Genomic DNA, 71,345 nt, shown 5'->3' on the forward strand with positions numbered 1-71,345 from the left:
TATGACGTTTTGTAACCAGAAGAGTTGTATACGCTGGCGTGAAAACCGTTTGTGCGCGCCACATCCGGTTCGGGAGTTATGGCTGTTACAAAATTCTAAAAAGTTTAAATGCGTTCAGGTGTACCAAAAGTCTCATTATAGACCGATCTCTCTCAAATTATGCACATAAATGCGCATGCCCATGAAGATCGTTTCTACACCGATTCACTGTTCTAGCATGGTTTTCAAATTTTAAAATGAATTTCAAAAACTTTAAATTTCATTTTAAAATTTGAAAAAAATCATGGAAGTCTGGATCGGTGTAAAAACGATCTTCATGGGCATGCGCATTTATGCGCATAATTTGAGAGAGATCGGTCTATAATGAGACTTTTGGTACACCTGAACGCATTTAAACCCTTTGGAATTTTGCAGCAGCCATAACTCTTGAACCGGATGTTGCGCGCACAAACGGTTTTCACGTCAGTGTATACAACTCTTCTGGTTACAAAACGTCATAAACCGAAAAAAAATGTGTTTGGGAGTGCGCGAAAGTGTAAGTTTTCGTGCACGTACACGAATTTGGTACCATGTACCGGCTCACTTCCCTTAAGAATGAAACGATCAAGAAAAACCTAATCTTTTAAGAAATAGCAAGCTTTATAGAGATTTATCCCTATATACTATTTTATAGGGACGAGCCTCTCTATAAGGTCGAAAGTGCTGCAACGCATTATAAATTAAACCGTACAACATCACATTAGGTTAATGGAAAGGGAAGCGGCAGGTCACCTTATTTTCAGAATAAGGATGCATGTGCGTGCATCAACTTGATCATTTTCGTTTTAAAAAGTGAAGCAAAGAAAAAGATTTATTGTTAATCAAATTATGAGATAAAGTGTTTAAGTGTATGCTACGGAGCTTGACACATAGACATTTTGGTTTAAATGTGTGGAACTTAGCGGCCGACAGATGCTTGTCAGCTGAAATTAGTTTTTTCTGGAAATAAAAGTTGTGAAACCATGACTTGTTGACGAATGAGATAAATTATAACTGCTAAGGCATTATCAGTCAGTGATGTAAGCGATCAGGTACCGCCGTGCACACTTGTGAATCTTATGCCTTTTTCTGTTGGCCGCTCATCCGACACATATGAAACTACCGTCTTTCCATATAAATGTTATTAAAAAGCTATATAGTCAACTTTAAAAAAATTAAATTTAAACGCGTCTAGATGTATGACTCGTATTCAGAAGAAAAATCCAACCGGTTTAAATTTCATGCGAATTGGGACTACAGCCGAAATAAAGCGACGAAATACTATAAGGCGGTCTGCGAGCCATTCGCCGGTATCGCTACAGCGAAAGCAATCGCTGTTATGACAATAAATTTAAATGTTTTATGATTGCTTTGCAGGACGATTTCATTTCCCATATCTGGACGCCTGCAATGCATTTTCGCTATTACAAATTAATTTTCACCAACCGAAAATTTGTGATAGCGAAAATTACTGTTGATTAATAAGTAATAAAATACGATTAAACGTTTACACTGGATCTCCTTGCAGCAGTGATACCCAGTTAGAATACCATGACTCTAGCCCATACTCGGAACGTGACCAATTTGCCGATCTTCCGGAGGACTTCGACGTTACGAACCCGCAATACGGAGACCCGTTTCCCGTTTCCTGCTTTGACGAAAACCAGGACGCATCACCTGATAGCGGCAACGTTGGTGAACAGCGTGAACAGCGGGAACAGTAGGTTCCCAGTTTGATAATACGCATTAGCATTATCGGATTTGTTGAACAAATTGTAAAAGGGAGGTCACCACGATTCATGGGCAGAGCCGCATTTTTATGCAGATAAGCCTCAACTTAAATCTGGGAACAAAATGCTTATCACATACGGTATTCATACAAAAATTACATATTTTGTTGGTGGGTGACCTATAGCAATTTTTGAGGAAAATTGCCCAAACCTGGCGCGTTATGGCTGTATGTAGTACTATGTACTTATACGTTGTTTTTGTTTAATATTACAATAATTTAGGGGCGACAATGGCAAAGATCAAATTTACCATCGTTCGGCTTCCCATGCATCGATTGCGGAAGTGAGCAACCAATACCGTTTGCGGCTATCGAAATCGATGATGGTTATGTGGAGGTGGTTATGGAAATCGACGCTGCTGATGACGAGGAGAATTTCGTTAAGACAAGGTGCGAATCACTAGCAACATTTTCCCCAAACTAAATATTGACTAATTAGGGCTAACGTTTCGGGTTTTAGAAAAGAAAAGTTAATCAGTTTTTGTATGAATGTGAAATCCGTTTCATTCGAGAAATGTCAAAACGCCGTCTGTTTCTGAGATTAGTGCCATTTCCCATTTAAATTTTTCTATACATTCTGAAAAATGAAGCTTTTGAATCAATAATTCAAATTACGGCAACCACGGTATACAGTTTCATCGATTGCAGTTTTGGTTCGCTGTGGTTTTACAAACCAAGACCGGCTCTTACATCCAAACAACGTAGAACGTTCTGTATGGACATCATCCAAAACGACTACGACGAGACGAGCTTGGTGGTACCACTACCACGCGCTCCTGGTGGATTCCAAAACCATGCAAGAGATGGGATATTTTTAATCCGATTGGGGGAAATGGATAGCCACCCCGAACTGCGACCTGATGGCGCTGGCGTTTGGAAATATAACGGTCGATTTGGACCTGTTAACGGCGTCAAAACACTGTACTTCTACAATGAAACATGCGAGTCGTTTAAAAAAACGCTCTACATCAATACGCAAAATCGGCTTGCCGTCGTGGATTGCCGGTGGGATAAAGATTGTCAGCCAAAACCATTCATGGTTCCTGCCCACGGCAACTCCATGAATGACTTGCCGTTCAACGGCACAACAGGGCTGTCACGGAAAATCATCGAAGAAAATGTTTCCGGACAAAAGCGCTTGGCTGTGGAGGAAATTGTAGAGGTATCAACACAAGCTGCCATACAGGGAAGTTGCAACCCTTTGTCACTACCGCGTGACAAACGGCAGGTCAAGCGGGCCAAGATTACAAGCAAGAAATCGGAGATGGCAGACATCATGACAAAGCTGTGTCTTGAAGCTGACGTGTATTTCCATTGCACTATGATCCGTTGCAAGAATCGAAACGACAGAAGAAAACACCTCATTCCAGTCGTCTGTTCACAGTCTCAAGCACTACTTGCGAAGACATTTGCTCTTTCGGGTAAGAGTAAGATTTTAAAGCACATAACGTTATACCATTTTAGTGAGTGCGCCTGTTTGTTTGAAGCAAATTTGACCATATTCACAAAGCCACAGCAAATGAGCAAACTACAGTGGGCTTCAAAAAGGTGGTACTTTCGGCCCAGGACATTTAATAGTCACAATCAATACTTGCCGTTCTTTTTTAACAGTTTAATTCGGTTTAATTCGGTGATGTGGCGCGCCGGAGAAGGGAGTCTGAACTTTGCAGTAACAGGTGAATTTGTATTAATTTTGTTGCGGTGTTAATTCGATGAAAGTTATGGGAGAGTATTGTAAAGTCTACGTTATGATCGGCATCCTTGGTAAAATTTTTAAAGGAGCACCAGACTTTGGAATGCAGCAACAGAAAATTTCAACCAGCTGTAACCACCTCCACATTTAAAAGATTCTGACTGCTATTCAGTTAAAATTAGATTGGAGAATTTCCAGGCAAAGATGATGACTATTCATTTAGCTACTGAATTGCGAGTTACGAGTTCCACCTAACGAGCTTACAATCATGCTTTTTGTAGGTAGCGGTGAGTTGATCTTATCAAACACAGCGCCCTTTCGTCAGTGTTCGCTTGACATCTTATACGACGACCACAAGTATCGGACAGTCTTACGTTCATTGTTTGGTGGGGACATTAAGTCAGACCCTTTGCTTGACCGTCGTACTGCGTTGGGAAATTGAAACCTGAACCTGTTAAACTGCAAACGTCCTTCGAGGAGTCGCATCTGTCGGTAGACTTTAAACAATACTGGCGCTCAGCTACCGAGCCAATCAGCGGCGGAAAGGTACAGGCTGCTCCGTCAAAAATGGGAGTCAACATATTCCTGGCTGAAGACCGAAGTGGCGGGTTTCACCGTGTTAAGTGGATGGAGAATGATCGGGCAGAGTGCAGCTGCTCCACGTTCAAAGCTAAGCAATTTTGCGCGGATATAATGTCAGTTGCGCATTTGAAACAGCGAATGCCGGAATTCTTAGCTAATGCAAGAGATAGTTTGCCGGCATTTCCAAAAGTTATAGGCCCGACATCGGAAGGAAAGGGTAGAAAAGGTGGTGATAAGCGTAAAGGTGACAGAAAGTTGTCTCAAGGAGCAACAATGCGGTCCGGGCTGGCTGCTGTCGGGGATCTTCCACGGAAACCAGATCACCCTTGCTCGTCAAGTGTACGAAAATTATGTCGGCGGCATATCTGATATATGAATAACAAACCAAGTTTTTACTTACAGAGTGTTGTGGTGGATGCTGATGATGACGACAGACAAGTGCGAATGTTCAGTACACGGTTGGCTGATAAACCGGTTGGTATTTTTAAAAAAATTATGTTGTTCTTACAAATGCTTCTTTTTTATCGCATACTGCTGTTTTGCTCATTAGGACAATGAAAGCGGTCAGGCGAAGCGAGTGAAACTATCCAGTGTGCGAGCTACTTCCGGATCGGTAAGCCTAGTATGACGCGCGAACTTACTTCATGGTATTTGCGCAGTTATCGTGCCGTATTTATTCTAGCGTGGTTAACCCGTAATACCAGTATACATGCGAGTAATATGCAATGAATATCAAAGCTGTTCTAGCAAATTGCATGGTATTTTATTGTATACTTCTATCCAAAATAGGAAAAATAATACAGCGGCGGGGTACACTAATCGCGCTAAAATACTAACTTGCAGACTGCTCCACTTTTGAAATCTAGTAATTTAATTTAAATGTTGCAGCATCCTCAACTGCAAGAACTGGAAGCTGCTGAGCAAAAGCTTAAAAGAGAAAGGTCACCAGGTGAGCCTTTTCGCAACACGTTTAATTGTTCAATCAACCATTAGCTAAGAAACTAAATTCTGTTATTTAAATATTAGTAATAGTTGTTTAATTCAAGCTATTCAGCACCTGCCTTTCGCAACCAGAGTAACGACTATGGTATTATTCTCCAGAAATATGCAAAAAATTATAAGCGTTTCTTTATACTTTACTCTACGTTTTAATTTTAGGGACGCACCGCTAAGTTCAAATGAATATTAGTTATTATTCATTTTTCCGTTAATTTTTTCACCAATTTACCATTCTCGTAGGACCGTGTCCATGTTGCGCTGCTATTACCGGAAGAAAACTGAAGCCATGGCAAATGGGTGACCAGCCTTTCATCATAACCAGAGATAACTCCATTCACGAAAATACCGTTTGTCCTGGTTGCCGCCAGAAGTTTATCGACAATCCTCCAAAACAAAATCTGATAATTATGCGAAAATAATTGGACTATGTCAGCGGGAGTGGCAGCAAAGCTATTATTAAGCAGCCCAAAAGTCGGAAGTGCTGTTTGAAAGTTTCCTACATTCAAAAGCGGCACCCAAAGTTTTCCCTGCCATTCGCAAATCAGCTGGACGAAACAGTGCGTTTTACACCAGAGGAACTGAAAACTATCGTAAAGTTTCGCGGAGAGCTATTTGACAACAGTTAATTTTGTTACTTTAGTTTGTTCAACTGCTTTGCAGCGTACATTGTGGTCATAATTAATTTCCTTGTTTCTTGTGAGGTCACTTACGCTGCCGCTTTTTCGCGTACGTTGTTTGTCACAGTTGATTTCCTTGCTTTTTGGGATGGTAACCTACTTTGTCGCATATTAACTAGCTATGTACACTTACTTTGGCTTTCTTGTATTACAATTTCTTTTTGCTGCATAAACTTGAATACCATAACAGGTAAATCAAGGAAGACAAGTAATAACTGGTATTTCGATGTGGAACTTCTAAAAGTTCCGGAGAACAAGTGTACGCCATAGAGAACCTTTGTTTTCAGCTTTTATCAGAAGCAGAATAACTCAAGTAAGAATGAACTGATCATATGTACGAACTTAACCTACATCTGATAATTCAGTAATCGCCTTATTTCTATTATACCGTACCATTTTTTGCTGCTTGATACGCAACGCTGGAAGCATGAAAAGCAGAGAAAACCACTATATATTAAGACCTTATACTGTACAGATACTGACAAAAATTGACATACTCATACAGTGGACTGCGAAAAGGTGTTACAACGCGCGCAACCAGGCACTTTTCTGTACTCTAACAGGCAAATTCGGAACTGGCCATCGGCCTGTTGATATTAACACTTGCTCCTAGCGCATTTCCCAACGAAAACCATCAATCGATATCTCAAAAGAAAGAGAAAAACATTTCAAGAATTTTGATACCATATAGGTTGTTCTTAGTGAGATCTAAGAGAAAATCCACCCACCTAAAGTTTCTCGTAGACATAACATAAGATTTGAATGCACTGTTTGTCTCCAGTTCTCAGTGATCTCACACAGAAATCGTATGCTTCGTCTACGACAAACTAAAATGGCTCGATTTTCTCTTAGACCTCATAAAGGATGACACGTTTGGTATCAAAATTCTTGAAATTTTGTTCTCTCCCGTTTGAGATATCGGTTGATAGTTTTCGTTGGGAAATGCGCAAGATGCAGGTGTTCAAAGTCTTGCGCGTTTCGCGTTTATTGGTCATTTGGTCTCGGCCATTTACTTTTACTGGTCATTCGGTCGCGGACCGAATGTAACAGGTTTTTACAGTCCACTGTAATATGAACTTTCGAGAAGCGCTCAAACAATTGTTTTTACAATTTACAGTAGTATTTCTACACAAGAAGTAAACCGGCTGTCTGCATATAGTATTTTTTGCTATTCCAGAAGAAGCTTTTCAAATAACTGCGAATTTTGCTCCCTACGATGTATGAAATACTTTCGATTTTTCACCGCATAAAAAGTTTCCTTCCTCATTTTGACCACCGAAATTTCCTTCCTCTTTTCGACCAAAAAACATTCCTTCCTTTAATTATTCCTTCATCTTTTGACCACGAAATTTCCTTCCTTTATTTATTCCTTCCTCCTTTTGACCAAAAAACATTCCTTCCTTTATTTATTCCTTCCTCTTTTTGACCTTGGCCAACTGCTGTCTGCTTTAAACGCTTTTTTTTGCGGCCGTTTGTCGTAAAGGGAAGTGGTCCGGTACATGGTGCCAAATTCGTGTACATGCACGAAAACTTTCACTTTCGCGCACTCCCAAACACATTTTTGTTTCGGTTTATGATATTCTGTAGCCAGAAGATTTGTTTACACTGGCGTGAACACCGTTTGTGCGCGCAACATCCGGTTCGGGAGTTATGGCTGTCAGAAAATTCCAAAAAGTTAAAATGCATTTAGGTGTACCAAAAGTCTCATTATGGACCGATCTCCTTCAGATTTTACACGTAAATGCACATAACCATAAAGATCGTTTTTACACCGATATACTGTAGACTTCCATGATTTTTTTCAAATTTTAAAATGAATTTTAAAATTTTTGAAATTCATTTTAAAATTTGAAAAAAATGCTAGGACAGTGGATCGGTGTAAAAACGTTCTTCGTGGTTATGTGCATTTACGTGCAGAATCTGAGGGAGATCGGTCCATAATGAGACTTTTGGTACACCTGAATGCATTTAAACTTTTTGGAATTTTCTGACAGCCATAACTCCCGAACCGGATGTTGCGCGCACAAACGTTTTCACGCCAGTGTAAACAAATCTTCTGGCTACAAAATATCATAAACCGAAACAAAAATGTGTTTGGGAGTGCGCGAAAGTGAAAGTTTTCGTACATGTACACGAATTTGGTACCATGTACCGGCCCACTTCCCTTAAGTGAACGTACGGCAGCCATCATTCTTTACCAGTATGCTACTCGGAAAGAGCGTCTTACTAATTGGCCTGATCGCTATGGAACCGTCTTGGACGGACGGCTGTCCGCGGTCCGCTCCGCCGCCGCCACTCCCGCCCTGGGAACAAGAGCCTTATCATAGTCAAGTGGCCCAGTGCGAGTTGGCTAATTACGTCTATCAACCGTACGCCAGCCACGATTTTGACTATGCTCGATATCTCAACTGCATGATCAACACCTTAACAAACGGTAATTTAAATCACTCAGCTTTTTATACAGAACTTTCCGTCGATTTCAAATACAGAAATATTTGTCTGGTTTGACAATAATGTATAGTACATGAAGGCCTCAGTGTCCCTGGGACACGTTAAATGTAATGTTCTGCATGGAAATAAAAAGCTGTACATATAGGTTATAACCGTCATATGTTTTTAATTTATTTATCACGAAAGGGTTAGTTTGGTTTCTAACAAAATTATTATTGAAATTACTATTTGCTGAAACGGGCGCTGATATTTTTCTATTAAACTCCGGTATTTTTGCACATGGCACACCTGTTCTGGTGCAGGATTCAGGCCGATGACGTAAACTGAAATGACAGTGTATTGAATGCTGCGCATGAATAGTATTTAATGATATACTCTGACGTCATCCCTGTATATGTAGATCGCTTGCCATCGTCCCACAAGCAGTTACACGTTGAGGAAGGCGCCACGGTGAAAGTCACCTGCCAGCCACTGGAGTGTCCACCGCGGCATCCACCTGCCGGTGTTCAATCGCGAGCGGACACTGCGCGGCGCGTATTACTGGACCAAGGACGGACATAAGATCGCCGAGCAGATTCACAGTAACATCATGCGAGGCCGCGCGATGACGGTGGAACTAGACCACGATGTGAACATCGTCAATAACGTGCCGGATGGACAACTGTGGATCCACTCCATCAAACTGGCGGACCGGGGCGTCTATGCCTGTGCGTACTTCGACAAGTGTCCCTGGGAGAGTAACGAGAAAATACTCTGGTGTCCGCTACGTGTCGGGCAAGCGTACCACGTCCACGTATCGCCGCAGGGTGAGTACGAAGCGGAACATAACAATAAGGTGCACAACTATCGTTAATAACTATCACAGAAAGGCGGAAGGTGGTGGCTGTAAACAAGACCGCGTCCGGTAAAATTCCCTAATTAAATAGCGCTTTATACACAACATGTTCAGTCGCAGTGTCACACTTGCAACCCCTTAACGACAGCCAGTATTAAGGATATTACCATGATATCATCCATCTGCAAACCCATTTTTATAATGATGTAAAAACACTAATAATTTACCTGGATTTCTTTTATTTCTTCAAAAAATTTTCTAAAAAAAGTTATCTCTTTTTTTATTATTCTTCTTATATCTTTCTTTTACTGAATTTATAATCCTGATTAATTATCAAGAACGCGCGGCTGCTTGTCCACAGCCTAAAGTTAATCTGACATATCACTGAAACGGCGTTTAGTTTTACGGGTCTAACAAGTGCCATTTTAATACATTAACCACAGTCAGTAACTATTGTCAATGTCGGTAATATAGGATTACACGCAACGAATGTGGACGGCGGAGGAGTTGACCAGTTCTCGTGTGAGCCAGTTAAACCACCCCATCCGTCATGCGCTGAGTCTGCTGGCGGCATCCCCGAACTCACTCATGACCAATTGTAATGCGATCCCGCGCTACAGTTCTTTTGTGGGATAATAATTTATTTTTTATGCTTTATACGTTGGCTGATTTGTCACTCATTTTGGCGACTGGCCTGTTGCCTGTTCTGTTTTCTGATTCCTCGGTCTACGTACATATCGTTAATCGTAAGAAGAGATTACGTCCAAAGTTGGGACAGGATTCACATTTGGTTGAAACTACGGTTACTCTTATTTTCAAAAAGAGCCAAGCGCTGACCATTGCTCTATATTGTCCATATAATTTCATGTGGCTTTTCCAAATGAGCATTATTTTGATTGCACCAACAACTCTACAGCACCGTGTACGTCTAAATTAATATTAATTTTTATTGCTAATTTTGCAAAATATTCTATCGTTTATTAATATTTCATAAAAATTTATGCTGATGGAGGATTTACAAGTTTACAACCAGATGCTACTGCTTTAAAATTATTAATTTTGTTTTCAGATATTATTATATAGTACATATCATTTTATTAGGTTCTGCGGTCTACCGGTACATGTACTGTGTACATATTTTTTATCTAATCATCTTAAAACTAGCAAACCAAACCAAAGCGTTTTTATAATATAAGGTACAGTTAGGACATAATTGTATCTGCACGAGTACAAAGTATACGAGGGGATGACGGTATCCCATTTCAGCACTCCCTGTACTTGCTGCCGCAAGCCGGCTGGAGTTTGACGTTTTGGCTAAAAATGGTTCTTATGTACCGCGCCAGATTTCGCAGTAGGTATTGCCGTAACGTCACACTCCAGGCGGGCGACGGCAGCAGTACAGTGGATTAGTGAAATGCGTCGTATATTTAATTTTTTGTTGGGATCAGGGTCGGTATAATGGCTATAATCCTAATAATTGTGTACTTGGTCCATCATGGCATTTGGGTGGCTCGCGTCCACCGTATGTAAACATGTAGAACACTGCCGGCTTTCGACTTACATAATGAATGTAGTATTAAATATATTGCATTACGCATTACATTACATTATATAGAGGGAAAAGTGCGTCTAGCCGAACCAGTCCCTTGTACTTCTGATGAAAGCCAGCTGGTGGTTTACGTTGTGGCTGCACAGCGTTTTATGTAAAACGCTGCTATTAAGGCTGTGCGGCATTGACGGTACATGTGGTTTTAGTTGCACCAGACAGGTCCGGGCTAAAATGCAGTTTTAGCCTGTTTACCTGCAGTTGTACGAGTGCTGCTTACCTGTTACCAGTACCTGCAATGAGCTATCTTAATAGCAGCGCTTTACATAAAACACTGGTTCGGCTAGACACATTTTCCCCCTATATACATTAAATATTATGTTACATACCTATATTATATTATACTGTGGTGCCAAGTGAATTTCGCACTTTTTCGTACAGCATGCTAGGCAAGCGCTGTATGAACGGCTTCAGTGGGTTCACTGTTTACTGGCTGATGAACTGGCTGAACAAGCAATTTAAAATAATTCATATTTAGTAGTGCGTGCGAGTACGCAAAGCAATTCAAACCAAAAGCTGAACAATACGTAATACAGTTCGCAAGTTTTGTAAACATAAATTGTAAAAATATATTTTTGATTAGTTCAAGTCTATAAATCTTGATGGAGAGCCGTTTTGAAGCAGGAACGATTTTTCGAAAGTGAACAACGCTCGGCCCTTTACTACTGGCAGCCTGACGCTGTTTGGCGCGTTCGGCGAACGCTGAACCCCATATACACCTCTACAGTATCACGCTTTACGAAATGGTGCGGAATTTACTTGGCACTACAGAATTACATTATAAATTATATATATTATATACACCAGATTACATTACGTTTCTTATACACAGTATTTACGTTGCGCATGTATTATGCATGCGTAACGTAAATTTATAAGTAAGTCAGCGTAATTACGCCGGTAGTATACAAACGTTTCCGGTTCGATTTGCGCCGCCTTTGCACATGATCACACAACTTACACAAGTAGTCACACTTGAAAGACCGAACTGGAGTACAACGCATGTGACCGATCACAAATGTACCTGCCAGTCGGTCTGTGGTACAGAAATCTCATTAATTAATCAGTTCAGAAACAGCGCGCAACGGGATAACGTATTCAACGCATCCAGTGCGCATAAACCACCAGGCACCAGCAATGCGTGCTTTAAAAGAAACGCTTGTAATACGCGTTGAAACGTCTGCTTTGTTGCCTGCTCATTATCAGTTTAACGTTAATTAGCTAATAGTATAACGCTGTTTTATGTGTTCTAGCAGAGAAGCCCGTTCATCATCTGCCAACTGCCACTACTCCCACGGTGACTTCCACGCCACTTCTCACCAGCACTCCCTCGACGACTCTGGCCAGTGCCACCAGCGCAGCTTCCCGTTGGACAGTTATCCCGTTGGCCGTTTGGAATGCCGTCGCCTGTTTGCTGCCGGCTACCGTTTCTCCATTAAGCCCATGCGGTATGAACTGTCTTTTGGACAACGCTTGTTACTGTTATCCGGCTACCTTGCAGCTGTGCTAATTCCTTACCACTCATGTGTTGGAATACAAGTAAATTTAATGTTTTGGCAACTAGAAAAAGCCTTAACAATAAACTCGTTACCGGATCAATTTTGGATAAATGGTATCTACAATTCGGCATAATAAAGTAATCAATAATAAAACACACTGTAAATATTATAAGTCTATCTGTATTATGTGCACCAAAACTGTTCTAATGCAGTCATTTCCGCAATCAGACATAGCCAGTGGCCGCCAAACACTCTTAAATAACGCGCTATGCAAAACCACTTGTTGATGTTTATAGACACTGCCAAAACTGAGGAATTTACCAACCTTTTTGACGTCTCAACGGTGAGAGTGGCCAACGAACTGTTTAGCCAGCCGACTGCGAATTACTCGCTTTCAATTACAAGTAAGAAGAAATTTACCAATAGTATAATGCCGTCGCAGGAGCCCATCTTAGCACGGAGTGCAATTTTTGTTAGGCACACCCGCGCATGTCGACAATGGAGACGCAGCCGGAAAATTCTCGTCAGTCAATGACACACAGAATTCGTCAATCTCGACGGGCGACGGCACTATCTCGCCCGCGTCCTTCTTGTCCACAAACTGGTCAGGCAAATTTCCTACGAATGACTCGCTGTTGGAGCTGAGTGCAGTCCCGACTATGGGTACCTATTCTAATTTTGCATTTTTTATTACTCATTTCTGGTCACTGTACGTATGCATTTTTGTCAAATGGTCACACAGCGTATTCTAATTTACAAACATAAACAAATTTTTAGATGTACTGAGTGTCAGTTTCTTTTGCAGCACATTGCTGATCACTGAAACATAATTGTGGCACTGTCACCGCTCGCGAAAGATAGAAATTTTTGTTACTTTAGCGGAACTGTTAAGTAATGCTCCCTTAGGTTCCGGTACAGCCTCTCCACCATCAAACAACGCTTCCCGTTTTGCTGACACTGCGCTCTATCTTGACACAACAAGGCCAAAAATCACAGGTAATTCCCAGTTGAGTAGACTGCATTAAACAGCAGCGCATTTCAGCGGTGTTAAATTTTTTACGTAATACTTTCTCTCATGGTAGCGGATGTAATCAATACTTGCAATGCTTTCGGTTTTTGCTTAGAGCCGGAGCGCCCCTTGGTAATGGGAGGGAACGTAACGGACACTGACACATCCTTGTCCAATGGCTTATCGTCGGCTTCCGCCCGGACCACAGTCAGCACGACTGCAATTCTGGAGGAGATCACGTCAGCGGTTAATGAAACGGAGTACGACACCGATTATGACTGACAACCGGGCGATCAACGCCGCCAGTCGAGTTATCCACCTGAGTGCCCAGCCTGCACCGGCAACTGTCCCTGTCCGCCGCACAAGCGCACACGCAAGCAGCTGCTCAAGGCAATGACATTTGATACTTGATCCCTTGTTGATATTCCAACTGTCTCCGCGCATTTAAATCTACTTCCTCATTTTGTTTTTTTTCTTACGGTCGATACACATGAAAATGTGACGAATTGGCCGATGCTGAGTCAAATAGTTGGTCGTGATGAATTGACAAATTAATTTTGCATTGCAGCAGTACCTGCGCTCCGGTCCAAAACTGAATCAGTCAGTGCATTTCTTTGGTTTAATATCTTGCTAACTGCGCTGTGCGCCCAAATGTCGATGGCCTCGCTTTAGCTAACTTAACCGCCACAGTGTCAGCTGAACCGCTTTTCCTCCTTTCAAAACTGTCTAATTAGTCCTCAAATACTGAGAACATGGTACGGCAGTTCGAACCGTTGCCGAGTAGTAATATTCTCTGTTATCGGCGGGAACTGCAGTATCATCATTTTGGGACCGCACTCTAGGAAACTAGAATAATAATAAGCTGTGGTCGGCGTCCACATTGTAGGATGGAACGTCATCCTTCTGAAATTTAGAAGAAGGCTTAGAAGGGTAATATAACTAGAGAAGTGCACCGCTTTTGGCTAGCACTATTAGACCGAAGCGAAGCCGGAAACTGAGTTTTGTACAAAAATACTTAGGTTATTGTTAAGTGGTATTAATACCCAATAGCCATCAAAATAATAAAAAATTGCAAGCGCTGGCACATTACATCACAGTTAAAAATTAAACATTAAAAAATTGATGTTATCTTATGTTGCATAATGTACCTGGCACTTTAATCGCATTATGTATATTGACGAGCTTCGCTCAATAAAAACACTCAAATAAAGAATTTGTCACAATTAATATGAGATGGGACTGTTGATAATGAGATGATTAATATGAGATGATTAATGTTGATAAAGACATATTGCTATGTTCATTAGGTAGGTATTTCCTATTAACATGTTTTACGGCTGTGAGTGTGGCTGGCAAACAGGGTTGAAGCGATAAATGATCAAATGGTGCATTGGATCAGTCGCCTTAATTCCGTCGATATGCAGAAGATCAACCGGCTGTACAAGTGCGAGGGTACGTCCGTTCCCAGTGTATACATATTCGCTTCATCATTGTGCATTTTCTAACGGTCGACGCACGTAAACGTCTTAAGTGGTCGGATAAATGCACTAAATTGGTAATTTATTTTTGTAGTGCAGCAGTAGCTGCGCTCGGTCTAACCGTCCAAAACGACCGGTCGTCTGAGACGACCGCCGGTCGTTTTGGCCCCTAAATAGTGTGAAAAAATCGGGGGCCACCAAAACGACTAGATAAAAAATTACACTTGTTCGATGTGCTCGCGAGCGAAAAGGCAAACAAACTGAGTCGGCAAAATATAGGCGGTCGTTTTGGACGGTTACACGAGAGCATACTATTTACAGAGCAGTCCATTCTTATTTCTTGAATTCATTGTCGATTTTGTTTGTCATACAGCTGGCAAAGTTTGTCTAGCAGCAGCGTAGCTGAAGTAAGCGTGCGGTGGCCCATGCAGTACGCTGCTGGAATGAAAATCTTTGAAAATTCGTAACTTTGTTAATTTCCGTGTTGAACTGTTTTGTACATGCTTAAAAAATACAAAATAATGCATACTATCAGGCAGAACAACTGATTTTTTGTTTTATTTTCGGGTTATTCACTGTGAGGCTTTTCTGTTAACGTACCTGTCACGACTTGAAGGTGGCGGCATAATGTATTTATTATGAACCGCCACTGAGGGCGCAAACAACCAACTGATCGTTGTCATCAGGACAACAATGGGACACTGCAACCGCAGTTGCCATGCTGGACAATACAATACATAGAGGTCGCAGCGGACCGCCGCCGGACACAACATTCTCGTGACGTCAGTGCCACTGCACTACGCCACAGTACCTGTCTGTGGAGGACTGATTCGAGGTTTCTCACAGGCGACTATGCTAAGCACATGTGCTCTCAGTGCCAACCTTATGACGAAACCAGAAAATTACTGGTTCTCCTAACAGTATGCATTATTTTGTATTTTTTAAGCTTACACAAAAAACTTAGCACGGAAATTAACTAAGTTACGAATTTTTGAAGGTTTTCATTCTAGCAGCGTGCTGCATGGGCCATCGCACGCGTACTTCAGCTAGCGTATATGGTGGTGATGGTTCGAGCAAAGTATGCATATGTTTTTCACATCGCATTTCGTCGTTTACTATGGTGACAAGTGACAACAAGTCAACGACATTGAGTGGATGTCCCACCTTCTATTTAGGCATGCCTTGTGCAAGACGTGCCTCCAAGCAAAATTTATCGAACTCTTTTGCTTCGCACAGTTCGAAGCTTTTCTTCGCACCAAAAAGTGCGAGAGGTGCGAACCGAAGAAAATGTCTGAAAAAAATTTGCTTAAAACATGAGCCCTCAAACTCCATCAAACTTCTAGAAGAAATCGAGATTACTTATTTGGTAGCACGACAACTCTTTGACCTTCATTTCGCTGACCGACAGTTTGATGACCGACGTGTTGCTGACTACCACAACTTGCTGATCGACAAACCGCTGACCGACAGTTCGCTTTTTTACAAACTGGCTGACCGACATATTGCTGAAACTAATTTGCTGAACGACAGCTTACTTGTCGGTCAGCGAAATGTCGGTAATCGACAACTCGCTGACTGATAATTTGCTCACCAGTTCAACGCACATTATCGATATTTACGCGGAAACTAGAATATTCGTTGGTTTCATAAAAAGGAAGCAATACTATGACAGTCATAACTGAAATATAACTTTTGCTATTTATTACGCCGTGTTAAGTTCACGAATATGTTATTGTCTCAGTCAATATTAAATATTTATTACATTAATAACTGTGAAAAATGTTTTAATATTTACACCGTTTTTTTGGTTTCTTACGTTTCTTAGGTTATTCTTATGTAATTCTTTGGTTTCTTAGGTTTCTTAGGTTTTTTAGGATTCTTAGAATTCTCCGGTTGCTTAGATTTCTTAGGTTTTCTTAGGTTTCTTAGGTTATTCTTAGGTTTCTTTTGTTATTCTTAGGTTTCTTAGGCTGCTTAGGCTGCTTAGGTTTATTAGGTTCTCAGGGTTCTTAGGTTTCATGGTCTTTTCTGTTTCATAGGTTTTTAATGAAATTCACTCGTACGCGCTCGAGCAGAAAAAAGGAGAAACGGAAGAATGGAATTGTCAGATTGCTGCATAAGCCGGCAGCCGTTAATAGCAGGAAGTGGATGCGGTGTCTGGTCATAATCACCCAAATTGAGTTTTACAAGGATTGTAGGGGTGTTAGATTAAATTTGTGTTCAGCAAGTTGTCGGTATCCGTATCTCCGTAAGACGTCGGTCAGTATAATGTCGGTCAGCAATTTAGTAAGTAAGCAACTTGTCGGGTAAACATTCTGTCAGTCAGCAAAATGTCGTCAGCAATTCTTCGGTGTCAGCGAACTGTCGTTCAGCAAAATGTCGTTCAGCGATTTGTTGTTTCAGCAATCTGTCGGGTCAACATTTTATCGGTCAGAAAACAGTCGTCAGCAAGTTTTCGGTCAGCAAGACGACCGTCAGCGAGTTGTCGGTGTGCCACTTGTTTAGTTCCGCCTTGAGCAAATCAGGAGCGCAAAATTTACGGGATTTCCGGTAGAGAGCTGCTCCATCTTGGAGTAAATTTACAACGCTAAACCAAAATTCTACCAAAATCCTAAATATTATTAATCTGCGAATTCGTTGGTGTCACGATCCCACAAATCCGGACCGTCTCGTACTGCTTCGATCAAAATTTCTTCAACCTTGTGCTCTTCATGCAGGAGTGAGCACTTTAGGCGGCATTTAACGCCAAGATTTTGATTAATTAATATGTTCAAAAATTATTTACTGATACAATATTTATAAGAAGACTTTACAATGACGGATGCGTTATCAGACACCGAAACTTTTCATCTCCCTACTGTGCGAAGGCCTTCGCACTTAAAGTGTGGCCGTAGCATTATGCCCGTTTAAGCCACGGCAATTCTGTGAAGTCTTACATCTGTAGTGTACGTATTAATGTGGTGTTGTTTAACGGAGTGTGGTGATTTGACTAGCCGTAGCATATTTGATAGGTCTTTCGTGAATAAGAATATGTGATATTGCCGAATTGTGCTCGGCTTGGCTACTCAATAAACAATCCATCAACAATCAGTATCATGTACACGAATCATGTATGTACAATCAGTATCATGTACACGATAATTCACGAAATTCATATTCAAATAACCGTCATATTTTCTGCATCCGTCTTCTCCAGCTTCCTGTATATTTCCGCTTTTATGCATTGGGTTAGCTAGCGGCTGCAGACAAACTATTGACTTTGTAATGTTTACCGTAATCGCAGAAAGACCAGCGTGTCGCATTTCGTGTAGATTTCCGTCAGTATCGTAGGAAAACTGCAGGCAAACATAAAAGAAAAACTCACTTTTCATGGCTCAACGTAAACGGAGGTTTTACTTTTTGTACCACTTTCGCAAAAACCCGCTTTTCACAAGCTTGCTCGTTCAAACTACAAGTGAAGTGTTGAAAGTTTCGGATAGATACACTTAGCATCGATTTCACTGTGGGAACGGCTAGCTTAAAAACCGGGATTTGCTAGCGTAAAAAGATATGACTTGCATAGCTGCTCTCTTTACTCATCCACCATCCAGAATGTACTCAACAACGTGCCAATAAAAGATATTGTAACGCCCGTTACCTGTATTTGCGTGTACTGTATGTATGCCTAACGGTCACTCCTGTTCGCCCATTCGTTATACATGTATCTGTTCCTCCTACTTGCCTCTAGGCATTTTACATACAGCCATCTCATCGCATGCTGACCGATGGTCATTCCTCAACACTTCACTTTTCCTTTTTCCTTTCTGCCAGTTGATGAATAAAGTTACAAAACGTACAGTTTGCCGGTTTGCTTAGCGTACGCATTCACACACAGACCGTAGCCACACGCTACATTTGGTGCCGAAGACTTTGGTCTGACCGTGACCTTTTTGGTTTTGCTGTTGCGACGACGCAATCCCGTCGCCCGCCGCCGCCGCCGTCTATTGCTCTCCCACCCCGTTGCTCTCCCATCTGTTTTCCTTCCCATCCGGACTGATCACCCGGATCCCTACCGCCCGGTCTCTCCTCTTGCCTATCCGCACGCGGCGCTGCTTCGTACACACCCGGCTTCATCGCTCGGTAAGTTTGCACCACCGGCCACCGGCCGCTTTCCGTTGCGCAGATATTTGCATTCAGCCATTTACACTATAAACGCATCTCTGTTTGTATTGCCATCATTGTGGTATTGCTTTTAAAATTTCCACGGTATTAAGTTTTATCGCCTATTTATCACTTATCGCTGAACTTGTCACTTTTATTTTATATGTATACTACTACAATCTTGTATTAGCCTGCGTTTTCCCTTGAAATCTCGAAAATATAAAAAAAAAACCGACTTACGTTCATATTGTTTAACTGGCCTGAATAAAACCTGAGTTTAACAGCGTTTTGCGACTTTCGTTTATTGTGCCTCTTTGCGGTACTTATTTGCACTTAACTATTATCTATTCAGTATTTGTTGTTTGGTATCTTGAAAATTCGTTAGCACATCTTCATTCGCATACCGTTTTAAAATTCTGTTTTCATATAGAAAAATTTTGTTTTGATTCCGACCAGGGTTGCGAACTCAACAAATTACACAACTTCTTCTTTTTTATTTTAAAGTTCGTTTCATCAATCCAGCATTTCAATTTTATAATCTTACCTAATACTGCTTACTATCATCTTGCTCCACATATTGTGCTATACCTAAATACAAAAAAACCATAATTGTGCCATAACTAAATACGTACAAAAATCAATCGAGTGTTTCTATTCGCAATCTTTTTTTTTGCACATTGGTTTGCTTGCACGATTATCCGTCTTGTTATATTTGATACCGACAACTACGAGTCCTGTATGTTTTCGTACCTTATCGCTGCGCACCGGCATTTTCGTGCACGACACAGATTCCTTAATTTCTGCATTCACACAGTGGCCAGACAGTCTCGCACATACCTATAGACAGTGGATGCAGAACAGCGCTCTTTTTGCTCAGCCGCCGCTACCGGTATAACGCACATAATCAGCATTCTTCTCCAGCATCTTGCTAGCTAACAGTGCTATAGTTAGTCACGGCCGCCGACGGCAGCCAGGATCATTAAATAGCCGCTTTCTGTAGCCAGGATCATTAGACAGCTATAAAATATTCTGTGTCGCAGCATTCAGCCACTATCAGTACCCGTTTTAATTACTTTCTCAGCCATGACAGCATTCAAACAGGCTTCTCCACCTTAGTCAGCATTCCCATTAAGACACTGCTCAGGTGCATAGTTCTATCTTCCAAGGAGCCATTAATTTTCGTTTCTCATCACTGTACGCTAGAGCGTCACTTGCCCAGTCACCGCTAAAAGCGCAGTCCATTATCCAAAACGCCATAAATCTCGTTCTACCGTAGCTTTCTACCATTAGCGATCGCTTTTCCCACTATCACACCTGGCAGTTACCTTTTCTTCTGCATCTGTTCCCCAGGCTTTGCCAGCATTACGGTTCACTTACCTATCGTTAATTTCGGCGTTTTACCTTCTCGGCTCATTAGTACTATACGTATACTCGCTATTCGCTAACTCCTTAGCCAGGTTTTCTTTGCTCACCGCGCCGACTGCATTGTCTCAAGTGTCCAGGTGCTCGATACAGCCTCTATAGCCCACATCTGCCGGTCACGCCTGTCTCCCTCGCCCGTTGTCCTCATCTTCCATTACAGTGACCTCAGCTGCTCGCCCTCTGCAAACTGTGTGCATCCGGGCCCAGTGCCTGGTGCGGCGCTACGAACATTCCGTTCGGCACCGCTCGCACGTTCTGTTCCAAGTGGCGGGAAACGCGTGCACAATAGACGGCTACCCTGCCCTCTGGTTTGTGGCCCTTCAGGCCGGGGCGAGGCGTTACTTGGGTTAGATCGCAACTAATAAATTGTAGTTTTTGCACATCACTTTAATTTAAAATAATTAATTTTGCAATCCCAGCAGTCACCCACGCAACACTTTTAAAAGTTTTCGCGCCCAACCGCGGGTGACGTCCATAGCTTAGACGGCCTCCACGCGCCGGCAGACGGCCTCCACGTGCCGGTTTATACGGCCTCCAGGTGCCGGGTAAATCCGCCACCCGCGGAAGCGACGCGCATGTTCGCCAAAAGTCCGTTAAAACGCTACACCATGTCAAAACGTTCAGCTAGTGACGAACGGCATACCGCCGGATTCTCAGCGCTCAGTAAACCCGTCGATCTGGCCGAAGTTGCGCCCCGCTCTCCCAGTCGATCCGCAAACCCGATTGGCGCGGACCGGCCTAGCGGGCGTGAGTCCCGCCAGTTGGACCGGTGCGCGAACGTGGTCGAGCTGGATGCTCTGGCCGCCGCCCTGGAGCGTACAGGGCTCGGATCCACCATCGACATCCCGCGCTTCAGTGGAAAAGCAGGCGAGAATGTTGCCGCATGGCTGGAAAATTATAATCTTACGGCCTTAGCGAACGATTGGACTGAGACAAAGCAGTGTAAAAAATTTCCTCAATATATCGACGCATTCGCGCGTACCTGGTATATACAGCTACGCGAAACGGAACCCCTCACAGTTGAGAACTGGAACCTTTTAGAGGCCGCGCTGCTTACCCACTTCCGGCCGCCGGATTTTGTCGATAACGTTAAGCGCCAGTTGCGCAATCGTAAGATTAGGGAAAACGAATCATTGACGGATTACGTCAATGACGTGTTATATATGTGTAGTACGGTCTCACCCACAATGTCCGACTCCGAAAAGGTTGATTATTTAATTCGTGGACTTCATGGCGATTTACTTGAACGTCTTGTGCCCATGAAACCAAAGACACCGGAGGAGTTTTTGGCCGACTGCAACACCGTATTTGATTTGCAGCGCCTTATGCGCCGCAAGATCAACGATACGGAAACAAGGGAATGTGATTCAGTTAACATACCGGACGTAGAAAATCGTTTTTTCGACCGCAACTATTGTCAGAATAAATTTCGTCATACTTTTAACCGCGATTCCCGTTATTGTTCGTTTTGTAAACGTACAGGTCATGTAACGGAAGCTTGTCGGCGGCGCCCGCCGTACCACCAGTCTCGCGCATCGTGTTCGTTCTGTCAGCGCACGGGTCATTCAGTTTACGAATGCCGGTCATGGCAAGCCCGCCGTCGCCCAGCCCCAGACCGCCAGTGCAGTTTCTGTTTTCGGACTGGCCACAGTGAAGCCGAGTGCCGCACAAAGGCACGCGTTTTTGACGATGCGCAGGTCAACGCAACGCAAACAGTCTACCCACAAAGCAATCATCTTTCGAGCCACTCATCCAGTGCGCACAACATACCCAATCGGCATTTTCAAAATAAGCCATTTCAGCGATCAGTAGGGAACAGACCATATTGTGAGTTTCACCATAAATATGGACATTCCACTGAAATGTGTCGTGCTCGTGCTGCCGGCTCGCAGCCTCCTGGCGCGCCTTATACTCGTACTAATAATAATCACCGTACACATATTACTACAAATACTAACTTCCGCACTAATCCGCCTACCGGTAATAATTTTCAAACTTTAACGTCTAATATTTCCAATAATACTCCTAACGCGGGACCGGGCGCTAACACTGGTACTTACACGCCTCGACCGCTGAATACGTTATCGGTTATGCAACTCAATTCTATCTCTATCCCTATTCCGCATGCCCTTCCTATAATACGGGTTACTGTTAATGGGCAGCCGTATAATATGCTTTTAGATACTGGCGCAGCAACTAACGTCTGTAGCTCTGATTTTGCATCTTCTTCCGGTTTTCCGGTAGCGGAGCCGCTTCAAAAGGTCTTGCTAATTGATGGTTCCGTTATTCCGCTGCTTGGTACAGTACGTGTACCGCTTACGGCACTAGGGTACACCGAAACAGTTGTCTTCAACATTTTGCCGACGCTCGGTTCCGACAAAGATCTTATTCTCGGTTACGAAACGCTTGGTCTTTTTGGTGCCGTCATCGATACGGCCAATCGTACAGTCTTCTCTGTGCGCCCTGTCGTATGTTGCGCAGTACAGCCTGCACCACCGGTCGGGACCACAACGCCTCCGTCGCCGCCTCAGTGCGCCCGGCCCTCACCGGTGTCAATCGCTCCCATAGAGCCCTCCTCTGATTTTGTCCAGCCGTCGCATGTTGATGCCGATAATAATTTCAATTTTTCTTGCTTATCTCTCGGCACTACCCTCGATGGTAATCAACTATCCAGTGTCCTTGCGTTATTACGCTTTCATAAAAACGTTTTTCCTACACCGACGCGCCCACTTGGCTGCGCGTATAGCTTCGAAATGCACATCGATACCGGCACGCATTTGCCAATTAACTGTCCTCCTTATCGCACAAACCTCCTTGAGCGTTCTCATATTCAGGCTCAGCTGGATGAGCTCCTTAGGCTTGATCTTATTGAACCCTCTTTTGGCCCCTGGGCGTCCCCTGCCTTTCTTGTTCCGAAAAAGAATAAACAGATGCGGTTTGTTATAAATTACTCTAAACTCAACGCAATTACTAAGAAAATGGCATATCCCTTGCCTCGGATCGACGATATTCTTGATTCCCTAAGCGGATGTCTCTATTCTACCACGCTCGATATGAAGGCAGGATACCACCAGGTGCCCCTTGCCTTGTCAGCTCGCGAAAAGACCGGTTTTGTCGTTAATGGTAAACACTACCATTACAAAGTTGTTCCCTTTGGCCTTACGAACGCACCTTCGATTTTCCAGTGTATAGTCAATACCGTATTATCGGATTTCTTGTGGCAGTTTTGCTTAGCATACATTGATGATATTATCATCTATAGTAAAAGTTTTACCGAACATCTCGCACACGTTAATCTTGTATTAGGACGCCTTCAAGACGCAAATCTGTTGTTAAATCCAGATAAATGCTTATTTGCTAGCCAGGAAGTAAAACTTTTAGGATTTATCGTTACGCCCACGGGCACTCAACCGGACCCAGACAATGTCCGGGCCATCTGTAAACTACCTACTCCTAAAAATTTAAAAGAACTTAAAACGGTCCTTGGTAAATTAAATTATTTTAGAAAACATATTAAAAATTTTTCCAGTATTGCGACACCGCTTACAAAACTGGACCGCGTCGGGGTAGCCTTCGAATGGGGCGCGGAGCAACAGGCTGCTTTAGATTATTTCAAGGCTTCTTTAGTATCGTCCCCGATACTTCGTCATTATAACCCAGCTCTTCCAGTTACGGTCCATACCGACGCATCCGGTTATGGTATTGGCATTGTGCTTCTCCAGCCCCACGGCGCTGATGACCTTTTACATCCGATTGCATACGCGAGCCGTACTCTTTCCTCCACAGAACAGCGCTGGTGCGCCACCGAGCGCGAATGTTTTGCCCTCTACTGGGCCTTTTGCAAGTTTCGGCCTTACCTTATTCCGGGACATGTTACGGTTGTCACGGACCACCACGCGCTGTGTTATCTTTTATCTAAATCTTTTAATAATAATAAACTAACTAAATGGGCTTTATTCTTATCTGAATATAATTTAACTATAGTTTACAAAAGCGGTAAAACTCACGGCGACGTCGACTGTTTAAGTCGTTGCCCCCTTCCCGAGGACGCCATTGAAACGTCGTTGCATCCTTTGTTTACATTCGGGTCACTGGACGTGGCTGCGCTTCAGCGCAAGGACAAGTCTATCAGCCGAATCATTAATATGTTAGAAACTCCGATCAACGAACTTTCAAGTGACGCCCGCAAGATTGTTCGAACCTTTATGCTTAAAGACAATATTTTATATAAGCACTTTATTCGTGAAGGTCAGTCGTACAACTTACTGTATGTTCCTCGCGCATTGCGCCGGCAGGTTTTACAGTTTTCGCATGATAACCAGCTCACCGGCCACTTGGGCTTTGCCAAGACGTGGGAGCGCGTTAAAACCCGCTTCTACTGGACAAATATCGTAACCTCAGTTCGCCTTTACGTGCAGTCCTGTTTAACCTGCCAGACGCGGAATCCGAATAACAGTACTCAGTTAGGCTTACTTCAAAATTACTCTGTGGCAAAGTATCCGTTCGCCGTCATATCCATCGACCTTATGGGGCCGCTCCCGGTTTCTTACTCAGATACGAAGTACATTGTTGTAGTAGTCGATCACTTTAGTAAGTTTGCCGTTGCTGGCGCATTAAAAACTAAAGAAGCCATTGAGATAGCCAACTTTCTTGTCAACTGTGTTTTGCTAACTTTCTCTCTTCCGCAAAAAATTGTATCAGACAACGGCTTAGAATTTTGTAATCAAGTTTTCGATCAGGTGTTAAATATTTTGAATATTAAGCATTTGCACTCATCGCCTTACCATAGCCAAGGAAATGCGCCCGTCGAACGCGTAAATCGCTCTTTACTCGAAATAATTTCCAAATACGTTGACCTTTATCACAAAGACTGGTCACTAGTCTTACCATATGCGGTATACGCCTACAACACTTCCGTTCATACTACGACGAAGTTTTCTCCCTTTTTCCTCATGTTTGGTAGAGAGGCTACAATGCCGGTGGATCTTGTGTTGCCCACCGAGCCTACGCAGTTGTCTCGCAATCTAATCGACCGCTTCTCCGAAATTTCAGAAATCGTTGTTGCGAACGTGGAAGCTTCTCAAAACACTAATCTCAGCTATCATAACCAGTTCTTAAAGGACGCTCAGTTTGCTATCGGCGACCTGGTCCTTCTTCATAAACCTACGTTTAAACTCAGGACGTCAAAAAAGCTTACCCATATGTTTCGTGGTCCCTACACGATTACTAAACAGCTCGGTCCAGTTACATACTTACTCACCAATTTGCGTGGTAACCAAAAGACCGAGGTTGCTCATATTTCTCGTCTTCGTCCGTTTCACGATCGCGCTGCGTTTACCTCCGATTCCGATATTTCGGACCGCGATCGGTCAGTTTCCGCTATGAGCGACGTCTCCGACTCTGACGACGACATTTTGTATTCGCTTAACGACACACACCCTCCGGCTGTGTCTACCGTCGTTGAAACCCCGAGCAGGTCAACATCGCCGGCACCAGCCACCGCCGGTGGCCCCACGCCGCCTGCCCCGCGCCGCAGCGGCCGTGCGGTGAAGCAGCCGCATCGTTTATTACAACAGCTTAATACATTTCAGGCTGTCATGCTGTCGGAACGCCACATTAAGGGTCTGTCAATCCCGTTCTACGGTCCCCGCGAATCGGAAAACCTGATCACCGACCAGGCACATCAAATCTGTGCCGGCGTCATCCCGGGCTACGAGGATTTTCTTGATGGCGAAACGCACATACCAGTCACAGCCGGTGAACCGCTCGACCATCCACTTTATCATCCATACACACTTATGATGCCGGGAGAACAACCGCCAGGCACGTACTTCCCCCAGCCGGGCCAGTATTTTGTTGCCAAGTACGCGCGTACGGAACTCGAAGCGCGCTTGTATATACTTGATAACTACCGCCCGCTTTACCACGCCACTGAGACCACGATCCTCCAGACCGTCAATTCGTTCGAACTGACGGTCACGCCATATCACACCTGCTTTTACAGCGGGGATTGGGCTGTTCCTTTCCTTTGGGCGCCCAAAGTGCCACGGGTGCCCCCGCTGCCACCACTCCCTCGCATCCCGCGACCGCAGTCGCCGCCGACCCCACCGTCACCACCACCGGCTGCAGAGTATACTATTCGCTTAACACCACGTGTGCCGGCCGTGGCCACACATTTGGCCTTTTTCCTCATGGCCGCACTCCTCCTCCGCCATGCCGGCGCTACCGGCACATCCGGACACATTGTCCAGGTGTGCGACTGTCAGCACCCACGCTTTGTCGGCGCACTGGACCTCTCCGACTACGACTCCTGCCATCAGCCTAACCGCGCCTCCGACTTACAGGTACCGGTTTTTTATAAACTTTTCTCCGCTGTAAGTACGTCGTTCAACTTTAAAGGCTATGCCTGTAGAAGCTGGGTAAACGTACTGTACATTAGTGAATTTTTCTGGGGTTCGACGGACACTTACCAAAAATCGTATCCTGTTGTAGTAAGTGCCGTAGATTGTTGGCATATGGTCCAAACGTTAGATTGTTCAGGCAATGTTATGGTACACGACGGTCACGCATTTCGTTATGAAGCCGATCCTACAGGCTCGGCCAGCTGGCTGCATAGTAATCAGTTTCGTACTACTAACTGCGTCTTCGAGGAAGTTACCCTGGAGCGAGACTGCGACAATTGTGCCGTGGTCTCCGTTCAGGGTAACCTAACTGGACAGTACCCTTCGGGTTATGCAGTTCACGGTCATACAGCTTACGTATGGCAGGTAAATAATCGATTCACCGAAACACAACATTGTTCTAAATTTCACGAGCTTCATTCCGGTTTAGGTGTTTTGATTAAGACTGATAGTACCATTTACGTCCGCGATAAACTTCGTCAAACTGATTTGTATTTTAACTTAACTGTCGTCTCCGACTGCCCCATGGCAAATGCGACAAATTATCCCCTCTTTGACGACCAATCCCTTCTGCTACAAATTTTTAATCGTTCAACACAATTACCGCTTAATTTAACCTCCCACACCACAATTTCTCAACATGTAGATATTTCTAAGCTTACTGTGCGTTTACAAGTCTTTTATACGTCGGCTATCCATCAACATAACCAGTGGTTACTAGATACCATGTCCGACCAGATTAATAATCTAATTGCCGATAGTAACAATATTTTTTGTAAACTCCGTCAAAATAAAAAGCACGATCTTTTCCTCCTTTCGAAACTCTCTCCAGTTCGTGCAGCACACGCTTTTAATCTTCCTCTCTGTAACCACCTTGATGTACATGGTAATACTGCCATTCTCCGTACTTGTACTTCCTTAAATACCACTTTTCATGCTGTATTCACTAAGTGCGGTCCTGAACCTATTACATCTATACATAATTCTAATTTCACAATTGGTAAAGATGGTTTCACTCTGCATCCATTTTCCACATGTTTCTGGTCAAACGGCATTACCAACTTTAATGGATACTCGTATATTTATAATAACATTTCCTGGGTACCTCTGAACTTTACCAAATTCTCGAAGAAAATCCACTTCCGCTCCTTTTTCGTTACACCGGTAGACCATATTTTTCACTCTCTGTCTGATATTACTAATAAAGAATCTTCCACTCTTAATATGATTGCTGAATTGTCTGCCTTACTGCAAAATTCTAAATCTACGGTTTTTAATGATTTAATGCTAAATACTAATCAGATAGAAACAAGTACTGTACATATGTCATTTATTGAGCGCATAAAGACAGTGTCTGTACTATTACTCGTCTTTGGCCTTCTGGCCGGATTCCTGTATCTTGGAATCCGTACAGGCTGCTTGCAGTGTTTTTTCGCCTGCCTGCGGGCGTGTGTATCATCATGTTGTTTCAAGTTTTTCAGTACCTCTGCCAGACTTCAGAACGCACCTCCGCATTTACCAACGCGCGTCCCGGCGGTAACCTATGCAACCGAGCCGGACGATGTCATCATCCCTCTGCCTACTCCGCCACCAAAACAACCGCAGCCCCGCCGGGTTGTTCTGCGATACCCGCATTAAAAACCGCGCAGGCGACCGGACATTGTCCTCATTGGACCGGCTGATGGCTATATATGCCGTTCCTAATGGATATCGTACTCGCCGCCTAATGGCTCAACTATTATGGCACCTTATCGGATCCCGTTAGTGGATTCCTTAATACCACCTCACTGGCCGTTTATGGACGGATCGTTAATTACTCTTTTCATCTTTAGCCATTGTACAATGTACACGCTTCCAGTGCGTATTAATGTTATCTCTCTTGTGGCTTCGATGAGGACATCTTCAGACTTGCATGGGGGCAATGTAACGCCCGTTACCTGTATTTGCGTGTACTGTATGTATGCCTAACGGTCACTCCTGTTCGCCCATTCGTTATACATGTATCTGTTCCTCCTACTTGCCTCTAGGCATTTTACATACAGCCATCTCATCGCATGCTGACCGATGGTCATTCCTCAACACTTCACTTTTCCTTTTTCCTTTCTGCCAGTTGATGAATAAAGTTACAAAACGTACAGTTTGCCGGTTTGCTTAGCGTACGCATTCACACACAGACCGTAGCCACACGCTACAATATCGCTGTATTAAACTCTGTAAATCCGTTTGCCTGTGTTAGTTTTAAGTTTTCTGCGTGAAAATTTGGTGGTTTAAGTAAATGTCGTCCGCAAACATCACAATGAACGCTACAACGGACTATAACATTCCCAGCGACTGTACCACCAACGCATCACTGGCGGATAATTGGACTATTGACATGACCTCTGATTACGAATTAAATTCTTTTATCTACAGAACGAATACGCTTGAATGGCTGCATAGTGTTAAGTGGATAGCATATCCTTTCCTTCTGGCTTGTGCTACCGTCGGCAATACGATCAACATGGCCGTGTTGAAGTCAGCCAGAAAGCGCACCAGCACCAATGTCTTCATGACTACCATCAGTGTCGCCGACGTGATAGCGATGTAAGATCAATGGCGCAATGCCGGACACGTACTGAATAGGCACAATAATTATTTTGCACTTTCTCAGGTGGGCTAACATTATAGTTTATGTTTGGGAGGTTCCTGGCCTCTCTCCGGCATTTTTTTTGGAAATCCATCGTTCCGTGGGATATTGGGTGACAACTGTAATAGCCAGTTATATTCGTGGCATTTGCAGAGAAATATGCGATTGGTAGGTCATAAAAACTCGTGAGTTTTTGAAATTCATCCCGTAACGCATTAACCTGAAGCAATGCAAGATATTCGTAGACAAACTTTTGGCAAGCCCACATCTTTTTGAATACACTGGATAAGTCATAACGATATTTTCAGGACTTTAATTGCATTCGCGGGCGGACGAATGTTATCCTATATCAATCCGTTTGGTGTGATTCTGACGCACCCCACACTGCCTGCCCGGCTTACGGTGTGCGGTATCATAGTTACCGTTGGAATGGTGACTTCGTATGGGTTGGCTGATGTTTACTGGAAAGTTTCTACTTTAATCCCGTCGAGCAAAGACTCTATTCAGCAAATCGAATTCTTAATGGGAAAGCAATTTGACCGGCCGCAATGGCTGATGCGATGGGGAGCAGCTCATGGCACTTTGATGGTCAGTAGTTTAGGGCGGACTACACAAATACAAATTAATAGCTTCAGATTCCATTTTCACCAAACTCTGCGTTAAAAAAATGCAGCGGTCTTCCTATGTAAAGCGAGCGCACCGTAAACAAATGACATATTTTGCACTTTTATGACACACTTTGCCCATTATTTTAATCAGTTCTGCTTTACGGATCAATATATTAATCACTCACAACCCAAATTTGGTCTTAGTCAGCGCGCATACTTATAATGGTTTGCAAAATAGACTTCGTGTCGGAACGATCCAGTTGCGCAAACCGCGGGTATCGGATGACATTGGGTTATTTTTGCTATTACCAAATTACTAATTAGTAAACATTGCATAGGCTGCATTGCAGTCAGCCGTAATTGTTCATGTAGCCGCTCGCCACAGAGCTGTCAATTCGGTTAACCGACCGGAGCGAAGTGAATGTCCTGTTACTTCAAGGCCATTGCATTTTTTTATGTCTGTCCGTTACGAAAATCCGTTACCGAAGTAGAAGTAACGCTATGACGTCATCGCTGATGCCTTGGCGTGCTATAACGTCATGATTGTCATCATGTCACCACTGGTTTCCGTGGGGTCGCGGGCCAATACAACCCTGGATTTCTGCCCATTATGGAAGCGCGTTATGGATGAACTTATATCTTATTCCTTTGCTTATTATATAGGGCAGAGGCGCAGAACGCATTTTGTAGCTTATTAGAGTTTTTCATTGTTGTAACCTTTTAAAAACGAGCATCTTGCCGTTAACGACCAATATGCAACGTGCATTTTTCTCGTAATTAGACTGATCCGTATAGCTGAACAGATTAACATAATGGGCAAAGCGAAGTACTGTTATCAATTTACAACCATAATAAATACTGTACCTATCCACTCAACTTCTTATCTGGCTTAAACCAGATTTTTAACGCCTTGGCAGATCGATAAAAATCCTTCTGTGCTAAATTATTTTTAAACGTTATTGTAATTTCTTGACAATGCTGTGGACGCGCATCCTGCATGCAGCCATCTAGAATGCCCCTGTTGATGTTAATGGAGTGGCATTTTACACAGGCATTTCTCGTCTTTGGGAAATTTTTTCTCTTGCTGCTGTTCAGCAGTGTCCTTATTTGCGCCATTCGCCGAGAATACCGCGCTGCCCAAATTCTTCTGCACTCCGATCAAACCCGCGACTCTCGCAATAAGCACACCATCTCCAACCATACTCTGTTGTGGGGCACCGTCGTCGTCTACCTTATCACAAATGGTCCCAATCTGTTATACTTCAGTCTCCTGTTGGCCCAGGTTTATGGGCAGGCTGTTGCGATGACGGATATCGTCACGGATATTTTACCACTGATTTGTGATGTCTCTCTGATGGCGAATTATTCACTGAACTTCTTCGTATATCTCGCGGTCAATAAGGAGTACCGTCAACAAGTGCGTCGCCTGCTGACCATGAGATGGTGGAAGGCATTATCTCAGTCCACCAAAAGATTAGCCAAGCCCAGTGCATTGGACTCCTCGGCGACAACGGCAACGGTCGGCGGTCCGCCTACTGCCCATGTCCAACCAGAACCAACCGGCATGCATACGTAAAAGTCCAATTTAAGGGCATCTTTATTTTATGTAGCCTCAAAATGTCAGTGTACGTTGTACAACAATGTATAATACCCACTTATGATTACTGTATATTTGTGCATACTTCTCGCAATGACACTGAAACTATGCGTTTTGTTGGAGTTCTTATTCAACTACCTATCTCAATCTATCCTGTATTTTACCGCATAGTTATGTGATTTATAAATCTAGCATTGTTATTACTGTTTTGACTAAGGTTACCGTATTGTGGGCGCAGCTTATGCTTAAACGTATGTACAGACTGTATATCGCATTGCATCGTCCGGCCACTGTCAGCGGCCCACTGTCTATTCAACTTCGACCGGCATGGTTGTAAAACGGTAACGGATGAGTTTTGTGTCGTGTCACTTAAATGCCATTTCTTTGTGGCTGGTCGTGTAAGGCCCGTGTTGCACAAACGTCTTATCCCTTATTTTTGCCCTTTCCTGTCTATCCCGTATATTTGCTCCATCCTTGTATAGACAGTAGTCAGCTGACCCAGTGTATATGGCATCCTAGCGGTTTTTATTTCCGTTTTTCATGGATGTCAAACACGGGATGAAAGGCTAGTTCACCCCTGGGCGAACAGAAACGGAAACTTAACGCAAACACACTTCACGCCTTTATCTCTTCTCACATAACACATCACAAGCCACCGCAGCACCTTGCTGCGGGGCAAAGGAAAAAGCACACAGCTTAGACAACGAAATCAAGCAACTGACGAATCTACCAGATTCGTCAGATCTACCAGGTTAATCTACCAGATTTAGAATCTGGTAGATGGAGAAAAACGCCAGCAAAAACAGTAAAACAACCTAACAGCTACCCGACTGCGGGTGTACGGAGATGCCATTTCCTTGCAGATGGAGTATTTTATGTTACCGAGAAGTTAAGCTGTGTCCCGTAGAAATTAAATTTGTCACTTGCAAACCTGATATGTAATGTTTTGAATAAGCTTTTCAATGGCCCAGGTAAAGAAGGATAAGCATAACGAAAACTTCGGTATTAATATGCGCCCGGTTCATCGGACGGCAGGGCTGTTTCGCAAAATAATTGGCTAGTTAAATGGTTGCTGTTTTTCTAATTTCAGCTATTTGCTGGTTATCGTTACGGAGAGAAATTTCACGAGGCTTCTTTTCCATTGGGACGTCTTTCCTCTTCGTTCATGTCTACATTTCTTAGTTAATGAACTGCTGTTGTTTAACAGAGTGCAAACATTTAATTATATCTGCGTTTGGTGTTATAGTGCAGCTATTACCACTACGAATACATTACCGTTACCAGAAACAGTAAGTTGCGATACAATCACTAGTTGACCAAAGCGTAGCGAAGCTCCCCTATGTTCAGCGCAAGTACAAAAAGTGATGTCTGCCCGTTGGTCAGCGCCACAAAATGCACATATGCATTTTGTGGTGTTGGCATTTTGTCACGGTGACCCTCGGATCCTCGGTCTTCAAGCGTGTTTGCACCGCAGCATCACCAGCTGTGTCCAGGTGAGCTGGGAAAGAAGCCGCGCTGTCGTGAACCTCAGAAGCTTTACCCCGAGCAGTTGCCCCTAGGACTGCAGATTTGGATGCATGTCGTTCTGCAGCCACCCGTTCTTTTTTTGGGATGCCGGCAGCAACGATTAGAACCCGGACCAAAGTGTCTGGGCTTTAATAGTGCCCAGACCAAAGTGTCCGGGTTTATATAGTGCCCAGAACAACGTGCCGCGGCTTAAATAGTGCCCAGGCCAGAGTGTCCGGGCTTACAAAGTGCCTAAAACAAAGTGTCTGGGCCTAAATAGTGCCCTGACCAAAATGTCCGGGTTAAAAAACTCTCAGAAGGCATCGAGAACGCAAAAAAAATTGGGTGGGCAAAATTTACGGTGGACGTTTTTTGGGTCCCCGGACGGTTTGGTCGGTTTATCGTCCAAAACGTCCGCCGGGCGTCTTGGTCGGTTACACACGCCACTTCCGGCCAGTGGAATGCCGCTACCTTCTCTCTCTCCAATACCAACAATTGCTTGTGATGCAACCCCTACTTCTATTTCCGGCTATTTTAGCGACAAGCTCACGCCTCAGTGGAATGAAGTCTCTTCTTCCAGCCTCGTAAAAAAAATTTCTCGAAGCCTTTCGCTCATCCTTGGAACATGTAAAGTGGGAAGACCTGAAATGGTCAAAAACATTTTTTCTTCCTAACTCGCAGTCATCCATTGCTTTGTTACTCTAAACTACTTTGCATCTCTTTCGTACATACTGTAATAGGTATTACATACTGTAATAATTTTTTTGTTTCTCTTGTTGTTTTTTCTGTTTACACTTGTTGTTGTTCTTAGTTAGCATATTGAAAATATTGTTCCTGTTTTCCATTCGGCATTTTGCTGTTAAGGACAACTTGTCTCATTGTCCACTGCCGAGAAACGGACAACAGCTTCGTCGCACGAAGACAAGAAATTATAATTATTGTTATATTTTTGGAGAAATTATGAACACCATGTTGCACCTTGACGCCAGTGCCCGTCAACGGGTTGACGGCGCAGTTACTATTCTGATTATCAATTGCACATACTTGCAAAGGAAATAAACAAAGGCACATTAGCATCTCGACCGGTCACGGAATCTTATTCACCACAAAATTAAAGGAGATATGCCGCTGCCATTCTAACCAGGGCACATAGGAGGCTCGAAATTCAGAAAAATCCGAGTTTTTGCATAAAGGTAATATAGCTACGTAGTATAATTAAAAACTGGTTTCAGCTGCGTTAATCAAGATGGGCGTGGCCAAATGCAAATAGAAAGAGTAAGAAATGCCCAAACCAAATACTAATACAATACCAGCACGGGCTTTGCGCGTAGGAGTCATTTTGATGCCATTGCAGCAGGCCATTAGCCATGGACTAAGTGAAACCCGCGTGCGATGTTCTTTGCCAGCGCTGTCAAATTTTCTACTTTCAAAACTCTGTTATTATTTAAAATATGTTACTTGTTATTATGTGCATTTTTGTATATTGCAAAAAAAATTTGCTTTCCTAACCAGCAACCACAAAGAACAAAAATATCAAATTTTGAAAGTTGACAATTTAAAAACGGTGGCAGAGACCAGTAGGCTTAGTAGACTCTTGAAGCCGAGCTTCTAAGCAAGTGAAACCCGCATGCGATGCAATGTTCGCAAAATGACTGCTACACGTACAGCCAGTGATGTTACTGCATAATTTTTGGTGATATTGGCTATTGGGCACTTACTGTTTTAATTTGCGTTTGGCCACGCCCATCCTAATTACAACAGCCGAAATTATTTTCTGAATTATACTTCCTAGGGGTACTGCCTTTCTGCAAAATCTTTCAGTTTTCTTAATTTGGAGCCTCCCTTTGTGCCTTGGTAAGAAATCTCTGGTTTATTGGAATCTGACCACCCTGCACGTACATCAAGATATGTATATCAAGCTATATAGTACATCAAGATACATCAAAATATATCGTACATCAAGCATCTGATGTCATCAATAGAATTCCCATTTCTGTTTAAAGGCAATCAAAGCAATCAGACATTATCATGGAATAACAGCATCAGGAAAATTACGCAATCATCAGCGTTTGCTGTGTATATCAATTACTCGCAACACGTATCGGGCCATCTGCTGTTTAACCTTTAACGTTTTTTGGTGCTCCTTTACAGTTGTTGATCACGGGTCCATTCGGCGGCGCGCATGTGGGCGAAGGAAGGAAGGTACGATATAGACCAAATTTGCAGACGCAGGTGTTGTGGCAATCATAAACGCATAACACCGGCGGGTTCGGGTTGGCGCATGACTTCTCACACTCGCGGCAGCCATAATTCATTAATGGGTCGGGGCATTTCAAAAATGTTTGTAGGAGGTCGGGTGCAAAGGACCTACAAAAAATGCCAAGGCTTTAGGTATGAGCTTGGCAGTAACCCCGCTGTTAAATGCTGCGTCGGTGATCATAGTAGGGAGCACAGTTTCTGTGAGCCAACTGATATTCTGCAAAAAGCATTAACTGCCGCCCCCTTTATGTGGGCGTTAAAGGGGTTAAGGCCTACGGCCAGGAGATTTGTGACGTAGTTGTTTTTAATCTGCGCACCTCATCTTTACAGTAAATTAGTTTTACAGTTTCCCAACGTTTTTATGGAATAATATACATATAAAACAACCTTACTAAGTAAGGTTGTTTTCTACCTGTACAATAAAATTGTTGAAAGTTTTTTAGTTTTTCGTTTACGCGCACGATGGAACAACTGCACCCTGAAGAAAACATGTTAGTAAAATTAAAAAAAAGAATTGGTTTTACGACGCAACGGTCCTTCTGAAATTACTGTACAGTGAACCAACAATTGAAGGAAATTTGTACCGTGCAGCTAGTCGCACTTGCACAAGCGCATCCACATACACGGCTTGCAACACAACGCTACTTGACTGATTACATTTACCCGGCTGTACGGTATCGTATCTCTCATAGGGTACAAAATTAATAATTTCCTTCAAGTACAGGGTTACTGTACAGTAATGTTGTTAAACCCTGTCGACGTTGTGTGGAAGTGCGCGAGCATACTGTACTAGTGTGTTCCTTATGTTGGTTGGCATTCGTACGGGAAAGTTTGAGGTTCACTCTGCAGAGCAGATACTCGTACCATAAAACTTTGAGCTGGCCAGCAGCAAGTCTAGTAGTAAGTGGCTAAACCGTCACCCGTGGACGGCTGCAATGTGAAACAACCAACTACTGCCACTCTTCGACCATCCACGGTTGATGGATACGAATGCTGGTTACGGTTAGGGCAACCATCCCCAGTTAAGTCGACCGCTACGTAGTGAATTTGGTTTCAACTCGACGTTTGACCATACCTGCGCTAAATCTCATGCAAGGATACGCAAGCATACATGCCAACACACGCCTGTGCGGTTTGGTATGTTCCTGAATGTCTCTGCTGACCTACTTCTTTCAAATCGTTTTAAAACCGGTTTTTGCCGTCTTCGTTAAGCGCGTACAGAAAATCATGTACGCCTTTTCTTTCTCACTATAATTATTATGATGATGATGATTTTCTTCCTCATAATTATTCTGATTTTTGCGACGAATTGACTGTAGCAGACAGAGCATACTGCTCTAAAATTTGTGCATACGCGACAAAAAGGGAGCTAACTGCATGAAAACAATGTGTTTCATATTAGCAACGTAGCAGCCACTTAGCTGGAGGTCATTCCAGTATAGCGTGCTTTACTGGGGAACACAAACCACTACAGTCGTAAACCGGCCTTACCGAGTTTCCGTTGGTTTTTCGGCTTTTGGATTTCCACTGACAGTCTTAATTGCGGCGTTGAGTGTGTTAAGGCCAGTTTCGACGGTGGGGTCGCCAGACTCCGCTGAGCTGTGGTGCAGCAGCAGCGTAACGGTGGTCCATAGCGTGAGGATAGCAGCATTTGACTGCATCGTACATAAGGGAAGTTGATGAAGATGGAGAAAGAGTTGACGGCAGAGTGTTGTGCCAGTTTAATAACTGTGATATCAGTTAACGGAATTGATCTTATATATCTGTTTATATACTGCGCTTGCCACACAAATTTTGCAACATCTATGCTGATGTGAGTGATGTCAATTAGCCGGTCAGTGTCACCAATTATTAACAATTAGGAAAACATGGACGCGGCCAGGCACCGCGCTTATTATGTTTATCCTCAATTTAGTTTGTACTGCTGCCAAGTCGTATGTTTATGCGAAAAATCGATACAAGAAAAACTTGAGTGCCCCAAGGAAGAAACATCGTCTGCATTAAGCATAAAATGTAAGCTAATTAAGCAGTTGTTGCCACTTAAAGACACGCAAGGCACCGATGAACCTGAAAATAAATCGTGACTACTGTGGCAATGTGAATACCGGTATGGTGCCTACAATATTGTGTATCCATTTCACGAACAAACGCATTGCGGATGTTGTAATTAATTATGCTTGGCATGTATAAATACTGATGCTTGCTGTCCGAAATTATATTTCCTTATTCCAGTTCTAAAATTTTATGAAAACTCATTCTGTTAGCTAGATGAGCTTTTATCTCATGTGGTACATGCCGCATGTTTCAGTTAGTTTTACTAAATTTTCCTGATTTAGAAAATGTTTTCAAATTTAATTACCGGTACTGATGTAAATAATGCGTGCCAAATATTCACGAGCCGGTTTCAGAAACTGGTTCGGCAAAATAATTCTGATGGCAATTAACGGCACTCCCACACTTCAGCAAATAATTAAATCATAGCGCTTATCGTTGCGTCGAGATTCCGGGTAAACCTGCGTTGGGCAGTACAACCGTACAAGCAAAAGAAGCCAGGATTTTTGGTTTTGCTATCCGCGCGTGGACCTTCATTTGCTTTTGACATTTTTCTGGGTGTTTTATTTACCTTGTATCTTTAATTACTATTAAATTTTTAATTTTTCTAAGCACAGTTGCTGTATTGTCGAGTCAATTTGACACATTTTCGTACAGAGAGTCGTATCCGATTAACATACGTAAAAATAGATGTAAAAATAGGTGCCAAGTTGACTCGACGATACAATAATAAATAATAAAGTAAAAGTGCGTGACTGTGCTTTCGGCGCACGCACGGTCACGCAAGTTTTCTGTCGGTCTCGCATGTCGATCACACCATGGTTAGCTTGTCTTTCGGTCAGGCACTAAGCCACACTTAAGCACTAGAAGTATGCTTTGTACGAGTGTTAATTACTTGACTCACTAACCACTTCTTACAGTACAGTAGGCGGGTGTTACATGCGCAAGCCCTAGCCTCTAAGCAAAACAACAGGCTTTTAGTATCTTAATAAGCCAACTTAGAAAAAAAAAAAAACTTAGAAACTCAGTTGCCTACTTAGGCTTACTACTTGAGCGCACAATGTGTTAGTGCGTCAAGCAAAAACGTAACCAAACTATGTATACTTCGAAGTAATGATTGAACCTGCGGAGCAGTAACGCTCGTTAAAATGCGTATTGCACATAATTAAATATGCGAATGGAAGATACCCTGCGTTCAAAACGCGAAACTTGGTTAAGCCTGTTACGCACAAGGAGAAGGGTGGTGCATTTGCTGAGAGTGAGGGCACACCGAAAATTTGCTGACCGCTATCTTGCTGAACAACGACTTGCTGACGACATTTTGCTGACCGACAAAATGTTGGCCCGACGGTTTGTTGAAACGACAAATCGCTGAACGACAAGTCGCTGAACGACCGCTTGCTGAACACCGACGATTTGCTGACGACATTCTGTTGACCGACAAAACAACTCCCGACGCATCGCTCATGCTCAGAATTGTTGACCGACATCTGATTGACCGACAATTCAACTTAGGTAGCGACGCTTGAAAAGCTAATAAAAGGGTAGAAAAATAAGAAAACTAAAAGCTTAAAAACCTGAAAAACATATGGAAACATATGAACATTAAGAAACCCAAAAAACCTAAGAAAGTTGAGACAGTTTAGCCAAACGGCAGCTCGACTTCCTACCTTTTCGAAGAAGTTATGGTCGACGAACTAGCGGGTCACCGTTTGTTTCCACGAAGCCACTTGTGAACGCGTATGTTCCTCGAATGTTACAACGCACAAGAGAATACCTAAGTAAGAAATTTAAGAAACCCGAAAAAACCTAAGAAATCTAAGGAACCTAAAAGATCTAAGAAACCTAAGAAACCGAAGAAACCTTAGAAACCTAAGGAACCTAAAGATCTAAGAAACCTAAGAAACCGAAGAAACCTTAGAAACCTAAGAAACCTAAAGATCTAAGAAACCTAAGAAACCGAAGAAACCTTAGAAACCTAAGAAACCTCACAAACCTAAGAAACCTAAGAAACCATAAAATTTCTAAGAAAACTGATTGCATTGGGTTGACTTCCTTCTCTGTTTGAAACGGGATTTGCAAAGCTCGTTATGTTCAACTGGTAAGCAAACTGTCGATCAGTAAGATTGTATCCTCTGTAATGTGTTGGCCAGCGATTCGTCGATTACCGACATTTTGTAGACCGACAAGTGAGCTGTCGATCAACGAAAGAGTTTTAACCAAATGTCGGCCAGCAAGTTTGCAAATTGTCGGTCAGCCATCTGTCGGTCAGCAAGTTGTGTCAGCCAGCAACATATCGGGCAGCAAATTGTCGGGCAGCAAAGCGGAGGTCGGCAACTTGACGTGCTACCGTCGTGGTCGTGGCCTAAGCGGTTATAACGTACACCGTGACACTACGTACACTGGTCGACGTGTTGCCATATTATAATGAAAGAGCTTAATACGAGTGGAAACTGCACAGCGACAAACTCTAGATTCTTTGTACGCGGATAGCGCTATCACCATTTTCTGTAACGTTTGTTATTAATATCAGTGCTTCGAGACGATCGAGCGTTTTCTCCCCGTTTCTGAGCTTCGTCAGTCATGTCGAGCGGAATCTATCGATGGAACACCGTCAACGTCCTGGACGATGGCGACCGTGTCTGCTACGGACGCGTTGTGGATGTGGCCTGTAACGGCCTACACCTTGATCTTCTCTATCCCAATCACCAGCGCGATTTTTTCCCTTTCTCCAGGATTTTCAAGCATTGTGCTCCGGTTTACCCTCCACCGCTCCTAACTGATCTAGGCGCTGTGTATGCGACAGCGGGTGCCACCATTCCTGTTGAAGTGCTGATGCGTGAAAATGCTTCTGCTCCATGGGTCTGGTTCTCCGCTGAGATAATCAATCTGGTCCAGCATAACGTCCCCCATTCGTCGCCCCATGTGGCCATCGTCCGCTGGGGAGCAAATCTGACCCGAACGGATATTGTGCGCGTTGAGCGCATTCGCTGGAGGGTACCTGCTGCCTGGTTTGCCAACCACGAACGAGATCGCGTCGATGTCCCGTCTCATGATCGATCTACAATCTTGAAGCAGGTCAGCAAAGAGATGTTTCTCCAGCATAGCGTGCCATTACCGAAAAATTGCTGCTTGATCCCGGCGGCCGTTGTTCTGGAAAAAGCCACGGGTACACTGAAATCGTCAGGATGTCGGGAATGGACAGCCTCGTTTGTGGATGTTGTTAATGGGCATTTGGTGTACATTGCGCACAGGACATCCACTGGCCCGTTGAAGCAGCCTACTATGAGCTATTTGGTAATACATTCTAGGTTATGTTAGGAGTGTGTTAATGCCATTACAGTCTGCAGTCAATGGCGAATCTAGGCGGGTTTCTGATGGGGGGGGGGGGGGGGGCAAAGGGCGCATTCTGTTGAAGTTTCGGCGACCTTGGAACGAACAAAATTTTGCAGTGTACCCCCTCCTGCGAATTTTTCTACCTCTTCTCTTAATTAAAGGGGCGGACATGGTTCTCATTCCTCAAGAACCTCCCACCTACCCCTAAACTCGCCACTGATTACAGTTCACTTTGCTAAGGAAAGATTAAGTCATAACATAAATTGGCCGAAGTGGCTATACGCAGGAGTTTCGTACTGCGGTGCTGTACTGCGCATGATACGTTACATAGCAACCTTACCGTACAACCGTACCGTGAGGCGTGATGTGCAACCGTACCGTACTTGCATGACAACGGGTGCGATGTAGTACACTGGATAACAGCATTGCCTGATGGTATAGTTTTTTTTTACCTTCCCTGAAATTTGTTTGGCCCCTGGGGGCCGGGGGGTGCGCCCGACGCTTTCTGATGTAATATTAGAATGCACACAAAAAGATTAGATTTTTGACACACCGCACACCGCACCGAATGTGCAGTAGTGAATGATTTTTTTCGTATTTTATTTAAGTCTTTTAATTGCATTTTAAATACTGATAATTATTCAGAGCGTTTAATGTTGCAGTTTCGGCGGGGGGAGTTTTTATTACCATAGTTACCAAAAGAAATTGGTGTACACTATGCTATATTATAACGCTTGCATTTCTGTGCAGTGTGCACCTTTTTTCACTCGTAATAGAAAGCTGTTTTTTGCTTCTCCGAAACATTAGCTGCACCACACTACGGTAGCTGTACCGCTTACAAAAGTTGACAAAGCAGAGAGTTTTGAAATACTCGTATTTTAGGTCCCTGCTGCGTGCACGGGAAAACACGGGTGTTGGCTGCGTGCACGGGTGTCTGCGCGGATGTTGGCTGGCGCACGGCTTTTTAAATTTGAATCTTTTTACGTTTTCGTGTTGGCTGATTCGATATTTGAGTTTTCTTACTGTGACTTTCAAATAATTCACAGTGCTGCACTAATAAGCATTAGTACAGCATTAGTGCGTTTCAATGTACCTTTGCGCTTCTAAAATGCATGGTCTAAGGAACAGTTTAATGGTTTTTTGGAACTCAGAAAACACCCATCCCGAGGACATATTTTTCGGTGAAGAGAACACGAACATTTTGTTTCTTGAACGGAACCGGGTACTGGTACTTCTCCGTATTTTTCTTAAAAGATTATGAATTTTGTGACACCTTTCTGTAGTAATTTATTTGAAAAAATGCGAAATCAAAGAATATAAAAACGTTAAATCATTATTAAAAAAGTTTTAAATGAATAAATTTTGATCTAAATATCTGTAAATTACCCGTGCGCGCAGCCAACACCTGTGCGGACTCAAAAAGGTCACCCGTGCACGCAGCCATAATGGTAATTTTAATATTTGTTCTGTATAGTGTCTCGCGCTTTTTGAGCAACCTTTCGGTTATAGTTTCTCTTTTTAATTTTTACCTATTTAATTTTTTTAAAGGTTTCAATCTGTATTTTTTATGGTCACTACTATGCTCTAAGAGATTTCCTGGCGCCATAGCACCTAGGTTTAGAATTTTTTAAATCCTCATGAGTGTACTAGCTGATATATATATATATATATATATATATATATATATATATATATATATATATATATATATATATATATATATATATATATATATATTGTTCTATCGTTTTAATGCATATTTCTCATCAAAATTTAGTTTTAAGAAAGAAAATAAAACTAATGAAAGAAGACAAAATCGCCGCGAAGATTTTGCGACTGTGGTCCGCGAGACGGTTCTAAAGCCTGATTTTAAGAAGGTATGTGACCCCCGCAGTAATTTATTTCGTTTTCGCTTAACTACGCTGCAAAGTGGCTTTCCTGGCAGGCGCGATTGCCTTTCTTACAGAACTGCCTGTGATTTAGGGAAAATTTGCTACGTTTTCGTTTTCATTAGATAAGGCGAGGTGGTGTTCAAGAAAGCCAAACGGGGCAACTTGGAATAGTCAAGATTGCTTGGAAGAACAGCGAGCTGTTTTGCTTCGCATGTTACAAAACGTTTGGATTAAAAAACGTCTGATATTAAAGCAAAACCAGCTTCTGTACATGCTAAATCATGGTCGGTTTAAAAACGGGTGGGGTGTGGCGCAAATTGTACTATGTAAGGTGGAATGCTGCATTGTTAAGGGAAGTGGCCCGGTACATGGTACAAAATTCGTGCACTTGCAGGAAGTCTTACACTTTCGCGCACTTCCAAACCCTTTTTTGTTTCGTTATATGACATTTTGTAGGCAGATAATTTGTATTTTGTATACACTGGCGTGAAAGCCATTTGTGCGCGCAACATGCGGTTTGAGAGTTATGGCTGTCAAAAATTCCAAAAACTTCAAATGCATCTTCAGATTCCGGTGTACAAAAAGTCATTATAGACCGACCTTTTTCAAATTTTAAAATAAATTTAAAAAATTAAAACAGCATGCCGGAACAGTGGATCGGTGTAAAAACAATCGATGATAATGATGATGATGATGCTGATAATACATGATAATACATGGCGATGATCCATAATGAACTTTTGATACACTGGAATGCATTTGAAAGTTGTTGGAATTTTCTAATAGTCATATCTCCCAAATCTGATGCTGCGCGCAGAAACGGCTTTCACGCCAGTGTATATACGTCGTCTGGCTACAGAATGTCAGAAACCGAAACAAAAATGTGATTGGGAATGCGCGAAATTGAAGGTTTTCGTGCATGTACATTGCACACGAATTTGGTATCATGTACTGAGCCACTTTCCCTAAATAAACATGGACAAATAAATTTTTTAGATCGCTATTTAGCATAACGGAAGGCGGAGCCGCAGGCAACGCCAAGCTGTGGCGCGAGCGGAGCAGCAAGCATGCAGAAAATTTTGGGTAATAGTTCCCGCTTTCGAAAAAGAGTTAAAAGCGAAGAAGGAAACGCAGCGAAATGCTTTTGTTCTTATTTAATTAAAAGTGTCTGGATGTGATAATCTGTGGTCAAAGCAGAAGAAAAAAAAGCGATAGTAAGTAGAGCAAGTACCGTACTCTGTTGATGTGCTTATTGTTAAACTGATTACAAAGGGCACCAGTGGTGTTAGTATTCAATTTGGGATTTTAGTACAAGTAAACTGTCATCGGATAATCTTCGACTCTACAGCTAAAAAAAGGCACAAATGACAAAATAAGAGAGGGAGAGCAACTTCTGATAAATTATGGAGTCCATAAGCAACAAGCACACGAAATTTAGATGATTGGATAACTGATCCGGAATAAAAATAGATGGGAAACTAATGAAAAAATTTCTCCGCACTAAGGCGCTAAATTTTGCATTTCATTTTCAAGGTCGTATCCACAGCCAGTAGAAGCGATGAGCAAATATTCCAGTAGACAATATTATCGTCATCTGTGGACGTTGATACATTGCAAATTCTACGTTTTTACCGTAAAGCTTATACCGTACCTGCAGGCTGCAGTAATGAGCTTAATTTATGCACTAGGGTAGGTTATGATTTATCCATCGCATTATTTATTCTGCGCCATTTGCGCGGGGTCTGCTAGTATATATATACAAGAAACAGCCTCGGCTTCGCCTCCGCTTTTCTTGTGGTCTCCAGTCTACGGCCGGTTTATTCAAATGATTTCGATCAGCTATTTAGTTAACATCTTATTCCTTCAACGAAATAAAATGATCCGAAAATACGCTAAAACGCAGATAGAATAAAAAGTGATTTTATGGCTTTTGTGCACTCAGACGCATTCACTTTCACTCAGAAGGGAATTTTTGTTAACTTCTTCCTCCCGACCTTGATCGAGTCTACCAGGTACTAAATTTCCTCTAAAGGATGCTTGCAATAGATGTTGGTGGTAGTTCGGTCAATCGTTTACCTAGCGGTCTGTGTCCTCTGGATAGTAGTGGTAGTTCGGTCACTCGTTCACCTAGCGGGCTGTATGCTCTGGACAGCAGCGGTAGTTCGGTCACTCGGTTAGCTAGCGGGCTGTGTGCTCTGGATAGTAGGGGTAGTTCGGTCATTCGTTTACCCAGCGGGATGTGTGCTCTGGATAGTAGTGGTAGTTCGGTCACTCGTTCACCTAGCGGGATGTGTGCTCTGGATAGTAGTGGTAGTTCGGTCACTCGTTCACCTAGCGGGCTGTATGCTCTGGACAGCAGCGGTAGTTCGGTCACTCGGTTAGCTAGCGGGCTGTGTGCTCTGGATAGTAGGGGTAGTTCGGTCATTCGTTTACCCAGCGGGATGTGTGCTCTGGATAGTAGTGGTAGTTCGGTCACTCGTTCACCTAGCGGGATGTGTGCTCTGGATAGTAGTGGTAGTTCGGTCACTCGTTCACCTAGCGGGCTGTATGCTCTGGACAGCAGCGGTAGTTCGGTCACTCGGTTAGCTAGCGGGCTGTGTGCTCTGGATAGTAGTGGTAGTTCGGTCATTCGTTTATCTAGCGGGATGTGTGCTCTGGATAGTAGTGGTAGTTCGGTCACTCGTTCACCTAGCGGGCTGTATGCTCTGGACAGCAGCGGTAGTTCGGTCACTCGGTTAGCTAGCGGGCTGTGTGCTCTGGATAGTAGTAGTTCGGTCATTCGTTTACCTAGCGGGATGTGTGCTCTGGATAGTAGTGGTAGTTCGGTCACTCGTTCACCTAACGGGCTGTGTGCTCCGGACAGCAGCGGTAGTTCGGTCACTCGGTTAGCTAGCGGGCTGTGTGCTCTGGATAGTAGTGGTAGTTCGGTCATTCGTTTACCTAGCGGGGTGTGTGCTCACAGCAGCGGTAGTTCGGTCACTCGGTTAGCTAGCGGGCTGTGTGCTCTGGATAGTAGCGGTAGTTCGGTCACAGCTTGGCTCTGTGAAACTAAAACCGTCTGGCCGGGTTTGGGAATATGGGCATTCAGAATATGGAAATGGTTTCTGCTGATTCTATACGGGAAAGCTGGGTTCGTGAATCCCTTTTTATTTTTTGTGGTAATAAAAATCTAGATTGTACAGTACGTACCGTAATATTATTCCGTATTATACGGAATAATTTGCGGACTGTGGATGCTGATTATCATTAAATTTTATCAATCACTGTCTTTAGTTTTGCTCGGACTGAAATGAAAGGTCAGCCCGTTTGAACGATTACTATGGTCAGTTTCTTTTACAGCTGCCTTCAAATGGCTTTCAACGATAGTTCTTATTCTTAAGCTCTGTTTTTAAGCGCTTTAAATGTAAACGAAGCCATCCACTAGCAGTATCGTTTGTGCTACTGCTAATTGGCTTTTCTAGTTTTGTAGAAGTAAAAGTCCAAACCTTTTTGATTGGTTGATCTAAAAAAGGTACCAGTTTAAATTTACTGATTTTTTGCTCCATGCAACAGGACTCTGAAATTGTTTTCAAGGTCACCTTGAGCTTTCTTCTCTACCGGCACCGGCGTCTCTGCACGGGAGCCGGAGCAGATATTACCAAAACAAAATGCATGTGACACAGTTTCCAGACATGCTGAATCGAATGGCGTTAGCAGTATTTCGATTAATTTCTTGGTTTGTTCTGACCAGATCGTACGGGGTTTCCGTTGTAATATAGATCTTTACCTTGATATTCCAATATTCCATATAATTAAAAATTTCCTCAATAAGGAACCGAGGTAAAACATAAATACGTGCATCTCGTCGCATTACTTTTTGCCCAGAGATATTTTTATTCGGCAAAACATCACACTGCGAGACGTTTTGTTGCGATGCTGCTTCGACACTCAGACGTTTCACCACGGGGCCGTTTCGACGAAAGGGCATTTCTATACCTGGTGTCTACTGTCTGCAATGGTGTCAGCCGCTGATTAAGTAGCGTATACAGGCACCCCTCTCTGGATCCAGCTGGATGATCTACTTGTACACACCGGTAGTGATCTGCAGAAAGCCCGTAGATATATGGATACCCACACCGCTAAAGACATACTGTAGTCTATGTTGTTTGTTAGCCCTGGTTTCTTAGGTTTTTTAGAATGTATACAGGGTTTCTACTTAAAAAATTCTGTTGTACAATGGTGTATTAAGGTTGCGTGCAGTTGACTACGATAAGAAAATGCATGTTCCAGTTCTTTCTTTGGTACGAAACGTCTCAACGTTCGTACGTCCCGCGGCAAAAATTAATGTCTTCGTGGCGAAAAGGCGCGCGTCGAAACTGATTGCCGTGCAATGTCTCAGTTCCAATTGTCCGGGTGCAGAAGAAGAGCTTCCGGAAAACACAGTTATCCTCATTGTCCTCATTATCCTCATTGCCGCATCTGCACCAGTAAGAACTTACAATTTTTAATTGATTATGTCAGTAAGCTCGATGGTTGTTCAATGGTCGTTGCCATGGAAATACATTCAATTATCAAGGAAATATATAGATCTATATTATGATCGGCCGCCCCGTGGAACGGGGCTAGAAAAAACCGCTAAGCAAATTAAAAAACCGATTTCACGATTAAACTCAGCATGTTCGAAAAGTGTCCCACATGGATTTTTTTTCCAAAGAATATCTTCCCTGAGACCATCGTTCGGATGCCGGTACCGGTACAGACACGAGTTCAAGGTGACCTTGAAAGACTTTCTAAAATATTGTTGCGTGGAGCAATTAATATTCCAATACACAGTAGACTGAGTAGTGTAGTAAGTAACAAAAATTAAATTTTTTAAAAATAGATTTCAGGACCGAAAAGTGCAAATTTCGTGAAGTTGTATCACACCGGAAGCCTTTGTAAATTAAAGAGATGTCTGCCGGTGACATTCATAGCCGGGGCCGGCTTTAGTGTGCTTACCGCATGGGAACTTTTGCTTCCGCGCGTTCTTATGCATAATTACATCGTAAATTTTAAATCGTATAAATTTACAAAGGTATATTTTGAAAGCAAAATAGTGGAAATCGTTCTAATTCGGTGAAAACGACCTGCATTTACGTACTACTTGCTACCAGACCTGGGCAGTTATGGAAAATGCAACCACCGTTAGAGTTACGAGTTACAGGTAGCGTGCGAGTTAAGCTACGAGTTGCGCTATTTATGCGAGTAAAACCGAGTTTCGAGTTATACCGCGAGTTACGCTACCATAGACAATGTATACAAATTTCGGGCGAGTTACGTTAGAGTTACGTTTTCTGGATAGCGAGTTACGCTACAGAGTTACGTTAAAACTCGATAACTCGCAAATAACTCGCGTTAAGTTATAGAGTTAAGTTATAACTGCCCAGGTCTGCTTGCTACTCATAGTTAATTATACGTTTGCTTGCAAAATTTGGAAAAGATCGATCGGATCGTTTGGATTGGATCTACAGAGTATAATGAGACTTTTGTACCCCTCAATTCTTTTTAAGAATTTTAAAGTTTTCGGCACATTTTAAAATTTTCGGCACACTTTCGTACATGAGCAGAAGACGAAAACGCATCGTCTGCTCGATGGAAGCGAGTGGAAAACTGCGACTGTCTGATCAAATTACTGTAATCAAAAATTCTCGGTGCATATGCGCAAAATTGCTGACAAGGGACAAGTGAGTGTATGACCATGAAGCACGACCACCAAAACTACCCCTGGAATGTTTGCTCCTTGTGTGTGTGCAGTAAGAGACTACTGATCAGGTCAGCAGAACGAACGGAAGGTACGGGAACTGGTGTGAACTGTTCCCAGAAATTAAGACTATGTGAGAACGGAACCGATACCCCTGCTCACTGCTCAGTGCTTGAGGTGCCAAGTGCACAGAATCACACAAAGGGTCCCACTTTCCACTGACCAAACCTACACAAGAAACGGAAACAGACGGAAATAATAAGACTCTTTTAAATTTTTCTTCGCCTCGTTATGCTGCGTTCTAAACTTCTAATAAATAAATCTTGGACAATATATTAAACATTACTTTTTATATATACATCAAATAGACCACAAGAGCATCTGAGGCGAAGCCGAAGATGACTCTTGTGCCAGGGTTTGCAAACGGCAACGCTAATTAACAATGCGCGCGGGACAAACTGAAAACAGCGGTGAATTTCGTGCCGACGATTTTCGCGTGGCAAAAATGCCGACGGCGTGCGTATCAGACCATTTCGGCATAAGGATATTTCGGGATAAAATACGTCGCCTATTGTTAGCGTACCTATAGTAAGATATTTCGATAAGCAACTGACAAAGCGGCACGTTCTCAAAATAGTTAGTATGCCTGGTCACTCGCCAGGGGACGGATGGTCAGAGGTTCGCCTTTCAGAAAAATTTTATTTTATTCTGGAGGGAAAATTGGTCCATAATACATTTTTTAAAAAAACTTTCAACGGCAACGGTCCAATGGGCATGGTCAACTACAAATTTCATGATTAATACGAGTACTTAATATTGCGTGTGACGTCATTGCCCTAATGCTGTGCTACAGCCCTGTCGGGCCACGTTGGCAAGTTAAAAAATTCCTCAGTCTCTATTAAAGAAGTCTATAATTTTATTGAACAACGACCTGGACACGGCAGGCAAGCAGGCCAGTGGCAGGCAGGTGGCAGGTCCCCGGCAGGCAGGTGGCAGGAAATAAGCTGCGCTCGCAGGACAGTAGACGGCAGTAGCTTGGTCACAGTAAATTTATCGTGTCGAGTCTGTCGACCAGCGCACGTCAGGCCATGCATCACTTACTACAGTACCAACACGTAATTTATTGCTGTGGCACCGCGACATTTCGCCGCGGACATTTGGCCGTGGGACAATGCGCCGTGGATATTTCGTTTTACGGACAAATCGACGTGAGACATCACGTTTCGGGACTTTTGGTTTAACGGACAATACGTCGACAAGGACATTTCGTTTTGGGAAATATGGCCGACGCACGGACAAGTTGCTTTGGGGACTTTCGTTGTATGACAACTAGCCGGGGTACATTTCGTCGCGGTTTATACGAGTACAGGAAATACGCAAATCCACACAAATTTACAGGCTACAAAAGCTGAAATTATCATAAATCAGTCAGACATAATAAATTTTTGCAAAGATCTGTAACGTATTTTCCAGAAATCCTCACAATAATCGTAATTCGTAGGCGATTAGCATACAACAATTGCGAGTTCTGGCTTACATTTGCAATTATTAACGAAATAATATAAAGCAAAATATTACAAGGCATTAGCAATATTATACTGTTCTACTTACCTTCCTTCAACGTTTCCTTCAACGTTTAATAACCAATGTGAAGTGACGTAGCGCACTACAAATTAATACACGGCTGCGTTAACTGGTAGCCAGATTGCGCTTTGTAAAATTGCGTCCGGGTTGTGTTCGCTTGCGGATAGAATGTATGCATCCTATTCTTGCCGGGCTAGCAGTAACCCATGTAAACTGTATAGTATTCAAAAACCTGACAGGTCATCCGTCTCAGTAGAAATTAATTAAGTTTCTGGCATTTAAGCTTTTCAGACAACTGGATCATTTTAGCAGTGAGATTGGTAATTTTTTGACAAAACCGAAAATATTGAGTTAAATGAGTAAATAAAAGCGAACAGAAACGGCGGTTTGGTTTTTGTAACTGTTATCGTCATGACTGTTGTATTTGCGTTTGTATTAAGCATACTGACAGCGATATTACCGTTGTGAGAGTTTTGCGCCTGATTGTCCCGAAACCAAAATTCCGAAAACGAAATGTCCGCGCGAAGAAAGGTCCGAACGGCCAATGGCCTCGCGTCTGGATGTCCTCGCGTTTGGAAGTTTGGAAGTATAAAGTATTGTCAGTACTTACACAAAGTACTAACTTTATGTAAAGTACTGCCTTTTCACCGCTTCATGGATTCCCGGCATGCGGGAGGTATAAAGTATTAGCAGTACTTTACATAAAGTACTGGCTTTATGTAAAGTACTGACTTTTCACCGATTCACGGATTCACGGCATGCGGGAGGTATAAAGTATTAGCAGTACTTTACATAAAGTACTGACTCTATGTAAAGTACTGACTTTTCACCGATTCACGGATTCACGGCATGCGGGAAGTACAAAGTACTGGCACTACTTTGCATAAAGTACTGGCTTTATGTAAAGTACTGACTTTTCACCGATTCACGGATTCACGGCATGCGGGAGGTATAAAGTATTAGCAGTACTTTACATAAAGTCCTGGCTTTATGTAAAGTACTGACTTTTCACCGATTCACGGATTCACGGCATGCGGGAAGTACGAAGTAGTGGCAGTACTTCGCATAAAGTACTGGCTTTATGTAAAGTACTGACTTTTCACCGATTCACGGATTCACGGCATGCGGGAGGTATAAAGTATTAGCGGTACTTTACATAAAGTACTGGCTTTATGTAAAGTACTGACTTTTCACCGATTCACGGATTCACGGCATGCGGGAGGTATAAAGTATTAGCGGTACTTTACATAAAGTACTGGCTTTATGTAAAGTACTGACTTTTCACCGATTCACGGATTCACGGCATGCGGGAGGTATAAAGTATTAGCGGTACTTTACATAAAGTACTGGCTTTATGTAAAGTACTGACTTTTCACCGATTCACGGATTCACGGCTTGCGGGAGGTATAAAGTACTGGCACTACTTTGCATAAAGTACTGACTCTATGTAAAGTACTGACTTTTCACCGATTCACGGATTCACGGCATGCGGGAAGTACAAAGTAGTGGCAGTACTTTGCATAAAGAACTGAATTTTCACCGATTCACGGATACGCACAGGATTGTGCAGTACTTCGCACAATCCCGGCATAGTGCGAAGGACTTTAACATGAGGGGCGAAAGTACTTACAGCTAGTTTTGTATGTCGTACTTAGTATAATAATAATTATTATAATGTACGATCGTCGTACGTGCAATTCGGGTTCGTACAACTTTTAAATACAAAATTTTGATGTACTAAAGTTTCCTACAATTACAAAACTCCTGCGCATAGCTTTGACCTAAATTGGCTGACGCATCACATGCATATCATGAAATTTGCGATTAAGCCGTAGCTCATTTCTACGATTTCGGAGTACTTGTATAATATCATGTGCGCAAAATTTGAATACGTACCGAAATGCCAGCAGCAATGTCTGCCAGTTGACTACAATAAAAGAGTCAACTTTTGCCTTGTGGTCCCGTTCCTTTCTCTTGCAGTGGACTGCAAGGCAGATTGCTCTATATACTCCGTGAAATTTAGCGAAATTAACGTTTGTCTTAATATAATCCTCAGATGCTGTCAGTTCACGAGCTGTTGTTTCTTTGCAGGCGCGTATCAACACTACGCTGTTTAAGCGTCTGTCGCGCATGAGTTGGCGTTCATCCGCAGCATCTGCCCCATCCAAATCAGAGGCCGAAGCCAGTCGATTGCCGTTGGAGTTGTGGTCGGAGGTCTTGTCCCATCTGGGCACATGGACGCAGAACAAGCTGCGGTTGGTCTGTGCACTGTGGAATGATTGGATCGAATCGTCGGAACTGGCAGATACTCTACTGATTAATGCTGGCTGGCTCGGTCATGAGCAGGCTCAGATGGATTACGCCATGTTGTCAGTGGTCTTTAAATGCCTGCGTGTCTCCACGCGCCACGTCCTGGTGGCCGGTCGGCAGCGACTCCTAGATGGCGAGAACTATTTGAAAGTACTGGAACTGATCTGCTTCATGGCGCAGCAGCACGGTGGAGTGCGGCTGAAGGCGATCCTTCTGGTTGGTTTCCGATGGCGGCTGTTGACAGGTTATTGCGACGAGCCAAACAGTGGCGAGGTAGCGGAGTGTATGGCGCACCAGCCTCAGAACTCAGCACGGCGCGACTCGCTGCTTCGCGTGGCTGACCTGACCGCCTTGTTGCGACGTCTTCCGTGCGAGACCCTCCGTGTGGCCGACTGCAGTATCGAACTGCGTTTCACTGTGGTGGGTGGCTACCATACGACGCTGATCAGCAGTATTCCCATGGCTCGGCTGGCGATTGACGACAATCTGGAGTGCACAATGTGGAATGTGGTGGAGGGCGGGTTGCCCGTGTCGAAGGACGGACTGTTGCGCAGCGTGGCCATTCGGTTGGGGTTTAGTGACACGGTCACAATTTCTAAAGACCCAGGGGCAGGCCAAGTATGCAGTGCTTGTCGAAATATAGTCAGCTGAAAATAAAAATTTAATCATGCCGAAATGCCTGTTACTTCAGCAGAGTGGTTGCGATAGCTGTCATCGTTTATCGCCAAGAACAAGGCTGCTTGACTTGAGCGTTTCTTCTGGCATACGGTGCCAGTTTGTTAATCTAATGAATCAATTTACAGCTTGAAATGAATTTTAGTAACAATAAAATTATTCAACTTTGGGCGGTCTGAGTTAAATAGTATGTTCTTTGCGACTATTTTCAACGACTCTTACCGACAAATCTTTTAACAGCAGGATGCAACTGACGCCTTTTCCACGGCTGCTGAAGCCGGTGGCGTCAACAGTTGTTGTATTTTATTATTTTGTTTGGGGGTTGTAAAAAGAATTCTGTTTGCAGGTGCTGTGCGCAATACAGGCAGGTGATCCCCGGCTGTCACCCCTTTATCGCCGCAAGAAATGGTGCATCGACGGGTTGAAACATGAAGAGCTGGAGAAATTGTCCGGTATTGCACTGTACTTCCTCGTCACCGTACTGGAGTACTTTTCTCACTTGTAGACATTTCCTCCACGCTTAGTTAGCCTACAAACGCGGCGCCAAATTGGTTGGATAAGGTTGACGAATTCGAGTGCATACAGTAGTTATAACATGCATAAGGAATGGTCACGAAGAAATCACTGCGCTGGTGTGGTTGTCAATGAATGACACCGTGTTCTACATGATGATCTTACTTTGGTTAGTACGGATTTACTTGTTAGAGCAAAATATAACTTTCATTGAATAGCAAAATGTGTAAATATAGCAACATATGTAACCCTTTTTCTAGTAGTTGAGCTTCGTCATTAAAGGTCGCCACTACCGCAAGGGCAATACTGTGCGTTGAATAAATAATCCTAATATATCGCAGGCCCGTTTGTGGCAGTACTTCAGGCGAATGCACTAACTTAACCGTCCAAGTTTGTTTGTTTGTTTGTTTAATCAGCTTAACGTCTACAACAATCAGGAGGAATCTGCACGAGGTTGTAGACAAACGTAGAAGATCAGCTGCCATGATAATGGCAGCCACTTTTAACAATTCGTTGAGATATCACAATATGAAAATAAAAGAGATAACACTTAGTCATTAAATGAGTCAATAGACACATTCTCTAACGAAAACATACGAGGGCCAATTTTCAGGTCGTAAGATTTTTTCCGCATCATCCTTAAATATTCCAATCCTAGCAAACGTTGCAGTACGCTTGTCTCCGCGAGAAGTAGTAAATACATAGTTGGAATTGCACTACTGTAGCAGTGTTTGCAAGTTAGACCACAGAGTGTGGTGCACGAAAATTTGCACATTTTATATACCCACGCTGCACGGGCAAAATTCACGATATTTATTTAGGCTGCATGACTTCTTCCTGTTGAATCATGAGGAGTGTGCATTTCGCATTATTTTGCGGTAACAGAGGTCCAAAGCTGCACCCGTTGGTTATTCGCACTCCCTCGCTGAGAATGCGACCAGCCCGCGTTCTCTAAGTGCAAAGTGCGGACGCATGCATTTCGTCCCCCGCGCCCAGTTAGAAACAATCAGTACACGCTCGAACGAATCTTGGGCAAATGATCAAATTTAACGTATCTGAACGTATCACCGGCATTGCACGACCATTTATGTGCTTGAACCCCATTTACTGTAATCAAGTATACTGTAAATCGTCTTTTATGCAGATACAACACGGTGCAACTCGATGGTGAAGTAATAACAAATAATATTATAATATTATAACTAATTGTCTTGTTAGAACGAATCGATAGCATTCATCTTTATGTCGTTGAGGTATGCAGGTACTGCATCTGTTGTTCCGAAGCAAACCATGCAGTACTGTTACTAAGTTTGTTTGCCAGGCTTGCCAGCTATGTACGTACTTATTAGCAAAAGAGTGCGAATACCGTACGGCGGTACGCATAATACTGGTATGCGCAAGTTGTATCGTACAGTGCGCTCGTACAGTACAGAATGTACGGTGTATTAGGATCGATGTCGTTCTACATACGTTATAAATTATTATTCTTACTACCAGAATTAAGCCAACGGAAATAAACATCCCGAGTCATTTCCATACACCCCTTTTTAGACTAAAAATTACTATACATTGAAGCACTGTAATACTGGTAAGATATGTAAGTGGATATTTCCGCAGTGCGTAGCGTTTTCTTAATGCTTTACAGTTTGTATATACACCTATATTGCACGAGTATTGCTTTTATGGCATGGGATATCGATTGATCACCGGTCGCTGAGGAAATATCATGTATATTATGTTTTGCGCCCCAACACGGATCCTCGTCAACGGGTTGAGCCCAGTGTACAACTTTCGAGATTTACAATAACAACTAATCTTGGCCGTCATCAGCAACCGCTCCGTCGTCTTCCCCTCTATATAATACTTCAAGCAATTTATATTCCGGCTCCCCTTTAACTTCGATCACACGTTCCCGATTCTGGCTACACAGTTGAAAATGCAGTATGAACAATCGCCCGGGTTGCGCCTAGGCTTATTAACTGCGCTGCTGCTTTTCGAAATTTTTTTGCTGGTCGGCACAGCATCAGTACGCAAACGATGCTATGACGAACAGAAGAAAAATTCAAAAAAGCCTCGACAGTGATTTAAAACATATGAACTCTATACTGCATAAATGCGCTCCAGCGCCTCAGTGCGACCAATGTCCCCTATATATTCGCACCCATACTTAAGCGGAGAGTCGTGTGAGCATGGAGAAGTTCTCGGCTAGGGACGAGCGCCGGCTGCCACCGGTGCGCGCGCCTTACTAATTTCCACTGGATTTCCAGAACCTCCACTTGCAATTCTCTTATTCGAAATATCGTCATAACTAACACTACGAGCAAGTCCGGTGTTGCGTGAAAATGAAAAAAATTGCGATACGAACGCTAGATGAGCTGCGAGATAAGAAACGATAGAAAGACCCACTGATTAACACCGTCAACAAAATTTCTTTTTGACTTTGTACATTTTGTAATAAGGACAAATAATTTCTGTCCCTGTTTTGTACGGCTGCGATGGTGACCGGACAAAAAGGGATTTCTGAGCATGATTGGTTCGGTCGTCTCTAATACAGTATTGCATTATTTTAAAATGCTAAATCCAGTGCGGTTGGCCAAAAAATCGCCAGAAGCACGGTACGATAAAATGCAAACATCGACAGATAACCGCCCTCAGATGTTTTTGAGTCTCCCTCAACATTTCCTTCATCGGCGCTGTCTAGCATTCCAACCAAGACTTTCGGTACACCGTACACACACGTTCTATCGCGAAGCAAGACAGTTAATTTTTTGCTGCTGAACAACTTTCTTGTTTCGTGATAACGAGTGTGCATATCGCAGCATTTTTGCAGTAGCTTAGATCCAAAGCTGCATGCGCTGGTGATGCGTATTTATCTCCCCGCTGAGAACGAAACCATCGGCGTATTGTTCGCGTGGACGTGCAGGCGCAGTGAAGGCGCGTCTCCGAATGGCAAAAATAATAATGGAAAATGGTAAATGGTCAGATTGAACTTCGTTGGTATAATATCATTAACGGCAATAATTCTACTACAACGAAACTGCAAACGCCATTCACAGTTCAGATCACTATTTATATTCATGCTTAAAGTAAAACGTGGCGGCAGATGCAACAGTACAACTTGATTATGAAGCGATAAATGTACTTAATGGGAACACCAGCACGGCGTAGACTTTTCAGTGCGAATCGCGGAAATGTGAAGTTTCAACATGGACTGACTGAACCAGTTACTTTATGAGTTGCCTGTTAGGTGTAAATCATATTCCCACAATTTCTGGTTAAACATGTAAGGCGCATGAGAACAAATCGATAATCATCGTCATGTCGTTGAGGTGTGCAGCTGCTTGTGGTACAGAATCACATTCAGCGCTGCAGTTTATCTGTGGTGTACGCGTACAGTATTATACCGTCCGACCAAAAATGTTTAGTTCAAATTTACTGTAGCGAGTTTGGTTTATATGTGCGCGCTGTGCGTTCTATACTACCGCTACGCACTGATTTTAAATTAAACACTGCGCTAACGATTTCCGATCGGACTGTACTTCTATGTAAAAGCGTGCGAGTATGCACAATACCGGTATTCTCCTGTCATATGCGTGCAGTGCTGTACTGTAATACAGAAGGAATGTAATTGACACAAGAGACACTACAGAGATTAGAGACACACAGTTTTCTTATAATATTTTAACTGTGCCGATACATAGCTTTGAGTGAGTAACCTGTACATGTCTTTTCCTAAAATCAATTTTTTTCATGACAGTTCCAAACCTTAACTTTGAGAGCGCCTTTAAGCATGGTAATTATGGCGGTAATAATCCTATGAACAGTTCGGCTGTACAGTTGGCCAGTTGAGCTCTACATGCAAATATGCATGTAAAAACACTAAACGTGAGCTCCAGTAAATTTTTGACTGAACGTGCGATCCCTCACGCCGCGCACGCAACATGCAAAAGCAGATTGCAATTATGCAAACACAGCAACTTATTTCTTGTATTTCACGCTTCCGTTTACAACTCTGTAAAAACGATTTCCTTGCCGCAGTGCGGCATATCATCATAAGTATGTTTCAGACAGGTTTTTAGATAAACAACGCTTTTCACGCTGCATAGCACGTTCCTCTAAGTTTCCAAGTCGCCGGTGCAGTACATATACTGATAACATAACAGTCAGTGTTATGAAAACTGTCTTAATCGGAATTCATTACGATTGTCTCTTCATATCGCATATTTACTGTTACCGAAGTTGCACTGCTGATAAGAGCGATAACAGCGCCACGGAAGTTGTTATAAACTTAGGGAAGTTAGTGTAGCTTTAACAAAACTACGTCCGCCTCGAAAAGCGATTTAACGGTTATTGCTTTCAAAATGGCAGTCGGACGTTTATTATTCCTTATTGTGACCTGCTTCCTCGTCTCGGTAAGGAGCACTACGACTCCCCCCACCCTGGTCATCCAGGACAGCTCCGGCCAAAACTACACCGTTGATCAGCGTCTGCAACATTACAACATCCCCGGATTAAGCCTGGCCGTCATCGTCAACCGCACCGTCGCATGGGCTCAAGCCTACGGTCTCGCGGACACTGCCACCTCACGACCGGTTACCACCGAAACACTGTTCCAAGCGGCTTCCATGAGCAAACCCATGGCGGCGTTCGCAGCACTGCATTTCGTGGAGACCGGGCAACTGTCGCTAGACAACGACATCAACGGGTATCTGAACGCCGATTGGTTGGTTCCGAATAGCAGCTACACGACGACGGAGAAGGTTACCCTACGCCGATTAACGTCGCACACCGCGGGACTGACCGTCCACGGGTTCTATGGGTATCCCCGCGGTAATACCGTGCCGACGGTTGTCCAGGTTCTTCAAGGCACGAACCCGCCAGCGAACTCTCCGAAAGTGGAGTCCTTCGCGGTTCCCGGGACGAAATGGCAGTACTCTGGTGGTGGATACACGGTAATGCAGAAAGCCATGGTCGACCGGGTTGGAAAACCGTTCCCGCAGATTATGAACGAGGAGGTCTTCGGGAAACTGGGGATGACACTCAGTACCTACGAGCAGCCGCTCCCGGCAGCCCGGGAACCCGAAGCCGCTACCGGGTACCGCGAAAACAAAGTGGAAGTAGTCGGGAAGTGGCACACCTACCCAGAGATGGCGGCTGCCGGGATGTGGACGACCCCGTCAGACTATGCACGGTACATCATCGAGGTGCAGAATTCGCTTCATGGAACTTCGAACAAAGTTATTTCCGCGGCGATGACAAGAGAAATGTTGACACCGGGACTTGGGAGCTACGGACTGGGACCCGGGACCATCGGCAATACCACAGACATGTTCGAGCATGGAGGGGCAAACGAGGGCTTCCGGTGCCACTTTATGGCGTCCGCGGTGGCTGGGAACGGGTACGTCATTATGACCAACTCGGATGATGGTGGAAAGATCGTCCCGGAGGTGGCGGAGAGTATCGATCGCCTGATCGGGGCCAACTGGCCACGACCGCCGGATGCCGACAACGGAGTACGCCGGATGATCGGTGCTGGCGTTGGGATGATACTTATAAGTGTGTTGCTGCAGTTGGTTATCGAGCGTGTCTGACCGTGTGATATAATAAAATCGCATCGAAATACCGTATTCTGCATGGCCTTTTTGTGAGTATGTTACTGCTGCTGGATGTAGAATGAGAATTTACTAAAATTATGAACTTATACTAAAATAAATTGATTTCACTTTCGCTTTCGGAAGACCGCACCATTTGTCTTTAATTAATGACTGAGCCGACCTTACCGGCAGTGGCATGGCAGTGGCAGTTGTGGACCACACATGAGTTACAACAGTCAGTGACTCTTATCTGCCGATGCCGGTACAGTCTGGCAAAAAACGCGAGTAGCTCCAGAAGCTTATTATTGTTTGATTATGTTTATCTTTATATCTATTCTTTTATCTATTCTTTTTTCATATCTTTATCTCTATATTCATACAATCTTACCGTTCAAAACGTATTTTTCCTGGGTTTTTATGAATAAATCAACGCGTGGTCAGTTTAAGTCAAGCTTAGTTTTGAAAAATTCCTAATTTTCCATAGGTGTGCCTTCTGAATTTTGATTTTGATTTGAAAGCGTTGGTCAGGAGAAATTTTGACAGGTTCTTAAGTACAGAAAATGGAGTACTTAATATTATCATGGCGTTCTTTAGATACTGGTACAGTGGTTAGTGTGGTGCTGTAGTACATTCTTACGAGTAAAATAAGTTGTTGCCACGGAGGCAGCAATTAGTGCAATAATGGTAGAGAAATCGGAATCGCACGGACTATTCAATGAAAAAAGTGAAAAAAAAGCCTGTGATCGCAGGTTCAAGAAAAAATTGTGGGGAGGTGAAATATTAGTTTCCGTCCAAGAGGGTTTTGCCGAGCGCGGAGCGCGAGGCATACCTTGTATTCATGCAATCTTACCGACCAAAACGTACTTATTCGCCGTTTTTATAGACTCGTCAAGGCGTGGTCAGTTTTAGTTCAGCTTGGTCTTAAAAAATTCCATATTTTCCATAGGTTTGCCAATAGCTTTTTGTTTTTTTTTATTAACTAGTGGTCAGAAGATGGTTTCACCAGGTCTTAAGTATGGAAACGTAAAGAGCACTCAAAGAAGTAAGTTCTACTTCTCACTATATTCACTGCACATCTGCACAACAATAAAAAGGACTTAACATAATGACTGTAACCACGGAGACTATAGCGGATGCATAAATACTCTTATTTTGTAAAGGTCATTAAAAAATATAAAAAAGCCAGAATTATGGAAAAAAAGGCTTTTAAGACTGTGAGTCTATGATTGTAATCGTAATTATTATCGTATATAGGCTTTCGTAGTTGTATTTTATAAGACGTAATGATGTTCTAACGTTCTAAATTTTTGACATTTCTGACGTTTTTAATTTATCACATTCTCATGCTCTGACGTTCTAACGTTTAAAATGTTTCACGTTCTGGCGTTCTGAATTTCTGACGTTTTGATATTCTGATGTTCTGACGTTCTGACGTTCTAAATAACGTTCTATTTTTTACGTTCTGACATTCTGACGTTCTCATGTTCTTACTTTCTGAATTTCTGACGTTGTAAATTTTTCACGTTTTAACGTTCTGATGTTCTGACGTTCTAAATTTCTGACGTTCCATTTTTTCTGACGTTGTAATATTCTGACGTTCGATGTTCTGACGTTCTGAGTTTCTGACGTTTTGACCTTTTGAATTTTTCATGTTTTGACCTTCTGATGTTCTGACGTTCTAACGTTTTTAATGTTTTACGTTCTGATTTTCTGATATTTTTACGTTTTCACGAATGCAGATACTGTATTTGCAATTGGACATAAGGTGCGCTGGACTTTACCCTTTATGGATGTTTACCAAATTAGAACATTTACGTACTATTAATATTGACACAATACTTAATTATCATCAACACTAAAAAGCAAGCACGAGTAAAATAAAGCCAATACTATCCAGTACATAAGTGCCGACCAGGGATGCGCGAGGCTAGTGTATTGCTAGGTGTCAATGTAAACTTGACTTAACCTTAAGGCCATTGTACATTTAGCGTAGTGCACTGCCGCAAAATCGAATGCACTTTAGTACAGTGAGTATTACACGATGCTGTTAAAACCATCTCAACTTTTCATGTATTGTTATTGTTCGATTCTGTGCATGTACGTAAGTATTTCATGATCCATCAACATCAGCATACGACTTCCCTCCTTTCATACCACTTCTTAAGTAGCGGCTGTGAGAAAAAACAACTGACGATATTAATGTCGTTCACACATACAGTGACATACCCTACTTCGCACATGTCGAAAGTTTATTCTGTTTATCTACTGCTGTTGATAGTGACTGGCACTGCGCAGTTCGGTACATTTCATTTGTTGTTCACATAGTCATCAAGGGCAATGATTGTGTCGATACGTAATCTGGAATTCAGTTGGTGGCGCAGTCAGTTTACACCGCAAGCGTTTCCTGTACATGAAACAATTTCGACGGCGTTAGGTGCAAAGTACTGTGATATGCGAAAAAAGATAAATTTCACGCTTGACCAAAAAGCCAATAATTGCACAGTATGAGTGAATGACGTGCAACAAAAAAAAGAGGCGCAATTTGCCGGGGACATGCACTTTACACAAAGCACAGAGACACAATACGTAAGCACACATGTACGTATTGTGTCTCTGTGCTAGGTTTTCCTTCAGTTTAATACTTTGTTTGGAGTAATTTCAAACTGCGCGATCTACTGGACTTAGTCTGGACGGTGGTATCAAGCGATTTGGCTGGGTAATCAGCATCCATACGGAGTGATTCATTCGTGGCTTCATGCCAATGCCGCGTCCGCTTGTGCTGTGGATGCAATTCAACGGGCGGCCGTACCATGCTAGTTCGCAAATTTCTAGTTTTGCTCTGCTGGTTTGGCGTGCTGAATCGCACACGAGCGAAAGAAGTACGCATAATCTTCCGAGATGACTTCGACGGGGTCGCACTGGATCTGTCGCGCTGGAACCGCGCCAACACGAAGTCAACTGTAAATGGGGAGCTGCAGTGATACCGGTAGAACAACGCCCAGGTGTCCAATGAACGTTGCGTCTCATCAGTCGGCGGGAGATGTACAGGGCTGCAGTTACACTTCAGGGCTAGTGGATACCCGCGATAAGTTCAGTTTTACGTACGGTGAGATTGAGTGGCGGGCACTCGCTCCCGTCGGTCGCGGCATCCAGCCACAGCTGTGGCTACAGAATCCTCAGTGCGGCACCGGGATAACCTGCAAGTTAGACGATCCGCCGGCCTTCCATCCCCAGGTAGACCGCGATCAGGAGACATCACACAATATCAGTGCGATGAGTGTGAAGATGGTGGCTAGGGAACCAGATGTCTCGCGCGAGTTTCACGTGTATAAGATTGGATGGTTTCCGGATGGGCTGCAGTGGTCCGCGGACGGGGTGGTGCTCCACTCTGTGATATGCCGCCCTTACGTCCCGACGGTGGCGCTGCAGGGGGTATTGAATGTTGCCGTTGGAGGGTTTTTCTCCGATAGTCCCAACAATGGTGACCGCTTCCCCATCGAGTTCCTCATTGACTACGTGGTGGTGCGCCAGTGCGACAGCCCTATGATATCACCAGTTCCCAGTACGCCAGTCACTCACCATGGTCAGGAAACCACACCGGAGCTACCGATACTAGCCGCCAGCCTGGGAGCCCTAGGAGCAATGCTGGCCGTCGCCGCTACCGGAATTTTTATTGCTTTATGTTCTGGAAGCAGCGTCGGCATTTGAGACGCGGCAACATGCGCAAGTGCACCGAGAGGTCCGATACCTTGCCGATAAATAACTGTCACCCGGCGCAGCCCGTTAATGCAAGCTGCGAGAAGATCATCCCGGCCATTCAGCAGTATGTCCACAGTCCACCTGCTGGAGATTCCTCTGGCTAACGTACAAATTGGTAAGCCGAATTTATGGAATCGAGGAATGTTATTTCTTACTATTAGGCGGTGTGATGTACCAACCCCAGCTGTACTAGTGTCAAGGGCACGGGCTGTATGACGTGCCCTGACGTGGCGGGACGACACAACTGAAGCTGGGCTTTTATTGGCTACTCTCTGCTCTGGCATATAATGCGCTAGCATTATATAGGAAGGCAACAAACAAACAACCTAGATTGCACAAGTGATGATCATTAGCAGCGCTAATGATCAAAAGCACTTAGCAGCTCGAAAAAATGAGAGGATGACACATAGAACAAGAGCATCGGCATATTATACAGAAGCATCTAAGCAAGCTATGGCACGAGGAGTACTCGGGGCACTAGTATAAGCTTGTGGTTTTCCTCAGGTATATAGTGCGTGAGATCGCGACAACTGGCATGCAGATCTGTAAAAATCTTATGCTGTAATATTGTCATTTAATAAATTAGAGAGAGGTTGGTACTATTGTGAGAGTGCGAAGTTGTTGTGATGAAGTTTTTGGGAAAAGACGGATGAGCGTGGTGGCACAGTGGCTACTCTGGCTGGCGAATGCCATGGGTACAGTCATTTAAATCACTTATACTTCTATTAAATATGTGTTCATATTAAATCGCTCGTGACATTGTGATGAGTCTGCTGGTAGGGGCTATTGTTGGAAAGGGCAAGCACGGCGTTGTCCGGAGAGGCGTGGCCACAGGACTGCGTGATCAACAACAGCCCCCCCCCCCCCGCGTGGCTATTAAGACGGCACGGAATGCAGCTGATCCAGAGCAGCACCGACAGATCATCAAAGAAATTAGGATTCTGACGCAAGCCGGCCGGCATCTCAATATAATCAACCTCCTCGGTGCTGCCATCAAAGGTACAAATTTCTAATACATGGCGTCGCACGCAGTGTACTTTAGTTTCTCAATCAAAACGCATAAGCAGACACGGGTGGCGGACATGTATTTCTAATAATCTAAGAGGTTGTGCTGTAAGGCCTGGTACTAGGATGGGCCAGAGTCGCACACCATTGTCTTACCGTGTAACACACGGCACAATGGACGTTTCCGACCCATTTTAGGGCAATAATACAGTCATTTACGGCACAACGGATTGGGCGTGCTTTTGGTGTCCATTATCACGACACTGTTGCTCTTTACATATTTTGCATTTGCAGGCGAAATACTGCTATTAGAATATGCGGAAAACGGGTCACTTTTGAAATTTCTTCGGAGGTACCGGAAAACCGTTGCCCACAACTTTCCGGACGTCGTCCCGGTACTGCGTAACGACGAAGCAGAAGCAGGCCGCCAGCAGATGTTGGCGAACATCGAGAATCGGATGGTCATGCAAGACGAGACCGTGGATGGACGAGCTTTATCGGCACAGAACTTGATGGGTTTCGTGATTCAGATCAGCCGCGGCATGGCCTACCTTAACAGCCGCTCTGTCAACCATCGTGATCTGGCCGCGCGTAACATCCTGGTCTGCCATGACCGAGTGGTCAAGGTCTCCGACTTCGGCATGGTTCGTCACGCGGCAGAATACGTACTCCCTGACGATCCCGTAAGGACCTTTCGCGGGGGTTCACCACAACCTAAAAAGCAATAATAAACCGTATAAAATGAAAGAAGAAAGAAAACAAATAAGAGAGAACTTAACAAAATCAAAGACCAAAAGCAATTTCAGAGTTCGTTGCCGGTGCGCTGGATGGCTCCAGAGTCTATCGAGCAAAGGACGTTCTTACAGAAGTCGGATGTGTGGTCATTTGGCGTCCTGACCCGGGGAATTTTCATTTTGGGCGAGACGCCTTACACAAGTGACACTAAATGTCGGCAGTGCAACCGAGCTCCTCACCGCACTGATGGCCGGTATCCGCTTGGAAAGACCGGGAGATTGCCCAACCGCCTTGTATGTTGAAATTCGCAACTGTGTAGTCAAACCGCCCAGTCGTAACGTCATACTGTATTTGTGATAGGTACGATGCGATGGTGCAATGCTGGCACCTGTCGCCCGCAGACCGGCCGGTTTTCAGCCATCTCCAGCAGGCGCTGACGGATCTACAGCTTAGGACGAAATGGTCGCATACCCACCATCTCCACATTCAGTACGTATGCAGCGCAGTGCACTGTACGGCTGAGTTCAAAATATCCGTTTCGTACAAGTGCACTGCACCGCTTGCGTACAGAATGCTGGGTATGGGGCTATGCGACCATTTCGTCCTACATTGTAGTTGGTTGCGACTCTGCCCACACTATCTCCGGCTTGACGAGCCTTACCAGCAGTTCAACGTGGCGCAGTAGGAACTTGTGAACGGGGTCGGGGATAAATCAAACTGTGCCCTTGGGTGATGTTTAGTGCTTACTGTGGTGGAAATTGTACGGCTATGGTAAATGCACAGCAGCAAGTGCATTACAGCATGATGGAAAGTGTTTGCGGTGCAGCACACTGCCGTTTTTGAAAGTTGCCGAAACCAGCCAAAAGAGAAATGTTTTTGGGAATTCAACCAGAAATGGAGTGTGATGATAGACATTTTTGCTACCATAAATCTAACCAGGGCAGTATTTCCGCCTCCAAATTCAAAAAAATCTCATTTTTTGTAAAAAGGTAGTAGACTCCCGTGGTATATTTATAAAATTATTTTCATCTGCAAAGGTCGATTGGGCGTGGTCTAATATAAATTAAATGAGTGCATAGTACTGCATATTATTATGATGCAGTACTGTCATTTGCCATAATGATATTATATTAATTCTGCGGCCATTGGACCAGACGTGGACCCTTCCAGGTTTCAAGCAACGACATAACTTCAAAAACGCTTCCGGTATTACCATCTTTTCCGGCAGTTGCTACATCACACATTTTGATAATTTCCTACCTAAATGCTTTCTAAAGTTCGTGAGCATATAGGCATACATTACAAACAGCTTGAAAATTAGCGAAGTTATTGAATTTCTGAAATTTAATAATTTTGCTGCGATGGTCACCACACACGCGCTGTAGTACAGTACGTACGTCGACGCTTGGCATGTGGAAAGATCCAGGGGACGTGCAGTGTCCGCAAAAACTAGCCCGAGTTCTTAATACTACAGATACATACTATAGTATGTGTACTCGGTACTCATTCAATTTATGTTAGACAACGCCCAAGTGACCTTTGCAGATGAAATTATTGTTTTAAATATACCACGGTAGTCTACTACCTTTTTACAAAAAATGAGATTTTTTTGAATTTGGAGGCGGAAATACTGCCCTGGTAAGTAATTTCATGACTTATGTTCGATCTCGACATTCGCGGGTTCATGTTAAGTAACACGTATTTTTCCTAGTTTCATTAATCCTATCATGCAAAAATATGAAGTAAAAATTCCAGTTGTATCAACTTTTTTTCCGGTGTCCGGAAAGCTAGTCGGAAAGTACTACGGGTCGCACGTACAGATTAAACATAGCACTAAATACTGATGTAATTAATGGTGTAAAGTTGCAAACATATATTATATACCGCATGCGTTAGTTATATTGTACACACATTTAAATGATACAAAAAACGCTCGATTTCCGAGCAGAAGTTCCCCTCTTGAATTTGTGGTGAATGTTAGCGTATTTGATGTCAGGATTTCAAAGCAAGCAAAAAATCAAAGTACGGTGGGCTCTGCTCTTTCAGGCAACACATTGTAGAACAATTTATTACAGCATATTCTGAAGTCTGCTGTACAAAATCTTCTGAATTATTAGAACTTGTTTCTAACAGCCCTGGAAACGCGTGAGGACCAAAACGTTGCTGCGTTTTGCTTTAGAAACGCTGCTTCACAGTTGAATGATTTTTTCAGCGAATGCGATTCTACCGAAGCCTGAATAAATTAATGTTACGGTAATTGATAGTCCATGGATGGAGTATCTAAAACTGCTCATAATTTGATTGTTTTATCTCACAGCAGCCGTGCCTGGTGAGCACTTTACAGCGATTCCCCTCATTTAGTCCTAATTCAAGTCCTATTGGACCGTTTCCCATATCTGGGCGTATTGGACCAGTATCGATTGGACAGGTATCAACCTGCAAGGTCACGCAGTTCAACCGTTGGTGGAGGCTTTCTATTGTCTGCCGCTTGTGCTTTGGAGTTTAGAGCCAACGCAAGAAGAGTTGCATGAGCGGGAACGTCTTACGAAAACGTTGAAATTTCAACGTTCCCGTAAGACGAAGTGATTGGCTGTTTGTTTCTAGAAATGCCGAATCGATCCGGTATTAGAATCTGGCTAGACGGCACCACGGCGAGGAGGCGGAGCAAACGCTTTTCGGTTTTCAGTTTCACTTGGTCAGACAATGGAACTTGGTGACAATGGAACTTTTAACCGAGGAACGTTTCACGGGCCAGGTCATCATTTACCAGATTTACCGTCATCGTCGGATTCTCTTCTCAACGTAGACAAGACTGATGGAGGGGTTGTTGCAGATGGACAAAGCAACCAAGAAAATGGAGCAACAACAGGACATAGCGGATCGAAGGCCTAACCTAAACAGCAACTGGTTTAGGTTATTTTATTATGGCATACCATTTATGCTCACTCAGTGTCTTTGCACCGTGTCTGTTGTTTCGCTTAAGCTGTGCGACAAAATTCTTCCTTGTGTTCCGTTCACCAAATTCCTCTACCGTGTGTAACATCCAGCCAAGCTGGCGCAACACATCGCCCCCGAGATTGCCATCACAGTCAGGCGACTGGATGACTTGTTCGTAATACTTTTTGGCTGTTTCATATCGGCCTTTTAGTTTGTATATGCGGCCAATATGAAAGTTAACTGAAAAGTAAATATTGAAAACATCAACTTCGTATTTTTCTTTTGTATCACCGCTTCGCCACAACCATGGTGCTGTTCGAAAAAATCAAAATCACTGAAAACAATACTGACCCGTCTCTTTGCTCTCGCTGACGGGATGTGGATCGCTCATGGTTCGTTTGAAATAGCGCAGAGCAACGTCGTAATTTTGCAAATACGTGAAAATGATGCCCAAATAGAAAAAGATCTCATTGTTTGGCCCTATGGCGGCGTCCAGACACAAGGCGTGCTGAAAAGAGTAAGTGTCCTTAAAAAATGTTTGTCAACAATTATATGACCTTTTTAATGTATAGTGTATACAAGTAACAATTTTAGCGCATTTCGAGAACAAATATCCAGCGATAGAGCGAGAAATTCATTATATGCTCTCGTAAAAAAGCATGTAGATTCTGAAGTGGCAGCACCATTCTCACTACTTTTTTTGTTCTCCCTAGTATAGCTGTATATTTACTGTATATTTACTACAACAACTCGCTTTGAGAAACACTGTTGCATCAATTAAGAGTGGCTGATTATTTTTATACTACCATCAATCACTTTATCCTTCGTTGACTGCGAGATTGCACACCGCTGCAGAACAAGAGTGAAACAACAATAACACCGATAATAAAAAGGTGTTTCTCGAACCGAAGCGTACGTCTTGCAATCAAGCTCAAGATTCAGTTGCGCTACATGCTACACCATAAATTATTATTCATTCAACGCGGTTGAAAAAAGTCGCTATTATTGTAAATGTGTTTGAAAGTTTTCAACCAAGCCTGTAAATCAATTTGACTATGCCCGTAAAGGAGCAAGAACTGAAGAACAATGCAAACTCCAAGCCTTGTAATCGTATTAGCTAGCTAGCAGGTTCACCGCTAATGGTGAAGCACATCATCAAACTCACTGTTCCGAAGTCATAATTACCTCGGTCGGACAAACAGCGTGCCTGACGCGGCAGACAGAAAAGAAACAAACACCATAGGGATAGATCATTTGACACCAAATTTTCTACAGCGCATGTATGGGCAAAATGTTCTACTCGAGAGAGGCTACCATTTGTGCAACAATGCAATGGACAATTCTGTCTGGGTACAGCGCTCGTATTTTACGCAGCCCACTATTTTGTCAGCATCTATACAGTACACATTCGCTTTTTCGGCATTTATTTACAACCATTATTCAGGTCAAATCATACTATGGTCACTGCGCTACGCTCAGCCGAGCCTCTGGTTAAATATCATAATTACTGCCGAAACGGTAATCCCGAAATGCTGAACCAAAGGCTAAACTAAATATGTAATAAATTATAAATCATACGGAACCTACAAGCAGATAATCGAATTTGAGCTCGTCGCTTGAAATACATACGTGGCGAACGTTTGCCCAATAACTCGTGCATATACGTCTTTTTGAAATATTCACACTGGTCAAACCAAAACAGTGGACAGTTTTCGAATTAACATTTAATCAGCGACAAAACAAAAAATTCTTTTAAACTGCAACACTAGTTTTTGCAGCCATGGCAACATGCTGCAACCAATTCAATTGCAAAATCAGCAAGAAAGCGTGGACTGGTAACGCTGTTTTATACGAAGGGAAGTCAGGGGACATTTTTCAAATGCAGTTTCGGTAGGGCAAAACTTAACGGACCAAAAAGCCGGAACGTGCACCCTTGATTTTTCACGCTGCAGTAACTATCCGGTCACCTGATATATATGCCAGAAAATTTTGGCTTTTTTGATACGACAGTGCAAGGGTACCAGTAGTCCAGTAGTAATAGAACAAAGATAAAAAAATGCAATTTAAAAAATCAGATCATATCTGCAGCAAAAGTAAAATTCAGCAAAAGTTCACATTCTATTTAGTTTAAACCCACAATCCAACCATAAAACAGCGTAGCTAAAGCCTTCTTTTCAACCTTATACAACGATTACATTCTATACACGCAGGAAAGTCGTCATTACATAATCAAAAATGTCAAACCCTTAGTGCGTAACTTTCGGTTAACGCGCGAACCCGGCTCCTTACTAACTTACGAAGAAAAGAAAACATCCGTTTCCATTTTTTCCATCATAAAAAGATTGAAAAACAATCCCGTAATAAGTGTTATATAATTAACAAACAAACATAAAACATCACATTCGGAACTTGAGTGGGCGTCTAGAAACCTCACAACTAAGTCAAGAGAATGCAAACACTCGGCTTCTGCAAGACGAATAAACGAAGGATTAGAAATTTTATGAACAAAGGGTATTAGAATTTTATGAACAGCTAAGTTTGGTAGTAGGAAGATGATCATGTTTACAACCCTTTACGGCATATGATCAAGAAGGTTGAGAAAAATTGTAGTATTGTGTTCTATCTTAAATTTATTTGCTTCTGCATTCTGGTTTGTAATAATTCGCCGAGTTTCGTCGCTTTTTTCCACCGGCTAGCTGCGTGGCAAGGTTGCCGTTGCAAAACATTAAGGTATCGATTAAAACTTCAGTATGTTTGCTGTTCTTTACGTCCGCTCAATATCATTCTGTGATCTTTTTTACTCTGTTGCTGATAATTATCAAGCCGCTGCGTTGTCAGTTTATGATTTCAAGTGTCGGGTTGGTCCAGTTTATCTTTATTCGATAGCAATTCTGACATGAAGCAGTAATTATAGCGATAGGTGTAAAACCAGCGAATGTCATTTGGTTACGGTGTGTGTGACCGGTTAATTACTTGTGGAAATTGAATGTCGCATAATAAGTTTATTATGTAATATTTAATAAGACGACATTTTACTGGTAGTAAGAGATATGTCAGAAGTACTGTAAAATGCGGAGAATCCTTTGAATTTATAAAAAATACGAAGGTGCTATGCGCCCAAAAATTTTAGGGCGCATAGTTAATTTGCTATGCGCCCAAAAAATTGCAGTTAAAAGTTTTGTGTTTCAGTTTTTACCGTTTTTATTACTTTCTTTTAACGGGAAAATTAATTCTGCGTTCGTTATCTGCTTTTAGAAGTTTTTTCACTGTTTTTTTCATACCGTTGACCTTATCTATTTAACCGGTAAATTTCGTTTTTCGTGAATTTCATCAATTTTTTTCTTTTGCGATTATCGATATTATTAGCTTACTGCAACCAGTTTTTCTGTGGTTACCGGTATTTGGGCCGCGCTTCCGAGACGGCTTCCATAATTCCATGCCACTGTCTCGATTACAGAGGGTGTTTCAGCCGTGTTTACAGTTTTTCGGACATTTATTGTGAGATATATATGAGAATATCAAATTGGAGAATATGATTTTCTAAAGATAAATAGTCAGCAGAATAACAGTTACCGGTACATAGTGACATAAAAAAGGTAGACTTTTAACTTCGCTGTACTTGTGTATCTGTATTTCGGCATAGTTATCATCTAAATTTATAATCAAACGTACTCTGCATTTGGCAAGTTGTTAAAAACAAAATTTGTTTGCTTATTTAGGTTTTCTTCAGCACTGGTTATGTGTTATTTAGTTAGCAATGCGTTATGGCTTCTATAGGCATTACGAATGCATGCTTAAACATTTTAACGTAGAGATTGCCTGATTGAAAAAAAAACTATCTGCCGGCTATGTTCACCAAAATTAAGGAGTACAAGTGCCCCATTAATAAAGTTCGTAAATTCAATCAATATTCACGGAACGTTACATTTTTCTTAGTCTATGACAGATTAAATAGGAAATACTGCAGCAATTTCTTTTGAATTAAAATCTGATTATGTATGGTTAGTGAGCCATCATAATTATTTGTGTTATGATGTTC

The 71,345-nt window shown here is 43.1% G+C and overlaps 6 protein-coding genes across 6 annotated transcripts; 5 read left to right on the forward strand and 1 right to left on the reverse strand.

The window, feature by feature from the left end:
* Window positions 1-4,355: 4,355 nt before the first annotated feature.
* LOC129599049 (uncharacterized) lies at window positions 4,356-5,500 on the forward strand. The gene is made up of 5 exons (XM_055497180.1): window positions 4,356-4,421; window positions 4,485-4,556; window positions 4,633-4,695; window positions 4,971-5,031; window positions 5,322-5,500. The coding sequence occupies exons 1-5, from the start codon at window positions 4,356-4,358 to the stop codon at window positions 5,498-5,500; spliced, it is 441 nt and encodes a 146-aa protein (XP_055353155.1).
* A 2,483-nt stretch (window positions 5,501-7,983) lies between these two features.
* On the forward strand, window positions 7,984-13,673 carry LOC129599046 (uncharacterized). Its single transcript, XM_055497176.1, has 5 exons — window positions 7,984-8,192; window positions 8,610-9,015; window positions 12,627-12,812; window positions 13,056-13,145; window positions 13,274-13,673. The coding sequence occupies exons 2-5, from the start codon at window positions 8,799-8,801 to the stop codon at window positions 13,438-13,440; spliced, it is 660 nt and encodes a 219-aa protein (XP_055353151.1). The 5' UTR covers window positions 7,984-8,192; window positions 8,610-8,798; the 3' UTR covers window positions 13,441-13,673.
* Window positions 13,674-35,024: 21,351 nt separating this feature from the next.
* On the reverse strand, window positions 35,025-36,937 carry LOC129599047 (uncharacterized). Its single transcript, XM_055497178.1, has 2 exons — window positions 36,687-36,937; window positions 35,025-35,303 (listed from the first exon to the last, which is right to left on the reverse strand). Exons 1-2 carry the CDS (start codon window positions 36,854-36,856, stop codon window positions 35,054-35,056), a joined length of 420 nt encoding a protein of 139 aa, XP_055353153.1. The 5' UTR covers window positions 36,857-36,937; the 3' UTR covers window positions 35,025-35,053.
* A 2,893-nt stretch (window positions 36,938-39,830) lies between these two features.
* Window positions 39,831-53,443, forward strand: LOC129599050 (uncharacterized). The gene is made up of 3 exons (XM_055497181.1): window positions 39,831-40,544; window positions 51,870-52,706; window positions 53,110-53,443. The coding sequence occupies exons 1-3, from the start codon at window positions 39,831-39,833 to the stop codon at window positions 53,266-53,268; spliced, it is 1,710 nt and encodes a 569-aa protein (XP_055353156.1). The 3' UTR covers window positions 53,269-53,443.
* A 4,194-nt stretch (window positions 53,444-57,637) lies between these two features.
* LOC129599051 (D-alanyl-D-alanine carboxypeptidase-like) lies at window positions 57,638-58,867 on the forward strand. The gene has a single exon (XM_055497182.1). It carries the CDS (start codon window positions 57,638-57,640, stop codon window positions 58,865-58,867), a length of 1,230 nt encoding a protein of 409 aa, XP_055353157.1.
* Window positions 58,868-61,879: 3,012 nt separating this feature from the next.
* On the forward strand, window positions 61,880-62,486 carry LOC129599052 (glucan endo-1,3-beta-glucosidase A1-like). Its single transcript, XM_055497183.1, has 2 exons — window positions 61,880-62,400; window positions 62,459-62,486. The coding sequence occupies exons 1-2, from the start codon at window positions 61,880-61,882 to the stop codon at window positions 62,484-62,486; spliced, it is 549 nt and encodes a 182-aa protein (XP_055353158.1).
* Window positions 62,487-71,345: the final 8,859 nt, after the last annotated feature.

Source organism: Paramacrobiotus metropolitanus, unplaced genomic scaffold (genome assembly GCF_019649055.1).
Source record: "Paramacrobiotus metropolitanus isolate TYO unplaced genomic scaffold, Prichtersi_v1.0 Parri_scaffold0000136, whole genome shotgun sequence".
NCBI classification, from domain to species: Eukaryota; Metazoa; Tardigrada; class Eutardigrada; order Parachela; family Macrobiotidae; genus Paramacrobiotus; species Paramacrobiotus metropolitanus.

What these genes read in the sequence shown, in the direction of transcription:
- LOC129599047 (XM_055497178.1), bottom strand. Translation starts at nt 36,856, where the DNA reads ATGCAGTCAAATGCTGCTATCCTCACGCTATGGACCACCGTTACGCTG. An exon ending in GAAAAACCAACGGAAACTCG is followed by an intron (nt 35,304 to 36,686) that starts GTAAGGCCGGTT and finishes CATTTTTTGTAG; the next exon opens with GTCCTTTGCACCCGACCTCC.
- LOC129599052 (XM_055497183.1), top strand. Translation starts at nt 61,880, where the DNA reads ATGAACGTTGCGTCTCATCAGTCGGCGGGAGATGTACAGGGCTGCAGT. An exon ending in GACTACGTGGTGGTGCGCCA is followed by an intron (nt 62,401 to 62,458) that starts GTGCGACAGCCC and finishes CACCATGGTCAG; the next exon opens with GAAACCACACCGGAGCTACC.
- LOC129599046 (XM_055497176.1), top strand. Translation starts at nt 8,799, where the DNA reads ATGCGAGGCCGCGCGATGACGGTGGAACTAGACCACGATGTGAACATC. An exon ending in CGTCCACGTATCGCCGCAGG is followed by an intron (nt 9,016 to 12,626) that starts GTGAGTACGAAG and finishes AATTTTTGTTAG; the next exon opens with GCACACCCGCGCATGTCGAC. An exon ending in AACAAGGCCAAAAATCACAG is followed by an intron (nt 13,146 to 13,273) that starts GTAATTCCCAGT and finishes GTTTTTGCTTAG; the next exon opens with AGCCGGAGCGCCCCTTGGTA.
- LOC129599050 (XM_055497181.1), top strand. Translation starts at nt 39,831, where the DNA reads ATGTCGAGCGGAATCTATCGATGGAACACCGTCAACGTCCTGGACGAT. An exon ending in AGCCTACTATGAGCTATTTG is followed by an intron (nt 40,545 to 51,869) that starts GTAATACATTCT and finishes GTTTCTTTGCAG; the next exon opens with GCGCGTATCAACACTACGCT. An exon ending in AAGACCCAGGGGCAGGCCAA is followed by an intron (nt 52,707 to 53,109) that starts GTATGCAGTGCT and finishes TTCTGTTTGCAG; the next exon opens with GTGCTGTGCGCAATACAGGC.
- LOC129599051 (XM_055497182.1), top strand. Translation starts at nt 57,638, where the DNA reads ATGGCAGTCGGACGTTTATTATTCCTTATTGTGACCTGCTTCCTCGTC.
- LOC129599049 (XM_055497180.1), top strand. Translation starts at nt 4,356, where the DNA reads ATGCGGTCCGGGCTGGCTGCTGTCGGGGATCTTCCACGGAAACCAGAT. An exon ending in CACGGTTGGCTGATAAACCG is followed by an intron (nt 4,557 to 4,632) that starts GTTGGTATTTTT and finishes TTTGCTCATTAG; the next exon opens with GACAATGAAAGCGGTCAGGC. An exon ending in TAAAAGAGAAAGGTCACCAG is followed by an intron (nt 5,032 to 5,321) that starts GTGAGCCTTTTC and finishes CCATTCTCGTAG; the next exon opens with GACCGTGTCCATGTTGCGCT.